Below are 72,089 nucleotides of genomic sequence, written 5' to 3'. Positions count from 1 at the left end.
CTTATGCAACACCCCACACCTAACCTAGACGTTATGGCTAAATCCTGAGGAATTACATTAACTCATTTGAAAACCCAAAAATTGAATTTGAAATCGTGTGGTAAATCAGTGTTAACTTTGATATACCGTTTTCCAATTTTAGGGGAAAAAAAACCTTGTTAAAATCATTACTTTATTACAAGAAACCATTTAAGAGATCATCTCATTTTGAAACAAAATTTACTAAATTATAAGGTTTTCAAAACCAGTGTTTAATTTGTAACAATTTGTTTTGCAGATGGAACTATAATACTACTTAGTCCGAAAAAACAAGTAAAAAATAAACAAAATGAAAAGTCCACAACAATTTACAGTCCATAAGTTCGAAAAGTTCAAATTAAAACATAAAGTTCATTTAAACCGTTTATCGTATGAATCCAAACCTGAGTTCTAGCACGTTGTCCGATCCTAGGTTTACTGATTACTTGAGAGGATAAAACAAAAGGGTGAGATTACAAGCCCAGTGTATAACTCAGCCCACGCAATAGATCAAATGCATATAAAATAACAGATATATATACAATTGAAGTTCAGATACAAAATTAGATGCAAATTTCAGATACATATTCAGATCCTACCCATATTCGTTACACACCATCTTCATCCAACCTTATACACCAATTAGGGTAATAAAAACCCATCCAACCCCATACCCCTATGAGTGAGCGTATGTCACTTTTCAGAATAGTGTAGTCAGGCTGCCAAAAATAGATAAGTGTGGCAATGCCACTAGAACAGATATATGGTCTAGGCCACTAGATAAGGCAGATTATTAAACTGCCAATACTTTCTCCGTCTTATCAATATCCCACCCCAATGCTCATGCAATACTAATAAGATATCCGATACATATATGTTATACATGCTAACAAATCAGATTATAAAATCATACTTTCAAAAATCATATAATCAGAGAGAAAATATCAGATTTCATAACTATAAATCATACATAACACGTTTGGAGCCTACGAAGTGACTAATCTCAAATCACATTTCAAATATGGCCCAAGCTAAATTTTACAAAAATTGGGCCTACACGACCTAACTGGCCCAGCTTGTGTGCTCCACACAGCCTAACATACACCCGTATGACTCAAATGGTCAAAATGACCCAGCTCGTGTGGTCCACACAGCCTAGCACACAACCGTGTGGCTCACACGGTATGTCACACGGCTTGGCACATGGTCATGTGACATCGATAGTGGGCTCTTCGGCATCGTTCCATTCGCTATTTTTTTGGGTTTCCGTTACACACATGGTTGTTTCTCGATGCAAAACCAACAACCGTAATTCCAGTACCTAAAATAGACATTCAACTAAATTTATTAGCAACCAAATCCGAGATACGACCCTTGCATTCATAAAATTTAAGCTTAAACAAATAGGCACTCGACCTTAACACCAAATCGATCACTTATCCTTGAGAAAACAATAGTCTAAAAAGTTGCCTAGTTAACGGGGAGACATCGTACGCACCACCTTCTTCTCCTATTAGAAAACCAAAACGATCAATAATGAAGATTACAAAATACTATACCCCTAATTGACATGCAGAAACAAACTAATTAATCTTACCATCAAAGAACCCACTTGCAAGACTTACCCGTCTGAAAAAAATAATAGAGAAATGAAAATAGAACAACAAAGATTGAAATTACAATTTTGGAGGCCAACAAAAGAGAAAAGAAGAACCTAACCAGAATATGGAAAAATGGAAAAGAGGGATGGTAGAAAGTGTGAGGGATTTTAGGAGAATTTTTTAGAAAATTTTCAAAAAAAAAGAATAAAAAAAACTATCTATATCTCCACTAATTTTGATTAGTTATCTTATCAGATTTTTCCATAGAGTTCAAATTGTACCCAACTTCCACCACATAGGCGGTGTAGGTAGGGGAATTAGCAAAAATTATTTTTGTTAATACGCACAGGGATTCGAACACAGGACCTAAGGGTAAGCTGAAGCTTTACCACCCAATTAGTAGACTCATTCTATCTTTAGTTGAATGAAAATAATATATAACTTTAATATCCAAAGTTAAGGTTGAGAAAAAATTAACAAAACTTAAAAGAAAATGATTCGAATTCAGAATCTCACACACATTACTCACAACACTTAAGCACTGAACCAGAATAAGTTACTTGAAAATTTTTAACAATTCAAAAAATAAAATTTTAGGGTGTTACAACTTTCCCCTTCTTAAAGAAATTTCGACTTCAAAATTTACCTGACTCAAACAGATGTGGGTATTGTTGTTGAATCAAATCCTCTGGTTCCCAAATGGCTTCCTTTGTACCATGATTTCGCCACAAGACCTTAACCTACGAAATAGTCTTCTTCCTCAAGACCTTAACCTCTTGATTTAGAACATGCATCGGCTCCTTCTTGAAAGCCAAATCTGGCCTTACATCGATCTTCTCAACAAACACAATGTGAGATGGATCAGACCAATACCGTCTTAACACAGAGACGTGAAAAACATCATGATACGGTCTAACTCTAGAGGTAACTCTAACTGATAGGCGACCGACCCCACTCGTTTCCAAATCCAATAAGGCCCAACAAACCTAGAGCTTAACTTGCCCTTACGACCAAACCTGAGGACCTTCTTCCACAGAGACACCTTAAGGAAAACCTGATCTCCCACAGTAAACTTTATATCTTTCCTCGTAAGATCTACATAAGACTTTTGTCTGTCAAAAGCTACCTTAAGACGATCCCGAGTCAATCTGACCTTATCTTCAATCTTAAAAACCATGTTCGAACCCATAATCCTTCTCACCCAACTCAGTCCAACACAATAAGGTGAGGCACTTACGTCCACAAAGTGCCTTATAAGGTGCTATCTAAATACTGGACTGAAAGCTATTATTATAAGCAAATTCAGTTAGTGGCAGAAACTCCTTCCAACTACCACGAAAGTCAATAACACAACTCTGTAACATATCCTCCAATACCTAAATCACCCCATCGGGTTGTCTATTAGTCTATGGATGGAACACAGTACTGAAGTCTAACCAAGTACTCAAAGCCTCATACAGTTTCCAAAACTGAGATATAAATCGAGAGTCTTAATTTGAGATAATCAACACCGAAATCCCATGAAATCTTACAGTATAAAAAATGTATAGTTTCACTAGCTTCTGTAGAGAATAGCTAGTTCAAACCAGAAGGATATGAGCAAACTTGGTCAATTGATCCATGATGACCAAATAGAATCCTTATTAGTGGGTGTCAAGGGCAACCCACTAACAAAGTCCACAGTTACCCATTACCATTTTCACAATAGAATCTTAACGGGTTGAAGCAAACCAAAAGGAAGTTGGTGCTCAGCCTTAACTTGCTCGTACGTTAAACAACGTGACACAAAGTCGGTTACCTTAGCCACCAATACAATTCTCGGAGATCACGATACATCTTATTACCACCGGGATGTATAGCATAAGTGTAACACCCCTAACCTGTATCCGTCATCGGAACAAGGTTACAGAGCATTATCAGAATTTACAGAACAAATAAACAAATATTTCATATCATATAGCATTCATATCAGAAACTAATCGAAATCAAACATAATGTCCCTTATATGAGCCCTCGAGGCCCAAAATACATATTAGAAACAAGTCGGGACTAAATCGGGTACCTAAAGAATTTTTTAGAAAACACTAAAATTTTTCAAAGGTGCAGAGGACACACGCCCGTGTAGCCAAGCCATGTGTCTCACATGCTCAAGAGACACGCTCGTATCTCAAGCCATGTAGGTATTCGAAAATGGGACACATGGTCGTGTCCCAGCCCGTGTCCAAACTTATGAGCTCTCTAACTTGGGTCACACTGCCAAAACACAAGCCCGTGTGCTAGGCCGTGTGAGCATTCTGTTTCATGCTAATTTAAGATACAGGAGACACACGGCCGTGTGTCACACACGGTTGAGACACACGCCCGTGTCTCTGCCCATGTGGACAAAAATAAGCCATTTTCGTAGCCATATTTCTCACCCAATTTGTCATCCACCTAAATCAACATTTTTAGACATCATCAAGACATAACAAATCAATCAAAACAAGCCAAAATCATGTCTTAAACATGACATATTACCACATACAACCAATGTGCTCTTAGGCACCTTAAACGATAATTTAAAGACATGTCAACCAAATATTCATATTTATATGGATAACCAAATGCATATATATGCATAATCAAACTCACATTTCAAACATGATAAAACCACTTATACACACATCAAAATATACTAACACAAGCCTTTCAAATGACTAGTTTCATCAAAACAATTATATGATGTCAATGGCCAAGTTAACCTATATATGCCACTATAACCAAAATTGATTTACTATATACCAAAATAGGCCGATGGATAGTATGAAGTAACTCCGACCAGCTTCCGACCAAATCGAGCTTCTGAATTACTATAAAATAGGGAAAATAAAACAGAGTAAACATTTAAGCTTAGTAAGTTCGTATAATATGAAATTTAACTTACCATTATTTCACATATAAGGTAAACATACAAAAATTATCCAAACCAACTTGGCCAAAAGCCTAAACACATCCTCATCATCTTAGCCAAGTAATCACATATAATAGCCTTTAATCATGGATGAACAAAGTCATCAAGCAAGTTCCACATTCCAGTAACAACCAATTCATGCATCAGTATATCAGGTAATATCATTTCCATGTACTTCATGTATATACGGGTAATAGTTTATTTCGAACTCATAATATCTCATATAAGAACTTTGCCCATTGAACCATTTAAAATATTATTGGATACACGGGTAGTACACACGAAGTGTACAAAACTATACTTCATCAATTCATGTACATGTTTATTTATACAAACATGTAAATGAGAAGCTCTTCCGAGCCATATAACGGGAAGCTCATGTGAGGTATATAACGGAAAGCTTAATCGAGCTGTATATCAGGAAGCTCATAAGAGCCAAAAATCAAAAAGCTCATGCGAGCCAATTATCGGGAAGCTCAAGAGAGCCATTAATCTGGAAGCTCGTGAGAGCCAAATATCAGTATGCTCATAAAAGCTGTGTTGTGTCCGCAACACATGCAAGACCACAACCAATCTGGGAACCTTAATGACATGTCATTTGTATCCTTCGGGTGTTTAAGGTTCAAACAGGACTCGGTACTTGTCGGATATGTGACCAACAATATACATGAAAATTTATACAAATCACACACACAAAAATATTCAATTCAAATCATACAAATATACAATTTAGTTAGACGAACTTACCTCGACAAGTGTACGTAAATTCGTAGGCTACTAATCCGATACTTTCTCTTTTCTTCGATCTAACTCCGTATTAGGTCTATCCGGATCTATACTAATGAATTTAACTCAATTTAATATAATTCATATTCAATTCAGCTCAATATACATCTTTGTAAAAATTACTATTTTACCCCTATACTTTTAATTAATTACGATTTTATCTCTAGGCTCAGAAAATAAAATTCATACAATTTAATCCTTATTTCAAGCCTAATCGATTTTCATACATATCAATAGCAACCCATATTTTTCACAAAATTTAGAATTTTCCATAAATTTTCATCTTTTCAATTTAGTCCCTAAATAATAATTTCATCAAAATTCTATTTACAAAAGTTGCTTATCTAATAACAACCTTTCATTTTCTACCATAAATCTTTAAAATGGAACTATACTCATCCATGGAAAAACCCTAATACTTTAACAGTTTTGCAAATTAATCCCCAAGATAGCTAGATTAAGCTATTACAATCTCGAAAACATAAAAATTATTAAAAACGAGACAAGAATACATACATAATTAAGCCAAATAAATTTGCTAGAACTCAACTTCCATGGCTAGGGTTTCCATGTTTTTGTTTTAGGAAAGATGATGAAAATGATGAATTTTTATTTTATTTTTTTATTTATCATCATTTTATCATTTACTTTCCAAAATTAACATTAATAATTTACTAAATTCCAATGATGAATAATCATCCTTATCTACTAACTCCTATAAATGGTTTATTTACCATATAAGGACCTCTAATTTTAAATTCCATAGCTATTTGATACCTTTAGCTACTAGAATTCAAGTTTTGCACTTTATGCAATTTGGTCCTTTTTATCAAATTAGACATGTAAACGATAAAATTTCTTAACGAAACCTTCATACGATATTTCTATCATACTATAGACCATAAAATACTATTAAAATAAATATTCTTCTGACCTCGGATTTGTAGTCCCGAAACCACTATTCTGATTTCATTGAAAACGAGTTGTTATAAAAAGGCTACTATGCGCTTCCCACAAGATAGACTGCCTCAACTTGGTGTCGTTCAGCACACAAATCTGACCTTTGAAGCACAACACACCTTCATTATTAAACCCAAAGTCTAAGGTTTTACCCTCATCAACCTGCTAAACCCAAATAACCAAAGAGTCATCCAATAACTACTTATCACAAATACAATCAATCCATGTCGGCTTAACTCGCAACTCAACTAACAAACCACTGTTCTCAATTAGACTTAGGCGAGAAAACATCACCCTCAACTCAGACATCAATCTCCGAATGAAAGCATTAGCCACAACTTTGGCTTTACCAGGATGATACTCTATTATGCATTTATAGTTTTTAAGCAATTCAATCCATCTACGTTGCCTAAAAAAGGCTTTTGTGATCAGTGTTGATGATACACCTCTCACCATAAAGGCAATGCCCTCATGTACTTTTTCTAAAAGGTGCTCTGAAAGAAAGTCTAAGTCACACGATCAGGCTGAGTACCTCGCTCAACTAACTGTCATCATTGATATGCTTCATGGCAAAGAAAATATACTACACCTTTCAGTTTTTGCTCTAGGGTGTAGTCCAAATCATTCAGAATCCTCTCGGTGGTCTTCAAACAGTCTTCAACCACACTAGGGGTAAACCCAATGGCACCCCTAAATAATTCAACCCCATTGGACCAAAGTCGTTTAGTTACCGACCCTAGATTCCAAAGTTTAGATTGGGCCACAGTGACCCTCTACAATACCCTTAGCATAGCTTGGGATAGTGCGTCGTCCCCTACATTTTGTGTTTGGGACACAGTCTTAGTAGCAGGTGTCTCTATTGTCCCACTAATATCTAAATTGGGCATACTGCCTATAGATGATGGCTCAACTCGAGCCTCTCTGCGGCACACACCATGTCTTCGGGTACCACGTCCACTAGTTCCTCGTGCACTCATTATGACTAATTATCTACAATTCATAATTTTATGCATTATTTTAGGTTTATTATTAAAAACCCTAAGTCTATAGTTTTATCACAGTTATCACAGTCTCTTTTCTAAAGTAGAAGAGTTCTACTCTACAGTCTCTACAGTTTTCAATTGAATAAAGTATCTAAAAAGACTTACTTGGATAGATGACGAAGACTCGAATTCACCATTTATAAACCCATTTATTAGAATTAATAAAAAATAAAAATATTTAAAACAAATTCCATAAAAAAATTTGAACCCAAAAATCACAGCCTTAGTTTTAAACCTAGACTCTGATATCACCAAATGTAACATCTCACACCCGACCTTGAAGTTATGGTCGAATCTTGAGGAACTACATTAACTCATTTGAAAACCCAAAAATTGAATTTGAAATCATGTGGTAAATCATTGTTAACTTTGATATATTATTTTCCAATTTTGGGGAAAAAAACCTCATTAAAATCATTGCTTTATTACAAGAAACCATTTAAGAGATCATCTTGTTATGCAGCAAATTTACTAAATTATAAGGTTTTGAAAATCGTGGTTTAATTTGTAACAGATCATTTTCCAGATGGAATTATAATACTTTTTAGACCAAAAAAATAAGTAAAAAAATAAGCGAAATGAAAAGTCCACAACAATTTATAGTCCATAAGTCCGAAAAGTTCAAATTAAAACATAAAGTTCATTTAAATTGTTTATCATATGAATCTAAACCCAAGTTTTCGCACGTCGTTCGATCCTAGGTTTGTTGATTACCTGAGAGGATAAAACAAAAGGGTGAGCTTACGAGCCCAGTGTATAACTCAACCTACACAATAGATCAGATGCATATAAAATAACAAATACATATACAACTGCAGTTCAGATACAAAATCAGATGCAAATTTTAGGTACATATTTAGATCTTACCCTAATCCGCTACACACCATCTTTGTCCAACCCTATACAGCAATTAGGATAATAAAAACCCATCCAATCCCACACACCTATAAGTGAGCGTATGTCACTTTTCAAAACAGTGCAATCAAGCTGCCAGAAATAGATAATTGTGGCAATACCACCAGAACAAATATGTGGACTAGGCCACCAAATAAGTTAGACTATTAAACAACCAACACTTCATCTGTCTTATCAATATCCCACCCCAATGCTCATGCAATACTAATTAGATATTAGATACATACTTGTTATACATGCTAACATATCAGGTTATAAAATCATGCTTTCAGAAATCATATAAACAGAGACAAAATATCAAATTTCATAACTATAAATCATACATAACATATTTTGGAGCTTATGAAGTGACTAATCTTTAATCGCACTTCAAACACGACCCTAACTAAAATTTACAAAAATTGGGCCCACACGTCTATGTTGCCCAAATGACCTAATTGACCCAGCCCCTATGGTCCACACAGCTTGGCACATGGCCTAACACACGTCTGTATGGCCCACACGACCCAAATGACCCAACTCGTGTGGCCCACACGGCCTATCACATGACCGTGTGGCTCACATGGTCTGTCACATGACCTGGTACATAGCTGTGTGATGTCAATAGTGGGCTTTTTGACATTGCATCATTCACTATTTTTCGGGGTTTTCGTTACACACCTAGTCGTTTTCCAATGCAAAACCAACAACCGTAATTTCTATACCTAAAACCCTAAATTTATTAGCAACTAATTTGAGATAGGACCCTTGCATTCCTAAAATTTATGTAACAACCCAAGCTTAATTCGATAAACAGGACTAAATTGCATTAAGTGCAAAAATTAGGTTCTATAAATTAAAAGAATCTAATGGTTATGGTATTAAATAGTTGAGGGTTTTATATGGTCAATAGACCATTAGAATGTTGAGTGGACTTTTATGGACATCTTTAAATGATTATTAAAGGTTAATGATAAGGTTATTTATGTAAATTAGTAAATACATTAAGTAAAAATTAAAAGAAAACAAATTGTCATCTTTAACCTAATTGAGTCCACCAAAAATTAAGTTTAGAAACACCATAGGAGGAGCTTGAGATTCGGCCAACACCCCTTTGCTTGCATGTGAGTAATTTTATCCCGTTTTAATGATTTCTATGTTTTTGAAGTCGTTGTAGCTTAATCTAGCTAGCCCAGGGACTAACTTACAAAATTGTTAAAATATTAAAGTTTTTTCATGAGGGAATTCGTGTTGCTTGTGAAGTTTTATGATTGAAAATAAATCTTTGTTGTTAGGTAGACAACTTTTATGAAGTGATTTTTGATGAATTTGTCCTTTAGGGATTAAATTGAAAATTGTAAAATATTCTTGGTGTAAATTGTAAAATAATGAAATTTGTGGGCTGCTATAAGCTTGTAAGAAATTTTTCTGGGCTTGGATAGGGGTGAAATTGAATGAATTTCATTTTATGAGTCTAAGGACTAAGTTGTAAAGAAATTAAAAGTGTAGGGGCAAAATTGTAATTTTACTAAAATGTGAATTTGAATTAAATTGAATAGAATGATTATTGAATTGAGTTGAATTTATTCATTTAGATCAAGATAAACCATATACAGCTTTAGATCGAGGCAAATAAAAAGCTTCGGATTAGTCGACTTTATTTTCTACGTTTATTGTCGAGGTAAGTTCGTATGTTCAAGTTTCGTTTTTATTTTATGGGTTGAATGCTATTATTGTATAATATTAAATTGAGTGTTGACGGAAAAATCCAATGGCATAACAACAATCATCGACAAATGAAAATGAATAGCTTCGGCTATCGAATATGGAAAGGGATAACTTCGGCTATCGATTATGAAAAGGGATGATGACGACTATCGAACTATGAAAAGGGATGGCTTCGGCTATCAATATATGAAAGGGGATGGTTTTGGCTATCAATCTCTAAAAAAGGATAGCTTCGGCTCTCAAATTATGAAAAGGGATGGTGACAACCATCGAACTATGAAAAGGGATGGTGGTGACCATCAAATTATAAAAAAGGGATAGCTTTGGCTGTCGAACTATGAAGAGGGATAACTTCAGTTATCGAATTACGAAAAAGGATGTGTCAACCATCGTATTATTACCTTGTGTGAGCTTCGGTAAGAGCTTTCAATGTAAATTAAATTAATATGATAAAAGGTAGATAATGTGAACCTTTGTTGAAATTAAAAGTAAATATGTATATATATATATGAGTTTTCGAATTAGTTGTTCTCATGTTGATTTGGGATAAACATGCTTTGTGGTTGTTTAATGTATTGACAAATTTAGACTATATTTGTTACGAACTTACTAAGCATGACATGCTTACTTTGTGTTTATTTTTTTTTATTTGTAGTTGTCAGAAGCTTGCTCGGGTTAGAAAGTCGTCAGAGATCTATCACACAATCTATCGGCTTTATCGGTACCTATGGAATTTTTAAGTGCAGTTATAATGGCATGTATAGGTATTTTGACTAATGTTGGTCATGAATTTGGGTTGTTGAAATGGTCATTTTGCTTGACTTGTGTTTTGGCATTTTGTTGGTGAAATGGTATATTTTGTGTAAATATTAGCTTCATAATGGTTGATGAATGATTTAATATAGTTGAATGATGGAAGATGAAATGATAGTTGAATATACATATTGCATAAGTCTAGTAAATGGTTGTGAATTGATATCTTGTTATCAAAAGGCATATATGTCTAATAATGTTGTGATTGAATGACATATTTGGTACTATTTGATAGGTTATGGTAAATTAATTCAATAGTTTGAATTGATGAAATCTTGATTGTAAGTTAGTTGATTTCTTTGGCCAAGTTGATTACATGATTGTACATGTTTACATATTGTTATTTTGAGGTGCCTAAGGGCAAATTGATTGGATGATAATGTACCATATGTATATGACTTGGTTGTGCATGAATTTGGTGCCTTGTTATGGCTTGTGTATATGTGTATTTTTTGTTATGGGTACATGGTGAGTTGTGTGAGAAAAATAACTTGTAAAATGACCTACTTTCGTCCACACAAGCAGAGACACGGGCGTGTGTCTCAGCCGTGTGTGATCCCATGTAGCTTTCGAAGGGTTGTAAGTTAGGTAGTTGTACGGCCTAGCACACGACCTGCACACAGGCGTGTGGAGTTATTTCGAAGGGTACACAGCCTGGCACACAAACGCGTGGCATTGCCATGTGACCCAAGTCAGTGAGTTACATGTAAAATGACCTACTTTCGTCCACACAAGCAGAGACACGGGCGTGTGTCTCAGCCGTGTGTGATCCCATGTAGCTTTCGAAGGGTTGTAAGTGAGGTAGTTGTACGGCCTAGCACACGACCTGCACACAGGCGTGTGGAGTTATTTTGAAGGGTACACAGCCTGGAACACAAACGCGTGGCATGGCCATGTGACCCAAGTTAGTGAGTTACATGGACACGGACACGGGCTGGGACACGGCCGTGTGAGTTACACGGCCTAGCCACATGGCCGTGTGACCCTTGTAATGTTGAAAATTTTCATTGTTTTCTAAAAAATTCTCTGAGTTTCTGATTTAGTCCCGACTTGTTTCTAACGCATAATTTTGGCTTCGAGGGCTTGTTTAAGGGACGATATGAATGTTTTGAATTGATTTTAATGTGTTAGATGATATGATTTTAAAATTTAGAAATTTATGTCTGTTTAATTTGAAAATTCTAGTAATGCTCCGTAACCCTGTTTTAGCGACGAATACGGGTTAGGGGTGTTACAGGTTATGCCTAAACAAATAGGCACTCGACTTAACACCAAATCGATCACTTACCAGTGAGAAAACAATAGCCTAAAATGATGCGTAGGTTACCGGAGAGACATCGTAAGAACCAAAACGATCAATAATGAAGATTACAAAATACTATACCCCTAATCGACATGCAGAAACGAACTAATTATTCTTACCACCGAATAACCCACTTGCAAGATTTACCCGTCAGAAAAACAATAACAGAGGAACATCAATAGAATAACAAAGATTGAAATTATATTTTTGGAGGCCAACAAAATAGAAATGGAAGAACAACCCAACCAAAATATGGAATGTAACACCCCTAACCCGTATCCATCTCCAGAATAGGGTTATAGAGCATTACTAGAGTTTACAAATTAATTTACAGACATTTCATTTCATCAAGCATTAATATTTAAAATCAATCAAAATCAAAACATTAATGAGCTAACGTTGGCTAATTTAACTCATACATGTCATTATAACCAGAATCAACACATCCAAAATTTCCGATAGAATTAATGGATAGTGTGATAAACATTCATACATCCATTCAATGCATTATTCCTCTTTTATCAAATATATCAATGTTTCATCAATTTTCATACAATGAACATTCAAATCATATTCACATCAATAACATACATTTCAAGCATTTAAGAATATAATTCAAGTTACACGAACTTATCAAGGCTAAATTACAAAAATACCAAAAATTCAAAGACATTTTGGTAATTTTCTATTTTCCTCAATTTCCACCCAATTATGATATAAATTAATATTTCATTCAATTTATTTATTTAAATAATAAAAAATCATTTCATGCAATTTGGTCACTTTTTGACATTTTACCAATTTACCCTTAAACTATTACTTTTATTCAATTTAGTCCTTGAACCTAAAACATGCAAATTGGTCATTTTAATGAAAACTCATCCTAGTTGAATAATCATTCATTTTCCTCCTCCTCCTCTCCATCCCACATCCTTAATGTATAATATGCTTATATGTAACATTATCTATAATTCCATCATTTATTTATATATTAATTCAAAGCTATCCACTTGAGTCATAGTCACCAAATTATTTATATCTTGAGCTACAAAACTCCGAATTAATATACGCTAAATTCGTATGAAACTAGACTCACATATCTTCTTATCATAAAATATTCAGAATTTTTGGTTTATCCAATAAGTACCTTTTATTCTTTAAAGTTTCCCCTGTTTCACTGTTTGACAGTTCCGACCCCTTTTCACTAAAAATTAATTATATCTTTGTACACAATTTGAATGATGTTTCCATTTGTTTTTATTGAAAATAGACTCATTCAGGATTTTAAACATATAAATTTAAGTATCTATTTATTTTTATTCAATTTTTGATGATTTTCCAAAGTCAGAACAGGGGAACCCGAATTCATTCTAACCTTGTCTCACAAAATTTATTATATCTCATGATTTACAATTCCATTACTTACACCATTTCTTCTATGAGAAACTAGACTTAATAATCTTTAATTCCATATTTTTTTCATCCTCTAATTCCATTACTGCTGCTGTCCAAAACTGTTTTAGTGAAAGATGTTGATTACTAAATTTATAACTCCCTTATTCCCTTTCTCTATAATATTTCCCATCATTTTCACTTATTTCCCTTCACTAATATATCAAGAACATAATACTTTATTTAAGAAAACTCTACTATAACATCATTTCCATACTTTTTCAACAATAACAAACTTAAAAATATATTGAAATCTTGATATTCTTACCTTATGCTATTGATTTCAATCTTTAACTTGATTTTCTCTCTCCTCCAGCTTCTATTTCTTGAATCTAACTTGACATTCTAGCTCCCCATTGTCTCCTTATTATTTTTCTCTCTTGGAAGCTATGGAAATTCTTTTCATTTCTAGGTGAAAATAGTGAATTTTTGGTGAAGGACCAAATTGTAAAGAAAGTAAAACTTTTTTTCTTCTTTTCTCTTCTAACGTTGGTTGCATGGAAAGATGATGATTTTCATCATCTTTCCTCCCTTTATATTAATCATTTAATAATAAAATAATACTAAAATCTTAATAAAATATTAATTAAATAACATTTATCTAATTAATTAATTAAAAATATCACGACATCATCATTACCTTCTAGAATTCTCTCTCTCTATTTGACAATTTTTTCCTTTATAATCTTTTGAAATTCCATCTTTGAGTCATCACTTAATTTGGTAAAATTGTAATTTAGTCCCTCAAAATTCTTTACCTTTTCAATTTGGTCCTAATTCATCCATTTTCCTTAGCTTCTAGATTATTCTACCCTTAAATATTTACACTATTGGTCCTTCAACTTTTTCGTATTTACACTTTAACCCTCAAATTTTGAGTATTTACTCTTGGGCAACAAAACTTTTCTCACTTTTGCAATTTAATCCTTTCTTGAATTAATATGTCATAATATACTTCCCAATGTTGACATAACTCAATATTACCCTTTTTATCACTTTATTTCCTTATTTTACTATATCAAGGATATTATCTTACTTTCTTACTGTAGTAATTTTCGGGGTATTACATGGAAAAAGTGGAAAAGAGGGACGGTAAAAAGTGTAAGGGATTTTAGGAGAATTTTTGAGAAAATTTTCAAAAAAAGGAATTAAAATAAAACTACCCATATCTCCACTAATTTTGATTAGTTATCTTATCATATTTTTCCCTAGAGTTCAAATTCTACCCAACCTCCACCACATGGGCAGCATAGGCAAGGGAATTAACAAAAATTATTTCCGTTAACACGCACAGGGATTCAAATACAGGACCAAAGGGTAAGCTAAAGCCTTACCACCATACCAAGAAGCTAATTCTGTCATTAGTTAAGAGAAAATAATATATAACCCTAATATCCAAAGCTAGTGGTTGGGCAAAAATTAACAAAATTTAATTGAAAAAGATTTGAACCCAAAACCTCATACACATTACTCACAACACTTAACCACTGAACCATAATAAATTACTTGACGAGTTTTAACAATTCAAAAACTAAAATTTTGGGGCGTTACAACTTAATAAACCAAGATTTGTCATCTCAAATAATTAAGAAAATAATTAGATGCTGAAGCGAACTTGGACCTTTTGATTTCAATTTTTGTGGTTTTGATGTTCCAAATTAACACATAAGTATTTTAGAGAAAGTAAATCTCTCTTTTCTAAAGATAGGATGTCAAGAAAGTTACATATGTGAAATTTAGGGATTATAACCCAAATATATAACTTTTCCACATTAACATGAATTTCTAATCACCTATCATGAATTAAAATTAGTTACTAAAATATCTAAACATATTTAACCGATACTTTATTTAATAACCGAATATTAATAATAAATTTTAACCATACTAGATCACTTTTAATCTGGACTAACCTTTTATAATAATAAATAATAAATAATTTTCTCATTATATATATTTGACGTCTATATTATCCAACACTACATTTATCATACCTCACTACCAGACTTCGAATTTCTTTGGAGTTAACACATCTCATTCCATACCTCTCAAGCAACTATAACTTTGTGCTTACCATTATCATTTTAATTATTATATATAGTAGCAAAAAACATCGATCCGCAAGAATCAAGTTTGGGAGGAGCCCTAAATCAACTAAGAACTTATGTTTCATGGTTTTGAGAGTCCAAGAAGTAATCGACATGCTTGAAAGATTTTTAGTCAAAGAGGGTGTACGCCCCAAAACTTGAGTTTTATTATTATGTTGTGTCGATGAATATGTGTTTGCTTCTGTGGTTGTGTGTTCTATTTAGTCACTTGAAATTTGAGGTTCGAGTTGCTTAAATTTTGGAATTTTGTTAATTTCCTTATTTGAACCTTGGCTTAGGATTCCTTGCTTAAGTTTAATTCTATGCCTTTTTGTAGCAAGAATGAGCTTGTTGGTTCATTGGTTAAAAATTTGCCTATTCTTTGGTTTTGTGTTTAAGTCCTTACGTATGCATCAAAGAATTATGTTTTTGCACCATTCCATAAAAATTGATATGAATTTAAATGTTCCTTCCCTCTAATGTGTGTAGACGTTTCTTTTTCATTCTTTTCATTTTTTTATTTATTTTGCGTTCTTCTCGAAATTATTTTTTGTTCTGTTCATCCTGTGAAATTGCTATGTCGGATTGCGATATTGTTTGCTCCGGTGCGCTTTAAGGTAAATTGGGTCGACTGTTTTTGTTATATTGTGTTGTTGTGTAAATTGGGGAAAATTTGTCAAAATTTTGAGTTGTTAATTTTGTTGTTTGTTATGTTCCGATACGCTAGGGGGAACTTAAGAGACGCCTAACGCTTCTCGTTTTACTTAGAGACTGAGTGTGTACTGGGAATTCGCAGTAAGTTGACTTCCATTCGTTTTGTGTAGTGAGTCGAATGTTTCGGTAAAAAATTGATTGTTTTCAATTGCATATTTGCAAATGTTATCAATTGCGTATTTACGAATGCTTTATTGAATTGGATGTTTGGAACTTGTTTTAGGCTTGGAATTTGTATTGTGGTGCTTCTACAATGTCGTGTAATAGGTGGGTATCGAAACCCTTTTTTTTCTTGCAATTTTCTTCATTAGATACGGGATTGTAAACGACACACATGGTTGTATGGTGGACCGTGTGAGCCTAGATACCGAAATTCTGTTAGTGTTGTAATTGATGTGCGAGGCGGGAGTAAGTCGCTTGTAGGATGAGTATGAATTGAACTGAATTGTATGAGCCAGTTTATCATGAATATTAGTTGATTCTGGATATCTGTATAAGTTAAATGTTAATGATATCAACATTTTGTTATATTAGAAATGTGTGATTGTATCTGCAGCTGCATTACATATACAAGTTTGTTATTTGTTCTGTAACTGCATGGGGTAGAAGTTATGTATTGAAGGAAGTTTTCTGTATTGAATTGGTGGTCAAACCACCCATAATTATGTTTGAACTGGCAGTGAGACTATAAACACTGCAACGTGTCATACCGACACTATAAGGTGTGTAGGGATGGAAGTGTATTATATACCTATTGGTATGTAGTGGTTGGAATAGGGAATTGCATCTGTATTTAAGCCCCTATGGCATCTATATTTTCTATCGTATTTGTGTTATAAGTGCGTCTGTAACTGATCAACTACGTATCAAGATTGTTTGTGTCCGAATCTGTTTTAGGTTATTATTTGACTGATGAGATCGACTTGTTATCTGAACACTCAATAACATTTGAGGTTTTATACATAGGCTAGTCTATTTATGTTAAATTCTACACTGCAACACACTAACTATTTGAATGTATAACAGGGAACTTACAGGACTAAGTGGCCGGCGAACGTAGGACTCGGTCATCTATGAGACTTATTATATATATGTGTGTGTGCATGTGTGAACCTATGTCTTTGATTTCGTATTTTAAGCTTCTAAGATTTAACTATGTTTCGCATAATGAATGTTTTCACAACTTAACAATGGTTGAAAGGCTTGCTTTAAGTATGACTATGTTCTGGTAAGTTAATGTGGCGTTCTAAACTTGGTCTTCCTGTCTAGGCTGGGTTTAAGGTGTTACAGAAGGAAACTTAACAATTGACTTGAAGCAGTTTTGGTGATAAAGTTTTGATATGTTGTTAATATCTTTTTTATCTAGCTTATTGCATGATAGGAAAAGAGATTGAATTAAGTAAGACTATATATACATATTTGTCTCAGATATGAATGTCAATAATAAACATTAACCATACTAGATCACTTTTAATTTGAGTTAACATTTTGTGATAGTAAATAATAACATGTAACTTAATTTGGAATGAATTTACTGATTCTATTCGTGGTGAAGTTCAGGCTTTATCTGGACCTTTGATTTTCTGGCAAGACAGAGGTTTTGTCTTACTTTAAATTTATCTTTATGTTTAATAGAAAGGTTGATAGATAATGATATATTGTTGACACTAATACAAAAGAGTAAAAGAAAAGAAACATAATATGTTTATGATTAGTTGTTGAATAACCAAGTTTTGGTTGAACATATAGTTTGTGAGTGAAGTTTTTTCATAGTCAACAAAACTTAATATATTGCTTTAAAGAAGTAATTATTTCCAAAAAGGTTAATTTAGCTAAACAATTTTCACATAATTAAGTTATTTCATGAAGGGAAATTTTTATCTTTTGGTTCTTGAATGACAACAATATCCACGCAAGTCTTAACACTAAAGCAAGAGGAAGATGTCATAAAATCGTTATAGTTTCCCTCAATTGTTTCTACAAATTGGACAAGGAAAGAATGCATGATGCATGATACACCATTTCTTTTCTACGTCAATAAAAAGCTAACAAATTATGATTTTTGAGTTTATTCATATTCGAGTCTCATAATTTGTAATTACGATTTATGAATTTTCAATTTTATCATGTGTATATCGTAAATTTGTTCATCTAGTTCATTTTATTCTATGTTATAATTTCTAGGGCATTTATTTGTAATCGTGATTCTCATTTTTATTATATATTTAATTTGAGAATTTAATCCTCTACCATTATTAATGCTATATTTTAATTCATATCATAACACTATTAAAAAAATTATTAATCAGCTAATATGAAAATTTTTAAAAATAAATAAAATAGCTTAAATTATGAGGTTGAGAAAGAATTTTTTTAAATGAATAATTTGTTAGTTCAAAACTCCGGTAAGGAAAATCTCGAACACACAATCGAAACTCGAACAGAAAAAGAAGAAATAAGACAGGCTCCAAGGCGTGTATCAAGCCACTATCTTTAAGGTTATATTCGCCCCCACCTATCTTCGGTGTGCAAATGAGTTCCAAGCAAATTAACCTCGAGGATAAAATGAAGCTAATGACTATTTGCGTTTTGCACTGACGAGAATAGTCCACTATGCACTGAGTAATGTATAACAAAAAAACTCAATTTCTACAAAGGATTTCTGCAGTAATACTTTATAAAATAATCTCATAATATTAGGAAATGAATGAAGAAAAGAAAGAATATTAGAATTTGTTGATATCTTTCCAAATGAAATCTCATTCCTATTTATAGGAATTTCATGTCTCTTCATAGAGACATCTTTCAATAGGTGTATTTATGAATAAATAAATAATAATTATTCATTTAATTACGTAACTATTCAAATAATATTTTTGAATAGTTATAATTATTTTAAAAATCAAATGATATAACTTTTAACCAATGACCAAACGATTTATATTTTGATTAATTACACATTCATTTATAGTTATTGGGATACTATAAATATTTGAAAATGTTCCAACAATCTCCCCCCATTTTCATTTAGATTTTGATATTCTTGGAAATCAATTTGCATAAATAAAGGTGTCTTACGATTGAACCTTCACTTAGTGAAAACATGTTAAAGTTAATCGAAATTGTATGGTAGACTAAGCTTTGAACCAACTATTCCATTTGATTAACTGAACACATCTCACACAATGATTTCAACATCGATCAATGCATAGTATCTAGGGACACTATTATGGCCATGTGTCTATATCCTCTTTTCATGAGTGCTATCAGAGCCAAGCTCTTAAGCTCCTAGAAAGCGGCCACACTTCCACTCACATGGGTAGATCCCATCAAAAGTGTTCCCGTAATTATAACACTCTAACATATTTATGTTATGGGTCCATTAAGAGTACATTACTCATCTTTCCCTTATCATTACGGGTACCTAGCACTTTAATTTTAGGATGGATTTATTTCTAGTGCTAACAGCCACATACTAATGATGTACTTTGTCTCATTGAACTCAAGACTTGACGTTATACCAAGCGTTCAGTCGAGTTTCCATCATGGGTGACCCTAATTAATAGGCTTGAGTCCCATCCCTTTTGAGGTCCTTTTTACTATATCTCTAGCAAGACTTTTTGTCAAAGGATTTGCCAAATTTTCACTTGACCTCACATAATTAATAGTGATCACTCCATCAGAGATTAATTGTCGGACATAACTATGTCTTAATCCAATGTGTCTAGACTTCCCATTATATACTTGGCTACATGCTTTTGCTAGAGTAGCCTCACTATTACAACGGATAGAAATAGGTGAAATTGGCTTAGGCCATAAAGGTACATCATAAAGCAAATTTCTTAACCATTCTGCTTCTTTAGATGTAGCGGCTAATGCAATAAATTCTGCTGCCATGGTGGAATCAGTAATACATGTTTGTTTCTTGGAACCCCAAGAAATGACTCCTCCACCAAGAATGAAGATCCATCCACTAATAGATGCATGATCTTCCAAACTTGTAATCCAACTAGCATCTGAATACCCTTCTAAAACTGGAGGATATCCATTATAACACAATCCATAATTAATAGTTTTCTTTAAGTACCTAAGTACTCTATTCAAAGCTTGCCAATGCAAACTACTTGGATTACTTGTGTACCTACTCAATTTTCTAACAACATATGTAATATCTGGTCTTGTACAAGTCATTATATACATAAGACAACCAATTAGACTTGCATATTTCAATTGATCAATTTTCCTACTAGCATTAGATACTAATTTTAATTGAGGATCCATGAGTGTAAATGCTGGTATACAGTTGAAAAGATCAAACTTTTTAAGCACATTTTCATTGTAATGTGATTGTGATAAAGCTATAGTGCTTTCATCTTGGGTTATTTTAATCCCAAGAATAACATCTGCTACACCCATATCCTTCATAGCAAAGTTGTTTGACAAGAATTTCTTTGTTTTTTCTATTTGTTCCAAATTCGTGCCAAAAATGAGCATGTCATCTACATATAAGCAAATTATGACACTTTTTCCATTTTCAAATTTGCTATATATGCACTTATCGAATTTATTTATTTTATAGCCATTAGCTAAAACAACCTTGTCAAACTTTTGGTGCCATTGTTTTGGTGCTTGTTTAAGCCCATATAAAGATTTAACAAGCTTACATACCTTATGCTCTTGTCCTGGAACAACAAATCCTTCCGGTTGCTTCATGTACACTTCCTCTTCCAATTCACCATTTAAAAATGCAGTTTTAACATCCATTTGGTGAACAACAAAATTTTATATAGAGGTAAATGATATTAAGAGTCTAATTGTAGCAATTCTTGCTACTGGAGCATAGGTATCAAAGTAATCAATACCTTGTCTTTATGTAAAACCTTTTGCTACCAACCTTGCTTTAAATTTATCAATGGTTCCATCGACCTTCATTTTCTTTTTGAAGATCCATTTACAACCTATTGGTTTGGAACCTAGTGGAAGATCAACTAAGATCCACTAAGATCCAAGTTTGATTTCCCATTATTGAATCCATCTCATCATTTATTGCTTCTTTCCAAAAAGTAGAGTCTTGAGATTTCACTGCCTCTTCAAATGTAATAGGATCAGATTCAGTATTATAACAATAAGGTATCTTATTGCATATACTTTCACATTTTCCTTCTACAAGAAACATAATGAAATTTGGTCTAAAATCTTTAACCTTTTTAATCCTCTTACTTCTTAATTCTTGACAAGATTCATCATTATTATCAATTTGTTTCAATGGAATCTCATTCTCATTTGAAGAATGAGTCAATTGTTGTGTTTGTAATTGTCGTGATATAGAATTAAATCTATTTTCATCAAAAATATCATCTCTTGATTCAATAACAGTATTATTTGAAATTGAATCATTTGGTTCAATTACCATGAACCTATATGCCTTGCTATTATGTGCATAACCTATAAATATGCATTCAATTCCTCTTTCACCTAACTTTTTACGTTTAGGTGTTGGAACTTTTACAATAGCTCTACAACCCCAAACCTTCAAATAATTAAGGTTTGGTTTCTTTTTCTTCTATTGTTCATAGAGAGTTATTTTAGTTTCCTTATTAGGAACTCTATTCAATATATAACAAGTTGTTAGAACAACTTCTCCCCAAAAACCTTGTCCAAGACCTAAATATGATAACATTGAATTTACCATTTCAGTCAAGACTCTATTTTTTCTTTCAGCTACACCATTTTGTTGTGGTGTGTAAGGGGCTGAAACTTGATGGACAATTCCATTGAATTCAAAATAACTTGGATTATAGTATTCTCCACCTCTATCCGATCTTAAGCACTTGATAAATGATTCACACTGAAGTTCAACTTCAGATTTATAAACTTTAAATTTATCAAGCGCTTCATCTTTTGAATGTAATAAATATACATAAAAATATCTAGAACAATCATCAATAAAAGTAACAAAATATTTCTTTCCACCTAATGTAGGAGTATTATGCATGTCACATAAATCACTATGTATCAAATCAAGCAATTTTGTTTTCCTTTTAACCTTAGAGAAAGAGTTTCTTGTAATTTTAGTCAACATACATGTATTGCATTTTCAATATTATTATTAAAAAGAAATTAAATCTAATTTATACGTGTCATTCAATTTTCTATAATTCAAATGACCTAATCTATAATGCCACAAACAAAAAGATTCAACCATATAAGCGAAATAGTATTTTTATTCTTATTAATAATATTGAGTTTGAACATGTTCTTATACATATACTCTTTCCCCACAAAAATTCCTCCCTCAGACAAAACAAACTTATCTGCCTCAAAAACAAGTTTGAAACCAAACTTATTCAACAAACTTCCAGACACTAAATTCTTTCTAACTTTTGGTACATAATATACATCATTTAAGGTTAAAACCTTTCCATAAGTGAATTGTAGTTCAACAGACCCTTTGCCTTTGATTGCTGCGGTGGAAGAATTTCCCATGTACAAGACATTGTCATTTTCACATTGTGTGAACTTTGTGAACATGCTTTTGTCTTTGCACACATGTTTGGTTGCTCCGGTATCAATCCACCATGTATTATCATCTTGTGCCATATTAATTTTAGATATCATTGCAACGAACTTTTCATTATTATCAGCCTTAGAAGATGATTTCTTTAAAAATCGACATTCATTCTTGGAATGTCCTGGCTTTCCACAATGATAGCATGAGCCCGTTTGTTTCTTTTCGAACTTAGGTGCTCTATCAGTCTGTTTGAACTTTCTCTTGAATGGTTTAGTAGTCTGTACTTCCTCCGTAACATGTACTTTGGCATTTTTAGAATTTAGGTTCTGATCTTATTGTCGATACTCTTCTTCAATACGAAGATGATTTTCTAAAGCCTCAAGAGATATTTATTCTTTCTTATGTTTTAGACTTCTTTTAAAGTCTTTCCAAGATGGAGGAAGTTTGTCTATTATGGAGGGTACCACAATCATTTCATCCATTTTCATATCATATTGCTTAAATTGATTCAACATCTTTTCAATATCACGAAATTGTTCCATAACAAAACGACCATCAACCATTTGATAATTATTGAAACGACTGACAAGAAATTTCTTACTTGTAACATCTTCGGTCATGTATCTTGCCTCCAATTTGTCCCATAATTCTTTAGCGGTGACCTCATTTTGGTAGGTGTCGAACAAATCATCAGATAAACCATTCAATATATGGCCCATGTACATGTAGTCAGCATTGTCCCATTTTTGTCTTTCTCGGGTTGCAGCAACAGATTCGTTTTCATTCTCTTCAGGTCTTAGAGTATCCAAAACATAAGCAATCTTCAAAGTTGATAATAAGAAGTGCATCTTTTTCTGCCATCGTTGAAAATTGCCACCATCAAACCGATCAAGTTTAACAAAGTTGGAAGCCAACTCCCTTAGTGTTCCACTTTCATGTGTTGTGGTAGTCATCATGAAATATAACCTTAAAATTGTTAGTTCAAAACTCCAGCAAGGAAAATCTCGAACACACAATCGAAACTCGTACAGAAAAAGAAGAAATAGGACAAGCTCCAAGGCGTGTATCAAGCCACTATCTTTAAGGTTATATTCGCCCCCACCTACCTTCGATGTGCAAATGAGTTCCAAGCAAATTAACCTCAAGGATACAATGAAGCTAATGACTATTTGCGTTTTGCACTGGCGAGAATAGTCCACTATCCACTGAGTAATGTATAACAAAAAACTCAATTTCTACAAAGGATTTCTGCAGTAATACTTTATAGAATAATCTCATAATATCAGAAAATGAAGGAAGGAAAGAAAGAATATTAGAATTTGTTGATATCTTTCCAAATGAAATCTCATTCCTATTTATAAGAATTTTCATGTCTCTTCATAGAGACATCTTTCAATAGGTGTCTTTATGAATAAATAAATAATAATTATTCATTTAATTTTGTAACTATTCAAATAATATTTTTGAATAGTTATAATTCTTTAAAAAATCAAATGATATAATTTTTGACCAATGACCAAAAGATTTATCTTTTGATTAATTACACTCATTCATTTATAGTTATTGGGATACTATAAATATTTGAAAATGTTCCAACATAATTTGTGGAAAATAATTATGTCTAATTGTAAATTTCATCCCTATACGTCATGAAAAGTGAGAAGTTAGTCCAATTTGGTACCATTGCTAAAACTTCACGTTAAATCGATGGCTTGAAAAATCAACAATTCAGTAATTTATATGTAAAGAATCAATAAAATTAAATAGTTCAATAATTTATATATAAATAATTAATAAAAATTGACAGTTTAGCAATTTATATGCGACAAATAGAAAAATAGTAGTTTAAGTTCATATGTTTTATGAACAACTAGATTAATTTGTTAGTTTTTAAAGTACAATGATCAAATTATGATAAATTAGAGGATTTACTTCTTAATTTTTGTAAAGTAGAATGATGAAAATTAAAATTTATATCAAAGTGGATATGCTAATAACTATGATAAAATTATATATTGGCCTCTAAAATAATTATTATTCAATTCCGACCCTAATTTTTTAATTTCTCCTCTGAATGGCATTGAAAAATAATGTTTGAGGCTTTAAAAAATCCTTATCAAAAGAATAAAAATAAAATTAATAAAAATAAATTATACCAAATTAAAATATAACAAATACATATCCAAATTAAATATATCATAGAGACAAAAAATCATAATAAAATATCAAAAATGGTTTCAAATAAGTTTAATCCCAATTGAATAGATCATAAAAATAATAAGTTCCCTAAAGTCATCCAAGGAAAAAAAGAACTTCCATCCAATCCATTAATTTTATGAGCAAAAATTGTCAGCCGACACTGTTTATGATTGAGTGTTTTTGGCCCGCCAATCAAGCAAGCATGTCCATGGCAACCACGCCCCATGTGCTTTAGCCTCCCATAAAAGCAGCAAACGAAACCCACGTCCATATTATAACTCTCGCCATTTGTCTTCTTCTCATTTATCTTTCATTTTTGGCCAATGCATTTTAGCCTTAGGTGGCTTTCTTTTTTCTTTTTTTAATTCACTTCTTTTCTTCCCCTCAACCTATGCTTTCCCACTATTATATAATACCTGCTTCATCTTTTGTTGGAGAGACATTGATAGCTAGTGATCAGCCTGGGGAAAGAAAGGGCAAAAACACAAATGATGAAGTTGAAGTCAAAGAGGTTTGGCAGAGGCACCTTTAAGTTTGGCAATGGTGGAAATAGTGTAAAAGGTGGTGAAAAGAGATGCGGAAACAATGATAATACTATTATAAGTGAAATCAAATGGGAACTTAGGCCTGGTGGGATGCTTGTTCAAAAGAGAGAAACCAGTGGTTCAAGTGTTGGAGAAGGGATGATCACTGTTAGAGTCTCAACTGTTTCTGAATGCCATGATGTTTCCATTGAATCAACTTCCACTTTTGGTAAGCCCTTCTTATATACCTTCAACATATACCTCATTTTTTTTAAAAATCCTGGATTAAGATTTTGAATTTTTAGTCCTAAAAAAATCTTGGGAAAATTTCCCAGGGGAATTGAAGATGATTTTGTCATTGATAACAAGCTTGGAGCCAAGAGAGCAAAGGCTATTATTCAAAGGGAAAGAAAGGGAAGATGATGAATATTTACACATGGTTGGGGTCAAAGACAAAGATAAAGTGCTTTTGCTTGAAGATCCAGCCATTAAGGAAATGAAGAAGCTTCATAGATTGGCAGGAACCCAACAAATTGGCACTCCATATTGCACCATAAGTGTATGACTCTGATTAAAAACAACCAAAATATTTCTACTCACTAACCGCCAAGAAAGTGCTAAATTTATGGGTGAAAGTATCTTTTTCAATGTTTCACTTTGATTAGATTAGGGACTTGGGTTGTATTAAAAAGCTACATATAATTCAATAGGAAAGTGAGATGCATTGCCACATAGTTTTCCATAGTTTAATATGGTTATAGCTAACGACCAGAGTAGCTATACGTCGGTATTTAAGGTCTAGGATTCAAGTTCTGAAAATGACATCTCTTTCCTCGTTTGTAATGATTTTATTATAAAAATATGTTATTTCTAATTTTATGTAATACTTTTACTTACATTTCTCTTACTCTTCATAGTTATTTAAGTTCAATTCGATTATTATCAAATAAAATCTAAACTATCAAGCAAGTTAAATTTTGAATTTGATTCAAGCAACTTACGAGCCTAATTGAAATATTTTTTTAATTATCATCGAAACTCCAATTTAAACTCAGGCATAAATAATGGAGCAGTATGTAAATACTAGGTACACAAGCCTAATCTATGGTCAAGAAATTCAATTTTTATATTGAATTGATATTAAACTGCTTTAAATTTTGAATTCAACTCAATTACAAGCATCCTGTGAATTGTATAAAAAGATCATCAAAATTAAGGAGAAGAAGACTTAAAGTGAGAAAGTTTGAAGGACGAAGAGGTGGCAGTTGATGGGTTAACTAGTGCATCTAAGGCAAAAGTTAGATCCTAAAAAATAATTTCAATGAAAGGGGAAACATTTTATATTCAAAAGTCATTCCTAGATTATATACTTGCACGCCTAAACACATATGGTCCCATGACAGGTTTTGCACATTCCTTGTGTTTAAAAGCAAATCTGCTACTTTGAGAAAACTTTCAATTCTGTAATCTATAACTGGCCAACACAATTATTCCTTACATTGATTTGTTTCAACTCAAAACAGAATTCCGCAGGTTGACTTTTTTAATTTTCCACATTCATTTAAATTTAACTCTTAATTGAGTCTTAATTCGATTGATATGGTTATTGTTGCCAATGTAGGAAGACGTGGATTCGAGTACATTGAAGCGCATTACCCTCCTATTTATGAGTTGAGGAGGGACTATAACTAATTTAAAATATTGTATAAAAAAATAGCATAACCTATAATAAGATTAATAAAAATAAAATTGAAACTCATCCATTCAATCCCATACCCATTTAATTGTACAAGTTAAACTAAAAAATTAAAGAGTTGGTAAAAAAATTGAAAACTAATAAAATTAGATTTTTAATTATTAATTTTGAAAATATTTTTAACAAAAATATCAGATCAGTAGTTGAACTGATCTACTAATTCTCAGTTCGATCAATCCAAGCCGTTCAAAAGAAATAAATTATTTAAAATTAAAAAATAATTACTAAAAATTTATAAAAATCGGCTCAACAAATTTGTACCGGTTCACGGATCAATCGATTTTATACCTCTTATCGAATTGTGCCTCAATCAATTCCTAATCCAACCGATAAATTCGATCTGGTTTAAACAATACTGCTTTTTCTTCATTTTTATCTTAAATTTTTTTATAAATATTTTGTTGTTGTTATGGAAATTGAGGGCACTTTACATGTTGTGGATGAATAGATACATAAAGGATAATTAGTATGCTTTTATGAAATTCATGTATTTATATGGTACATGGTATGTACGTTACATTGGACATATTTTGTCAAATCTTGTAAGTTTAAATTCATACCCCATGAGATCTTTGAAAGAAATGATCTGACATGAATACTTTCATGCATCTTAATGCTACGATGATTTGTGATAGTAGAAAATTAAGGGTGAGTTTAGATGGGCGCTGTTTTTATACGGTTAATGTAAAAATAGCGGTGACAATGAGATTAGATATTGTAGCATGAAATAAAAAGTAAGCTAAACGCATCTCACCGCATTGTCTGTCTAAACCCACTATAAGTATCTTTGAAATAATTTAAAGGAATAATATGAACACAAAAATCATTAATTTTTCCAAAAGCTTATTATAATTTAATACATTTAAGATGGTAAGACTTCAAATTTTAAGTGAAAATATATTAACCTTATTTACAATATGAATTTATATTGTCAATTTTATTCGACTAATTTAATCTTTGTTCTGAAGTGAATGTAGCATTTTTTAAGTTCATAAAAAATCTAAGAGGTCATGATAATAAAAAAAGTATTGAATTGGTGATTTTATCTTTGGAATTAACAAAATATTTTCTATAGGAATGATAGTAATAGTCATTGGTCTCAAATACGTATCATTCCAAAACCATTTAAATGATCTTTACATGACACTAAAATATTATTTGTCTCAACTTATTGATTCTTTTATGGTAATCAATCTTTTGAAAATTTGATTTTGATGTTTCTAATCCCTTTCATAGACCATTGTGAAAATTGTGAAAAAAAATGATCTCTTTCATTAAATTTAAAATATATTTATATTTATGTTCTCACATATTATATGACTAAATATGTCATGCATATTTTATGTTTATTATCTATTTCTATTTCTTAAAATGATGTATTTTGCCAAAAAAAGTTTGATATTATGAAGGGTGACATCATACTACTCAAATAGTTCTTCATGATAAAAATATATCTTACAGATAAGGTAACACCACAAAATTTTTATTTGGCATGTGGTGCCATGTCGATGTCGAATAAGTAAATTTATAAGAACATTTAGAAAAAAAAGGCCAGGAAAAGGATTATCATGAGAATAAAGTTGATTTTGGATTTGGAAATTAATGCAAAGAATTTCAAAAAAATGAAAATATGGAAAAAAAGGACCAAATTATAAATTTTGAAAATTTTAAAGACTAAAGTGCAAATTTGACCGAAATGGAAAAATGAACTATTATTGATTATTTGGAATGGAAACATATGGAATTATATGTTAGTGTGGTAAAATCACTTTTGGACTAAATTGGAAGAAATTCAAAAGTATAGGGACTAAATTGTAGATTTTCCAATTCTATTGAGAGAAGGAAAATGATGTATTTTCAATATCTATGTATGTATATTAAATATTATAAGTGAATTATGAGATTTGAGATTGATAATTACCTATTATTGGGAAGAAATTGTATAAAAAGTTTAAAATAGGCAAAATGGTTATTTTGACGTAAATGGAAATTTGGTAATTTCTAAAGTATTTTATGATGGAAATACTATTTGAGTAAGAACCTTCATGCAATAGTCCACATGGGCTATCTTTCAAGCAAGAGTCTGCATAGACTATCTCTTAAGCAAGAGTCTGCATGGACTATCTCTCAAGCAAGAGTCCGCATGAACTAATTGAAGAATATGAATTCTCAAGTCTAAGTCGTCAAGGTATATTTCCGTGAATCTAATTCCACCAAGAATGAGTTCGCATGCACAAATTCGCATATACAAATTTGCATGTATGAATCTGTATCTATAAATTCACATGTATGAATCCGTATATATGAATCCACATGTATGAAATCAATACATATGCGCAAGCGAAATCATCCCAAAAGATATACTAGTGCACGAACAATGAAAGTGAAGAACCGAGTCAATGCGTAGAAAAGGGCCAATTTGCAAGTTGTACCAATGTGAATGATGTCAAGTGTGCACCTAGAAGACGTGCAATCTGACCTCATGCAAGTGATGTCAAACATGAGACCCGGCCATTGAAGTCATATCATACGATAATATCTCTATCGGGTGTGTTATATTAAAAGCTCACCAAGTTCATTTTAAACTTACCTAGCTTCTTATTATGCTTTTCACGTAAATTAGGCTATACGAGACACTGGAAAGGGATTAAGCTAGAATCTTTCTAGCCTGTGTGAGCTTGTTCCTTTCATTTGTAACATGCATATAGTGGGGGAGACCTGTTGGCTGAGCCTCAAGATCATAAATTTTTGTAACGAAGTTTGAACAATATTGTAGTTTTACAACATAGGTTGATTGTTTCAATTTAACGAAATTATTATTGTTAATCATCATTAGTTCACATGTTAAAGTCTCAAACTAGAAATTAGCATTATTGTAACATCTCCGGTTTGGCTAGTCGATTGGCTGAACGATTGGGATGCTCCTATAACAGCCTGTTTTTCAGTAGTATCAGAAATAATAGTTTCAAGACCACAAATTTGATGAGTAAGTTCGTATAATTTGTATTTAAATTATACGAGTCAATAATAATTTTATATTGAATTTTGATTTAACTAATTGAATTAAAAGTTAATATAAGTAGTTCGGTTCAAAAGTAAAGTGGTTATTCAAAACAAGGTATTAAGACCTCATTTTCATAATTTAGGTTCGTAAATATTTTTATTAAATATTTACAGAGTCGTAATATAGGTGAATTGAAGTTTGGTTAGGTAATTTTGATGATTGATTGCTTAATTAAGGTAAAAGGATTAAATTGTAAAAGAGGTAAAAGTTAATCTCTATAGATTTAAAATGCTAAAAGACCAAAATGGTAATTAAACCATGGTCAAAAAGTCCAAGCAGTGTTGACATGATTAAATAAACTAACTTTTGGGCTATTTTCTCATTTAGTCCTAATTAGTTTAGGGTTAAATTGAGATTAAGTTTGTTTAGTTGGACTTTAATATAATTGAAGGAATAATTGTGCAATTAAACCCTTCTTGAATGGTAAATATACCATAGGTGATGATTGTGGAAGGTAATGGGCTTGAAATTGTTAAAATTGAATGGAAATTAAAATGGTAAAATGGTAATTGGATAATTAAACATAATGTAAATAAAATAAAAGCTAAATAAACTATCATCTTTTAGATTTTCTTCTTGCAAAAACCGTATAGCCATGGGAGAAGGGAGAAGAAAATTTCAGCCAACTAGGGTCCTTCGATTTAGGAGCTCCTAAATGAGTGAAAAACCGAGGAAAAGAGAAAATTACCAAATAGCCCTTATACTTTGTCGTTGCTGTAGTTTAGTTTAGTAAGTTTATATGATTTAATTTTAGTACATTTTAAGTGTATTATATGAACCTAATTGCATAAATCTTGGATTATATTGATGTGTGTAATTGAAAATGGAAATAATGAATTGACACAATGTTGACCACTGACTGAGCTACTCTGGACCGTTACTGCATGTAACACCCCTAACCTGTATTCGTCGCCAGAACATGGTTACAGAGCATTATCGGAATTTACAAAACAAATAAACAAATATTTCATATCATATAGCATTCATATCAGAAACAAATCAAAATCAAGCATAATGTCCCTTATGTGAGCCCTCGAGGCCCAAAATACATATTAGAAACAAGTCGGGACTAAATCGGGTACTTAAAGAATTTTTCAGAAAATATAAATTTTTCAAAGGTGCAGGAGACACACGCTTGTGTAGCCAGGCTATGTGTCTCACATGGTCAAGAGACACGCCCGTGTCTCAAGCCGTGTGGGCATTCGAAATAGGGACACACGGTCGTGTCCCAGCCAGTGTCCAAACTTATGAGCTCTCTGACTTGGGTCACACGGCCAAGCCACACGCCCATGTGCGAGGCCGTGTGAGCATTCTATTTTGTGCTAATTTAAGATACAGGGGACACACGGTCATGACGCACGGCCGCCCATGTGGACAAAAATAGGTCATTTTCCTAATCATATTTCTCACCCAATTTGTCATCCACCTAAATCAACATTTTTGGACATCATCAAGCCATAACAAATCAACCAAAACAAGTCAAAATCATGTCTTAAACATAATATATTACCACATACAACCAATGTGCTCTTAGGCACCTTAAATGACAATTTAAAGACATGTCAACCAAATATTCATATTTATCTAGATAACCAAATGCATATATATACATAATCAAACTCACATTTCAAACATTATAAAACCACTTATATACACATCAAAATATACTAACACAAGCTGTTCAAATGGCTAGTTTCATCTAAACATTTATGTGTTGTAAATGGCCAAGTTAACCTATACATGCCATTATAACCAAAATTGATTTACTATATATACCGAAATAGGTCGATAGATAGTGTGAAGTAACTCCGACCAACTTCCAACCAAATCGAGCTTCCAAATTACTATAAAATAGGGAAAATAAAATAGAGTAAGCATTTAAGCTTAGTAAGTTCGTATAACATGGAATTTAACTTACCATTATTTCACATATAAAAATTATCCAAACCAACTTGGCCAAAAACCTAAACACATATCCTCATCATGTTAGCCAAGTAATCACATATAATAGCCCTTAATCATGGATGAACAAAGTCATCAAGCAAGTTCCACATTCCAATAACAACCAATTCATGCATCAATATATCAGGTAATATCATTTCCATGTACTTCATGTATATACGGGTAATAGTTCGTTTCGAACTCATAATATCTTATATCAGAACTTTTAAAATATTGTTGGATACATAGGTAGTACACACAAAGTGTACAAAACCGTAATCTGTCAATTCATGTACATGTATGTTTATACAAACATGTAAACGGGAAGCTCTTCCGAGCCATATAACGGGAAGCTCATGTGAGCTGTATAACGGGAAGCTTAATCAAGCTGTATATCAGGAATCTCATAAGAGCCAAAAATTGGGAAGCTCATGCAAGCCAAATATTGGGATGCTCATAAGAGCTGTGGTGTGTCCGCAACACATGCAGGACCACAACCAATCCAGGAACCCTAATGACATGTCATTTGTATCCTTCGAATTTTTAAGGTTCAAATGGAACTCGGTACTTGTCGGATATGTGATAAAAAATATAAATGGAAATTTATAAAAATCACAGACACAGCAATATTCAATTGACATCATACAAATATACAATTTAGTTACATAAACTTAACTCGACAAGTGTATGTAAATTCGTAGGCTATTAATCCGATACTTTCTCTTTTCCTCGATCTAACTCTGTATTAGGTCTATCCAGATCTATACGAATGAATTTAACTCAGTTTAATATAATTCATATTCAATTCAGTCCAATACACATCATTGGAAAAATTACTATTTTTCCCCTATACTTTTCATTAATTACGATTTTGTCCTTAAGCTCAGAAAATAAAATTCATACAATTCAATCCTTATTTCAACCCTAACCAATTATCATACATATCAATAGCAGCCCATATTTTCACAAAATTTAGAATTTTTCCATAAATTTTCATCTTTTCAATTTAGTCCCTAAATCATAATTTCATCAAAATTCTCTTTACAAAAGTTGTTTATCTAACAATAACCTTTCATTTTCTACCATAAAACAAAATTTGTTTATCTAACAATAACCTTTCATTTTCTACCATAAAACTTCAAAAATAAACTATACTCATCCATGGAAAACCTAATACTCTAACAGTTTTGCAAATTATTCCCGAGATAGATAGATTAAGCTATTACAATCTAGGAAATATAAAAATCATTAAAAACTAGACAAGAATACATACCTAATTAAGCCAAATAAGTTTGCTAGAACTAAACTTCCATGGATAGGGTTTCCACATTTTGTTTTAGGAAAGATGATGAAAATGATGATAATTTGTTTTATTTTATTTATTTATCATCATTTTATCATCTACTTTCCAAAATTAACCTTAATAATTTACTAAATTCTAATGATGAATAATCATCATTATCTAATAACTCCTCTAAATGGTTTATTTGTCATATAAGGACCTCCAATTTTAAATTTCATAGCTATTTGATAACTTTAGCTATTAGAATTCAAGTTTTACACTTTATACAATTTGGTCCTTTTTATCAAATTAGACATGTAAACGATAAAATTTCTGAACAAAATTTTCATACGATATTTCTATCATACTATAGACCATAAAATAATATTAAAATAAATTTTCTTCCGACCTCAGATTTGTGGTCCCGAAACCACTATTCTGATTTCACTGAAAACGGGCTGTTACATTGCAAATTAATCTTTTAAGTTCATTTAGTTTTATTTTAATATATTTAAATGCATATTAAATGAATTAAATTATTTTGATTTGAACATTATAATAATGTTTGTGAGTAATGAAATAGTAGATCGTTGTAGCATTGAGCACTAACGAGATATTCTGAGTTGATGAATGTTTGGTTGTTGAACTAATGCCTGTATACAGAATATAAGATAGTGAGTTATTCATATATTGTTTTATGTTAGAATACTCTGAACCGATGAACATAGGATAGAGTACGGTTAGCATGCCAATAGGTTATGTTGCGCTTGGTACAAGGTTGATAGGTTATCTCATAATATCTCGTAACCTTAATCCAGCAATGGATATGGGTTAGAGGTGTTACAATTAAACTTTTACAATTTAGGCTCTTAGCCAAAAACATGATTAAAAGGTTTTTAAACTTGTATTATCGAGATTTTGAGTAAAAACTTGATTTCAAAGTGTTTTTCAATTATTTTTGACATGATTAAGAGGTTTCTAAACTTGTTTTGAAGTTTCGATAAAGAGTTTTTGAGTTTTATTGAATTTTCGTGAAAATAGCTAAAAACATGTCGAAAAAGTCGATACCATGAATTGGGTAGTTTTGTGTAATTTAAAGGTTGGGAATTAGTTGTTGATGAATAATTAGATGAATGAAACTCATTTTAGGCGAAAAGATTAAGTGTAGATCGAGATATTTGGATTTCAAGTAGGTTATGTTAAAGGTTTCGGCTACATGAGAAAATAACTTAGGCTTATGTTTTTTATTGCTTGTGGTGAGTCCTTAGCTGATTTTTGAATGTATTGTTGTGTGAATTATTATGTTGAAGCTTCAGATTCGTTAAGACCTTCTACGAATAGAGATAAAGACAAGGAAAAGCTAGTTTGATCTTTCGACTTTTCGGTGAAAATGTATTGGTGAGTGTTTGGAATAATTGCTTGTGGACATGATTAAATACGTTATTGTAGTAGCCTAAACCCTACTCTAAATTTTGAGTGTAATCTTTTTCATACCTATGTTTATCTTGTGAATTATGTATGTGAATTGGGATGAGATGTTATAACATGTATGTGGTTATAATAATTGTTGTGAAAGTGCAAATCTGTACATGTTATACATATGTTAAATGATAGTGACAGTGTTTTGCTAAAAATGCAAAGATGCAATGATAGTGCATGGATAATCGGTAAGTGATATGTGTTTGTTTCGGATATTTTGGCCTTGTGATCTTGAAACCGTTGGATATAGTTGGCGTGCCATAGGATTCTGAGTACTCACCTATATGTACAGTGATTTTGGGCATTGAGGCTTTGACACATGTTGGAGGTATAAGGGAATTCGAGCTAAGCTCCATTCAATGGGACATGTGAGGGGAAATAAGAAGAGTGTTAGATTTATGCTTCACTTTTGGGACATGTTTGACTCTATGAGTCTATGTGATGTGTTGGAGATCCGTGTATCTGATAAGTGATGATAGAGCTCACTTTTATGTTGCATAGCTCAAGTGTCAAATTATTTTAAATTATGAATATATGTGTTATGATATGTGTTTATATGACATGTGACCATTATGCAATTTATCTATAAACATGATTTTAAGTATTGTGATATATGCTTAAATGTTATGTAATTATATGAGTATTATGATATATGCTTGAATGTTACATGATTATATGTGTAATATGATATATATGCTTAAAAGTGAATATGATTACCATCTAAATAACTAGTAATAATGCATGAGTAAGTATACTATGATACTAGAGTTGGAACTGTTGAGGTTGTGTTATATGGTTGTTTCATTGATACTTGATGAATTGTTTGCATGTTAGTTGTTCTAGGCATTCACTGAGCTTATTAAGCTCACCCACTCCCTTCTTAAACCATTGCAAATTAGTAGTGTGCCGGTGTGAGCAGTGTGGTTCCAGGGGGTGATCCGAGCAAGTCCTTTTCCATTATTTCATAGGTGTTATTGTAATTTGTTTTCGTTTTGGGAATAAAGCAATGCGATAGACTTTAAATGATAATTGTCATGATGCTTTGGAAGTTCCATAGCTTAATTGCTCTTAAGATTTTGAGAATTGAATCATATTATGTCGATTATCATTTGAACTTATACTCGATGTTTGAAGCTGTGATTATAGTCGTTTTGGAGTTTATTTGATATGGTAAAAGATGCATGTTGAATATATTTGTGTTGGAACGGTTTATAGGCTTAAATATGCTGAATTTTTACTGTCTAAAGTAGAGCTATCGATATTCGGGTTTCAAAAATGATACCTCTGTGATTTTCAAATGTGCAGGAAGTCAGAATCAAAAATTGGTATTGATACCTTATGACGAGTACCGATACTCGGGGTGATTTTATCGATACTTTTTCAATTTTACCGATATTTTCTAGGTTTTGATTTTTGGACAAGAAATAGAATACTGATTTGGTACTGATTTTACAAACGGTATCAATACCGTACTAGGAAAATATCAATACCCTTATCCTAGTATCGATACTTACGTGATTGTCTTGAAAATTTTGCTAAGTGGCCCTAATGCTTGTTCAATTATTGCTATAAGTTTATTTAAAGTATGTTTGGCATGTTCTAATTATGATTGATATATGTTTGACTAAAAATTTATAAGATCACTGATAAAGAGGATGATTTTGAATAATGTGATAATTTACTATGAGTATGACATGAGGCGGTGGTGTGATATCCTGATATTCGGGCTTGGCGACCAAGCCGGATATAAGGTGTTATAGAAATCCTATCACACATGTATGCGTGTGAAAACCACAAATATAGAACACAAATGTGTGTTTAAAAATAATATAAGTAATAATGTATGCATAATTAAAATTAAAATATATAAAAATATAAAAATAAAGTTTAATCTAAATGGTAAATTAAAGGTTTTACCAATCTAGTTGGTTTGAGTTCAAAACCCATTATATGCATATTTTATTTTTTAATGAAAAGACTAAAATACTTTCGAATAATATAACTTATTTTAATAATGAAATGGCATTTCCTTAACTTAACAATTGAGTTGATGACCCAGTTGAGTGACACCAACTCAAGAAAACACTTAAATAATAGTAAGTTTAGATATACAATTAATGGAAGTAATAAAGTGTGCATAATTAAAATTAAAATGTATAAAAATCAAAATAAAGTTTTAGTTGAGTGATAAATTAAAGGTTTTATTAATGTAATTGTTTTGAGTTTAAATAACATCATATGCATATTTTTATTGGTTTTTAAATGAAAAAATACTAAAGTACCCTAAAAGATTATAACTTATTTTAATTATAAAAGAACATTTTCGTAATTTAACAACTGAATTAATAATCCAATTAAGGTTGACACCAACTCAATAAAACACTTAAAATAATAGTATAGACTGATAGTATAACTACTTGATAAAGAATTAAGAATTATACTTACTAAAAACATATTTGTTTATATATTTCTTTTCTCTTCTATTTACAACAATTTTATAGCAATTTTATATTATTAATTTCCAATTTTAAATTATTTAAGATGATTGGACTTAGTTCAACCAAAAACAAGATTTTAACTTTTTCAATTTTTATTCAATTTTTAATCATGATTTTGGGTTGAATTAGATCTAATCATGAGTCAAATCGAGTCAAGTTTAGGTTAGATCAATGAAAAATTTTAAGTATAGACTCTGCCCAAAAAATGAATCTAATTTTTTTTCCAAGTCCGATCTAGATTAAAAATGCTAAATCGAGCCTGACTTGACCCGCCCATATTAATTTTTTTAGATTATTTTTTGATATAAAAACTTTTAAAAAATATAATATATAAAATACACTAAAAACATTAAAATAAATGTTTCTCAACAAATCTAAAATCCATTAACCAAAATCTTTATACTTAAATAATACTAATATATTTGCAACTTAACAAGTAAATGTCTCAAAAATAGTAACAAAATTAATAATAAAACAAAATTTATATAATATCCAAACAGTAACAAGAAAATGATAGCAAACTAATGGCAACAAAATAGCATCGAAATGACAACAAAACAGTTGATTCGGCCTGAGTAAAAAAATCCTATTTGAGGCTTAGCCTATTTAAAAAAAACAGGTCTTATTTTTCGTTCAAACCCACTTTTCGAACCTATATTTTTAATCAAGTACTCTCATTTTTCAAATGAAATTTTTGGGACATATCTTCAAGTTATCTTACATGTATTTTATTTCAAAGGTTTTTTCTCAGTGATTTACTGAGAATTTTGGCTTGAGTTAAGTTATAAGAACAAGGCGTTCTCAAGAGAAACCAATAAACATTTTATTCATAACTTTACATCCATGTATTACATGCCAGAAGCATACACATTACATGAAAATGCAGCAACAACAACACACATGAAACACACCAAAGAAAACACTGAAACAAAACATGAAAATTTTCTCAAATCTCTTTCACTCAACCCTTGATCTCCTCAATCTCAATCATTTTCTTCTCTGGTTTCTTCACTTCTTGTTTGGGGACAGTCACCACAAGCACACCATCCTCCATTGATGCCTTAACTCCATCGGTCTTCACATTCTCCGGCAACCTAAAACTCCTACGGAACTCGCCTCTGCAACGCTCAACTCTATGCCACTTAACATTTTTATCATCTTTCTCCTCCTTCCTTTCTCCATATATTTTGAGCACCCTTTCATCATCAATCTCAACGTTCACTTCCTTTTTGTTGAGCCCTGGAAGATCAGATATGAACACATGGGCCTCTGGGGTTTCTTTCCAATCTGTTGGGGTGTTAAGGACTGGACATTTGTTGACCATTGAAAGGAAAGGGTCGTAAATTTCATCGCCAAATAATTGGGAGATGAGAGCCATCTTTCTTCTGGATTCTATGAAATGGGAATACAGTAATGATGAATATAATGTACAAATGGAACTTATCATATATAAAGGATGAATAAGCTGTCTCTTGAACTTTCTTGATTTTTACAATGAAATAGTTTCATATGTTCTTCTACGATCTTCTGTCGTTATAATTTCTTGCATTATAATCAATAAAGAAGCTAGGTTGTCGACAAGTATTATTTTAACATTATATCTAATGCAAGTTCCAGAAGTTTATGGATAAATTAATTACGTAAGCATCTATCATTGTTCTAAGAGATGTTCCAGAAAATGGAAATGAAGCAGACCCAAGCCCTAATAGATGTCAGTTTCTGACCTTGAAAAGCCTGCAATGTCCTCTTTCGGCCCATGGTTTTGTTGCTTGGGCCAAATTGCACGTATACAAATTAACTCTTTTGAAAAAGTGGGGAGTGATTTTTTTAATTATTTATTTAATTTTATTAATTTATTTTTTTTATTTATCTTCTTTTTGGATTAATTAATTATAGTAAATTCAGTCAAAAAATTTTAAATGATAATTACCTTTTGAGTAAAAAAACTCTAAAATCGGCTATGGGTTGGATGCCATTTGTTTTAAAATATAATAAGGGAGTATTTGTTACATTGGTAATGTACTCTTTTTTTACGTAAACAATCTTATAAAATTGTCATGACTCTCTTTTTTAAATATTTATTTTTAATACTTTATTATACCTATATGGTGGTCAAATTTCAAGTCGAATCTCTCTACTAGAATCGCACTTAAAATTTAATCTTTATTTTAATTTGACATAATTTGTATTATATTTTTTATTAACATTAGTTGATTCATATCATTATTATCCACAACTATATCAGTTAAAATGTTAAGGTATAACTTTTTTTTTTGAAAAGTACACATTCTAACTTATCATATAGAGATAATTTTTTGGGTTAAAATGTATTTTCTGAGAAAAATTATGTATATACGAATAAAATTAATTCCTAGGCTTTTCTCCATGATACATATACAACTATTTTATTTTTATTCTTTTAATATAAAATAATAGTCAAAGTATATTTTATTCTTTTAGTATACTCATACTTGAGATTTAATTTTATGTTTTAATTTGACATAATTTGATTCTCTACTTTTATAGTGATATTAGCCTGTCCAAATACTTAAACATATAATTTTTTAAAAAGTGACTTCCTAACAATTAAAAGGAAAATCTATTTTAGCATGATTATTTAAAAAGTTGTAGACTCTGTTTGTTTACCTGTAAAGAAAAACTTTTCAGCCTTTTTCGATGTTTGTTAGGCTGAAAATGATTTTCCACGGTAAAACATTTTATAAAACACGGGAAAAGGAGGCTTTTTTTTTGGAGGGAAATGTCTTACCCTTTTTATTTTGGTAAGACATTTTCCATCAGAACTTGCTAAATGCTCTCTCCTTCTCCTTCTCCTTCCCCTTCCCTTCATTGCGTCCCCGACCCAGGATTCATCTCTGTAGAAAAAACAACCAGCAGTAGTTTTGTTGACAAAAAGAAAAAAGCCCTAGCCATTTCTAGTCTTTTCAGAAATGAAACTCTCAACAATTAAGTGATTTTTTCTCTTCAATTTTTTTCGTCTACTTCCCTTCAGCGATTTGCCACTTCAAGTGAAATCAGTCGATTCAAGTTCGAAAATCAATTGTCAAAATAGACGGTGAGACAATTAACTATGGGAAATAATGAGAAATTTAGAATCGTTTTGGAATTATATGATTTGTTTGCTTGCTTCTTAGCAAAATGTAATAACATTTTTGTTTTCATATATTCGTTTTCCCTCTGGTTATTCCTCAATAATAATTGAAAAGAAACCTTTTTGAATCGATGTGAGATTAAAGTAGGTAGTTTTAATTAATTCCTACGCTTCAATAGATCTATTAAGTTGGCAATTCGGTTTCTTTATATATATATTTTTTAAATGAATTTTATTTTTTGTGGAATTGATTAGATGGGATCCTGATCAAGTTCAATTTGTAGTGGAGTTAATGATTTTGTGTTTGCATTGGGCCTTTTGATGTGTTTGATTTTATGGGTATTTGATTTTGAACAACTTCTCTTTATTAGATTGTCTGTTTTATACTACAACACTGGAATGGATGTTAGCAAAGATGGGTGATTTGTGGTCACCCTTAATTTTGTAAAATGGATGAACTGGCTAATTCTTTGTTTGGTAGGATTACTTATTTTTATCCTCTGCTTTGCATTTCTTGATTCATGATAAATAGTGTTGTATGTGTTACTTGATTGTATTTTGTTGATCTCCCATGTATGAGAAATAAACATGGAGGAGTTAATTATTTATGTGCTCCTCCATGCACAAAAAATAAGGAAGGGGAAACACTTATGGAATGCTTTTAAATCCGTTAGGTCAAAAGAAAATTCAAGTAGGTTAAAAGGTTAAGATCATGGTTTGATTTATAAGACATATATTGATTTCACTTTGAGCTTGAGGTCTCCGGCTTTATCAGATTCCAACTCCAATATTTGGTCTTCAGTCAGCAAAATTAGGAAATGGTTAAAAGGTTAGTCCTGTTGTTTGGTTTTAGAATGATCGTGTGTATGGAAAGAATGACATGAATGGGATTTCTGGTCACTTTTGCTATTTGCCTAGGTATGGAGTGTATTGATCTGAAGAGAATATCATGTTGCAGTGCATAGACGGGTTGAAGCATTTATTTGCTTTAGTGCTGCAATGATGTGATAATGATTTGTACAAGCAATCAAGAGGTCTTGTTGATCCTAAACTTCTTGCAAGAGAGACCGTTTGTATGTTATCATTTTTTTTCTTTTTAAATATTCTTCTATATTGCTTATGAGATAAATTCAATGCTTTTGCTTGATTTAACATTTGTTCAGTTTTTGCCTGTGTTATTTTAGTTCTTGAGTCATTCTACTGAAAATTTTTTTTTGCTTATCTTCATGCAGTTAGTGTAAGTGAAATAGAAGCACTTTATGAGCTTTTCAAGAAGATAAGCAATGTTGTTATAGATGATGGGCTGATCAACAAGGTCTTTGTTTTTTTCATAGTTCCCATTTTGTTATATAATTGATATCTTTTGTTATGTTTGCCAAGTTTTTTGGCTTGATGATCACTCCTTGTCTTGAGTTGGTTCTTTCACTCTCATCTTTGTAGTATTTAAGTTTTATTTATATTACTGTTTGACAAGAAGAGTTCCAATTGGCGTTGTTCAAAACAAACAAAAAGGAGAGTATATTTGATGATTAGGTAGTTTTATCTAATGTTAATTAATATTGTCTCCATCCTTGAAAGAATAATTCTTGTTAGCATAATATCACTTGAGTTGCTGTCAATATATTTCTGATTTCATTGTAGATATTTGACTTGTTTGATACAAAGCATAATGGAATTATAGGTTTTGAAAAGTTTGCTCGTGCTCTCTCTATCTTCCATCCAAATGTGCCCATTGACGATAAGAATGATTTTAGTTATCTGTATACTTCTCTTATTGTAAGTCATAATCATGTTAACATAGTAGTTGGATGTAAATGACTGGTATGGAAATGGAATTATGGACTTTTGTACATAGACGATGTGTCTAAACTATGTATTCTTGTGTAATCTATTTTCTTAGACTAGGGAATTTCTTTTTGTAATTGATTTTTTCTTTGCCACTGGTTCTTAATGTTTAAATTGATGTATTGCCTAAAATATAAATTTAATAAATATAAAATAAACTCAATTAAACAATGAGAAGACAATAAATTCTTAAATGTATGTTTGTTTCATTTAAAATAGATTTTACAAAATATTTTCAAAAATCTACCAAATAACGAAAATATTTTACATGATTCATCCAAACAATGAAAATATTAATTTTTTAGAAAAATAAGTCATTTTTCAGAAATCATTTTCAATTAAACAAACGGACCCTTATTTTTAAAAAAATTCTTCATCATTTTAATCAAAATAATTAAAGGTGTCAATTATATGAACTAAATTAATTATGTCAAATTAAAACATATATATTAAATTTCAAATGTACAAAAGTACATATATTTAAAATATATTTTAATATTTAAATTTTACTCTATAATTTGATAAAACAAACAACTACCCAATGCGAAGCATGGGCAAGCCATACTGATTAACATAATTGTTACATAATAGTATTTGATTCTCAAAGAGAAATAGAGAATCACCTTTATCTTATAAAAGAAAGAAAAGAGAATCACCTTTAAAGAAAAGTAAGCTAAACAGAATCATTTTAAATTTTACGACGGTTTAGCCCTTCACCTTTTGAATTAGGGTTTAAGAATTTTAAGGTTGAATAATTTTTTATGGCACAATGATATATTTGGTTATTTAATTTTATTAAAAATATTTTAGCGATCCATTTAATTTTTTATCTCTTTTAGACCTTAAACTTGCCTTATTTATCAAATCACCTCAAAATATATGAAAAGTTAATGTCTATTAACTTTGTTGATGTGACATATATATGTATGCCACATTAGCAATTAATTAATTTTTTAATATTTAAAATTTAAAAAACTATTAAATAAATTATTAACATTATTAAAACGTATAAAAATTATAATAACATTTTTAAATTTTAAAAATTAATTAATTGTTGACACACGTGGCATACAAGTGGATGCCACCACATCAGCAAACAAACTTCAACTTTCTCATCCATTTTGGGATGATTTGACAAATAATATAAGTTTAAGGGCTAAGAGATGACAAAAAATCAAATGAAAGACTAAAATAATTTTTTTGTAAAATTGGAGGACCAAATAAATTATTATTCTTTTTTATATAATATAAATAGTCTTTTATAAAGTTGAATGAATAGGTCTCACTAAGAAAGGAGATTTTTTGCATAAAGTTAAACTCCTTTGATTTCGTAGGGGAAATCTGCGAACTTAGTTGGTGTAGCCCAGCTACCACTACTCTGAGCCGAATGTTGGCGGTATAAATCTTCATCTGATCATGTCCACGTTTTATCTAAATATATTCTTTTCAGGGTCTTACCCTGGTTATTCCTTGTTTCCGCTTTCATTGCACCCTTCCTGATATGCTACATTATTGTCCCCTATTCTCTATTGCTGACCGGCGACAACTATTTGTGGTTATTCAATTAATTACCTTGAGTGTGGATCTTTAACACAATCCTCTTTTCTTTGGTAAATATCGTACCCTCAAGTAACCCCATAGTACTTATTCTTTTAGTTTATTCTTTAAGATACTTTAGTAGACAGATAGTTCACAACAAACTACCTCTTACTCAGGTTCCCACCCCTGGTAGACTTACAAGATCTTTCCAAAGCTTCAAGGTCTTGGTAGACTTCAACTTATTACTATTTTCTAGAAGACTTTATTAATCATTCAACCTTGGGCTGACATTTCCTCCCATGAATACTCTTGGCTTTTACTCATTCCTTCAGCTACCCTTTTGTCAATTTCCAATTTAAGATTGTATCTTATAATAACCTATTTTGTATTTGCTTAAACAATATGGAATCCGCGACTTCTCTAGCGGACTCTTCTTGGAAGACATCACATTTACCATCTTGTCTAAGGAGTCTTTCCCTCCTTTTATGCATAACTAAGTTAAGACTCTTCCTAGGCTCCATTCATCATTGCCTTTGGCAAACCCCTTAGTTGTCTCGTTAGCCTGCTTCCCCAGACACACCAACTCCATTCTGTCTTTTGACTTGTCAAGTAATTCACAACACGACTTCTTCTTTATACCGTGGCAGGTCTCTCAATTCACTGATTTGTAGACTTCACATGATGTCATAATTGAGCTATGGTCTTCCACACGCAACCTTGTGTTTACTGTCCTGGCAGACTACCCCATGTTTACTGTTCCGGTGGACTACCTATGTCGCCATAATCGAGTTAAGGTCTTACACATATAATCCCTTGTTTAATGTCCTGACGGACTACCCCGTGTTTATTGTCCTAATGGATTACCTATGTCGCCATAGCCGAGCTAATGTCTTACACATGTAACCCCATATTTAATATCTTGGCAGACTACTTTGGTTTCCATAGTCGAGCAATGGTTTTATACCTTAACCTCTTTTGAGGTGTTGCCTTGTATGTACTATATACCATTGTCACAGTGTCGCCTCATAGAGTCTGTAGGCTGTCGTCACTGTGTTGCTCTATGGAACCTATAAACCGTAGTCATTGTGTCGCCCCGAAGGACCAGTCGATATATGTCATAACAGTTTCATTTTAGTGAACCAGTTGATATCATTCCACGACGCAACCAAACCCCTTTGAATTCCTTTAACAACCCGCCCATTCCTCTATTCCACCACTTATTCCTATCTTTGACCACCCCATCATGGTATTTCCCCCCGTACCCCATTTATCATATATATATTACAAGAATTTCACATAAAACACTTATATTAATTTCATTAACATGTGGTTCTTCACCCATTAATACTTCAATTCATAACTAAATAAGCATTTAATATACATGCATTCTAGCATACTCAGTCACCATGTTCATACTCTACTACAGTTTCGGACAACACAGAACAAACATAGACACGTATCAATCACCAGTTCAATATCTTCAATCACCTACAGATGGAGCATAGAAACTCACTTTGTTTCTTTAATCCTCATTAGCTTAGCTTGTCCAAACGTCAGAGTCTCTTTCATCTTGGCAGCTAAGCATGACAACCATTTATCGATTAAATCGAGGTTATTTGACCTTAAAACCCAGAACCAAATTTAAAAAAACTTAGTAAGCAGCCCTTACTCTCATTTCTTCAAATCTATGGCTACAGAAGGTTAAGAAAGCTTACCTATCACTCGATTTTCTCTATTTCCAAACTCCAATTCTCACAACTTCTGCTCTATGCAGAGCCCTTCTAAGTTCTCTTATTCTTCGGAGTAATCGAATAAGAAAAATAAAGTAAAAAGAAATTTACAAACTGAATTAAAGATAATTTTTCTTCCTTGCCAGAATGTCCACTTTCAGCTATTTATATATCTCTTATACATGGTCTCCTAAACTCTATTAACTAATCGTTAGAAATCATTATGTCCCTCACTATGAAACCAGCCGATTCCAATCTAACCAAACCAGAATTAGAACTTAACTATTTACTCGACAGTTACAAAGTTTCCCCAAAATTCCTAGTAGAGTCTCTTTAATTCTCTATTTTGTTCAATTAAGTCCCAAAATTCCTCTAAATTCGAGTCCTTAAAAATATCTAGGTGTGACATTGAATAAATCATAAGAGTATGAAAAGTGTTGGAATAAAAGTGTGAAAATTAAAAGTATTAAAGGATTTAATTGAGTTGAAAGGAAAAGGAGGGAGTAAAAGTGTAATTATATCAAAAGTGTATCATGAATCAAAGATGAAATTATAGAGAAAATTTAAGGGCAAAATAGTCATTCCATAAAGAAATAATTAAGAGTTGGTGAAATTTGAGCCATTAGATGGTTTTGAAATTTAGAATAAATTATGACCATTAAAAATTAAAATGATGATTGATAAACTTTTATATAATATTTTAATATTTTAGTGATAAAATAATTAGATATTTTTATAGAATTATGTAGAATTTTCATCATTTCTCCTCTATGCTCATGCCACTCTCCTTTCTTCATCTATTCAACTTTTCATTTTATTCTAAATAGGTACTCTTTGCCATTATTAACTATCCTAAACTTGATTTCTTCAATTTCTTTCATGGATTTTTAGTGAAATCGATAAAACAATATTATAGCAAGCTTAGTTTATTGTAGAGACAACTAGTGCACATATTGGACGAGAGAGAAAGACGAAGTTAAGGTTTGGTGTAGAAGAGAAGGTGAGGATGATAAGGTTTGTTAATGAATTTCATGTTTATTTGTTTAAAAAATGTAAAGAAATAATATTTGATAATTGTTTTTATATTAAAACTTGTGTATTTGTGATATGAAAATGAAGAGAAAGAGAAGATGAGCGGTCAACAAGGTCTTGATAAAGGGAAAGAAGTAGTAAAAAAGTGGAGGAGGAAGAAAGCTCATCCAAGCATTTGGTTGTAAGTACCTCAAGAATTTTACTTTAATTAAACCTAAGTGCAAATTATAATAAAATTGTTATATTAATTATTATACGATTAATTTATGTATGAATAAGTTAATATTTATTATGAAATTGATTAAAGAGTAGTGATGATATGAATTGAATTTCATTTGCAAGCGAATAGGTTAAGTGTAATGATGTTGTGGTAAAGGGACTAAATTCTAAAGAGTTTAAAAGTCATTATGTAAGTTAAGAAATTCATGTTAAGATGTTCAAGTGAAGTGTTATATGAAAGTGAATTGAATGCAAATTGAGATTATAGTGATTAGTGAATACTAATAAGGACTAAATTAAAAAGAATGTAAAGTTTTATATGATGCTAATCAATAAATGATTTTAATGTTAATAACATTTTAAAGGTCCATGTAGACAAGATGTGAACTAGTTGGATATAATTGGCGTGCCATTAGAAAATCTTGAGTGTGTTAGTGTAGTGGCACTTTAGTGGAAATTAATGATAATGCACTTTGGTGCATTTCAGTGATAAGCACATTCGTGCTAGTGATTTCAGTGTTATTTTCACATATCTTGCTTGTTCAGTTGAGTCTACTATGGACTAAATGAAAAGTGATGAATGAAATCGATAGTGAACCGGTAAATGAATTATGCTAAGAATAAATGTTAAAATATACATTTAGTGTTCATTTCTCTTAATTCGTTTTATTATATTTAATGTATTGACGTGTAAAATTCAATTTTAGTAAAGGTAAGTTAAATTTTTTATGTACTTACTGTAATAGGCCCAATTTTTCGGGCCCAAATCCGAAATAAATAAACAAAAAAATATCAAAAAAATATAAACCAAATCAACATTTAAAAGTCCAAAGTCCAAATACATGGGCCCAGCATGGCCCAAATCGTTTTAATCTAATACCCAATACAATACCCAAACCCGAGAAACCCAACACCAGACCCAAACCCTAGCCCAAACCTAACCTAAGCCTAATTAGCCCAATCTCCAAACCCGGTTACAAACCCAAATACTCCGGCCCAATTGTATTGAAGCCCAAAACGAAAACAGAAACCCTAGGGTTTCTGATAGCTTACAACGCCGCTCCTGCCTCTACTCAGCCCCAGCGCCGCACGCCTCCTCACGTGCCCACCACGCGCAATGCCTCACACGAGCCGCGCCACGTCCCAACTGGCCCCCGTACGGCCTCTGTACGCCTGCACACAATGAACGCAGCGAAACAGAAAAGACACAGAAACAAGTGACAGAAAAAATGGAACGAAAAAGAGAAATAAGCAGCAAAAAGAAAAAGAAAAAGAAATAGCGAAAAAAGGAGGTTTTGTTATTCTGTTTTCTTAATATATAGAACGATTGTATTAGAGCGAAAAAAGGATGAGGCATTCTGTAAAAAAAAAACACGATATCAATACAAAAAATTTTGAGGTGATTTTTGGATTTCCTTTTCGGTTCTTCTCTTCTTCTTTTATTTCTTTGATTCTTTTATGAACAAAAAATAACAATAGATCGATTTTTTTAAATAGTAATGGCAGATTTCATTTTCTAGTAATGTAAATCCCTTTTTTACTCCTCTACGAAGCAAAAAGAGAAAAGGGAGAGATTATACCTTCGCCAAGACGCCGTGGAAGCTTCGTTCACTCCGTTCGGATCGGAGTTGGGCGGAACTTTGGCTGATTGAAGCGGCGCAAATAGGGGGGCTTTCGTTTTTTTGATGCGGCGCAAAAAGGAGGAATGGTTTAGGGTTACTTAGGTTTAGTTTTTTTAGTTTAATGCCGGGAAAGAAACGGCGCCGTATTGATTGCAGGGCCCGTACCTGATGACCCGATCCAACCGCGGCTAGATCCGCGAGTTTTGGCATGGGGAGGGTTATTTGCGCGCCAGGTCCTCCACTTTTGTATCTCGGCTCAATCTAGTTTCTATCGTTCTTTTAAATTAGGCCACCTATTTTACTGCGAATTTCATTTCGGTCCTCATGCAACGCAGCGTTTTTGGGGACGGGATATTTCCCACTTCGGTCCCCCATGTTATTCGCGCGTTGCACGGGGGCCCTTTTTAGGCTTCCTTTATGTTCTTCCCCAGTAATCCTGTTTTAGTTGCAATTTAGTCCCTTTCATATTTGTTTTTTTCTTTTTTTATCAATTATTTTAAAAATATTATTATTATTTATTAATCCTACTATTATTTGTATTATTATTTAAACTTGTCACGTTTTTGGGTAAGTTCGATATAATTGGTGCACATTCATTAATAGTTTTACAATGTTTTAATTTCTCTCTTATACATCTTTATGTTTTAGAAGATTGGCATGATAATATCCTTATACGATAGTGTTATATATATATACACCCACACGCATGCTTTGGAATTAAATTATTTTATTGATTATATATATTATTGACCTTAAGGGCTTTTTAAATATGTTTATACGTTTCTCTTAAACCAATTTTTTATATATACGAATTATTTCTTTTAGATTAAAATTTTACATTATTATATATTATTTCTTGTATTATTATTAGACTTTTAGTTCATATACATGTTATTTATTTAGATTAAAGTATGTAGGCTATTTGATATATTACATATTTATTTACTTTAAAATTTATTTTAATAACATAATTTCACATAGTATTTCTTTTTATGTTTCGTTAAACCTTTTTCAAACCCATACATATATTGTTTATGATCAAAATATTTTGCATGTAATTTATTGTATATTAATGATTCTCAATTTCCTCTTTTGCATATTATTCATTTTTATTTTTCTATTGTAAAGCTATTTCGTATTAATTTACTTGATATTCCTTTTAATTCTTTAGCTTTAAATATTAATGTTTATCCAACATAATATGAGATTCTTACTATTGTTATATTGTATCGTTTATTTACATTGGCTGATTGTTTGACATTCATTAGTGTGCGTTTTAGTTTATGAATCATCATTTCGTATCGTACATTATTATACAATCATTTTTTTATTCGTTCAAAATTACAAATGTCGAAGTTATTTCATACAAAAAGTATTCAAAGATAATGCAAAGTTCGATATTTGGAATCTTCGAAAATTGAGCCCTAACGTATTGGGTTCCAATTTTCTCGTCGAATCTAAATAATCGATTTTTTTAAAACATACAAATTTCAAATAAAAACCCATTCTCGGGAATTCGACACGTTGTGTCCTAACGCATTGGATATGACATGTTATTTTCTCGAGACGAGGATTTAAAAAAATAAAAGGCAATGTTCGATATTTAGGAATTTTATGAAATCGAACCCTAACTTACTGAGTTTTGATTTTCTCATTGGACCTAAATAATCAGATATCCTTCTCAAAACGCATAGGTTTTAAAAATCAAAGGATAAGTTTAATTTTGAGGATTTGAAATGTCGCACTCTAACTTACTGAGTGTAACAGTTTATTTCTTTAAAATAAATGAGCCTTATCTCCCAACTCATTCAAAGTAAAAGGATCGTATTTTAAAATCTTTTCAAAATTTTGACATTAAGACATTAAACAATCAAATCGGTACCAATTTTAGGCGTCACGAGGGTGCTAACCCTTCCTCGTGCGTAACCGACTCCCGAACCTGTTTTCTTAAAAATTCGCAGACCTAAAATTATTTTCAAGGTGATCCGATCACACCACAATAAAAGATCGGTGGCGACTCCCTATTTTTATTTTCAAAGTCGATCCCCGTTTTTCAAACTTAGATAAAAATGGTTTCGGCACTTACTAAGATACAATGTCACCTAACACGTTGTTTTCTAAAGCGTAGGTAAAAGTTTGTTTCGAAGCTCTTGATCGAAATTTCAACCTAAATACATCTCATCACATCACAAGGTTTGGAAGAGAGTATGAAATTGAACTTTTGGATTTACTTTATAGCATGTGCATAAGTATTTTAAGGTCTATGTATAACAAAACTAGTGAATACGCTTAATGTATCTTAAATATTTTGATGTCCTTGTAGATTTAGTTGAATTATGCTTTGAGTATATGATGAATTACATGGTATTTTGAGTGTTTTATTGCTTTAAATGATTGGTATATATATGGAAATGATTGGTATGTGTTTGGAGATGTTTGGTATTGAATTTGGCTGTTACAAGGGCAATGTTGTGACAACGTCAATGTTATTGTCACGACAATGATAGGTCTGCCTCTTTTCTTCCAATAGTGAGGGCATTGACGCGACAAAACTTTTCTCCTTGTTGCAATAAGAGCATTGTCGTGACAAAGTTTTTCTTATAGTCGCAACAAAGATTTGAAATGCAAATTTCATAGTTGGATCAATGGCCCCTTGTCACAACAAGACTCTTTGTTGTTACGAAAAGGACTCTCAATGACCACCTTCTTGTCGCGGCAAGGACTCTTCTTGTACTTTTAACATGTTATTTGAGTTTCTCTTAATAACTTCATTCGTTTTGATCTCCAATTGCGATCAAATTGTAAGGGTGCTTGGGAATGATTCAAAATGCCTTAAATAAGCTTATATAAGTTAAAATGAAGTGTATAAAGTGAAATTAAAATTGAAGTGACTCAATTGCTCAAATGTGGTATCCGTTGCTCAGGTTACTAGTAAAACCTTGGTAAGGGATGTTACAAAAGTATTTTCTATTATTTGGTTAATTATTTTCGTGAAATCTCTTTTAAAAGTTGTTTTAGTAAAACAATCACAACATATATTATATTTGTTACAAATTAATATGGAAGCATTCCCCATTGACAATAAGAATTTATTTTATAATAAGATAATATTTAAAATAACTAATACCTTATATAGATTTAATAATAAGCTATGCCTAATTAAAATTTATATTAAATAAAGTTATTAAAATATTCATATTTTATGCTATAAAATATTTATTTACTAAATATTTATAAATTACAATACATATTTATTATTAAATATTAACATAAAATATATTTCAATAAAATATTAAAATATTATTTAAAATTTAAAATTATTAAAATAAATTTGTTATCTGAAATAATTTTATTAAAATAATAAAATTATATTAAATATATTAATAATTTATTATATTATTAAATTTAAATATGTGTTTAATAATATTTAATATTATAATATTTGAAATATTTTAAAATTAAATAAAATTTTACTATTAATGTAATAATATTTACCTGCTTCAAGTTTCTTTTTTCGTTTTTGGAAGCATGTTTTTATATAAAATAAAATTATTCATAATAGGCTCTTTTTAGAGAAGTAGCTTATACTCGTCAAAAGTGGAATTCAATTTCCATAAAAAAAGTGTTTATTTTCTATTGATCGGTAAGTCATTTTCTATTACCTAAACTATTTTAATGAAACAAACACATGAAAATGCTTTCAGCATTTCTCGTAAGTCATTTTCATGAAATAAATACACACTATGTATTATTCTCTATATATTTAAAAAGCGATTGGTAAGTAATTACGAAAGAGAAAAAGTAAATATAGATTTATTATAGTTTTTTTAAAAGATAGGATTTACAATAAAACCTTGATAAATGAATATTCGATAAATTAATAATCTTGGTTAAATAATAATTTTTTCGGTCTCGACTTGGGCCAAGGGATAAAATAATAACCTCGATAAATGCATAAGATAATAATTTTAGAAAAATCCTTAAGGGCCCAATGAAAATATAAAATAATAATTCATTAAATATCTGAAAATTTTATATACAATACATAAAACTAAAGTGCTTTCTAGAAAACTCTTATTTTTTCAATTTGATTCTTTGCTAAAATATGCATCTATAGTTAACTGCTTCTTCTTTGCATGAGAACCAAATACAATTTTATCTTAAATTTTTAGAAGGGCATAAACCAAATCTAATATATTCTTCTCATGTTGTATTAAATAATTCTTCAAGGTATCCACTACTAGAAAAGCCTCTTTTGGAGAAACATGTGGTAAAACACTATTGTTATTTGGATCATGCTCGTTAACAGCTGGCACATCCATTACTCCTTGAATAATTTCTTCATCCGTAGGTGACTCCATCAAAGATTCATTTTCACTTGGATAATTCAAAATATGCTCAACATCCATGGCATTTCTATAGTGTAAATCAGAAATTACTTCTTTTAATTTATGAATGCCTTCAACATTACCAATTTCTTGTTCGAGAGGCATATCCTCCTCGGATCAAATTTTGCAATGTCAGAAATGTAGAACTAATAGCTGACAAACGACAAAAAAAGAACATATAACTCACAGAAAGAATAAGGTTGCAAAAGAGATAATTTTATTCAATGAAATGACTGTCTATTTATAGGCTTAACAAAGACACATGTTGCACCAACGTTCTCCCATGTTCACCTGGTCATAGGAACGTGGCAAAACAGATCACCACTAAAGATTCAGTAACAACCAAACAACTAAGTAATTAACCAAGGCTAGCTAATAAACAAAGGAAATATTGAGATAAACTTGGTCAACAAATGACCACGTGTTGGTGTTCTGGTGTTGATATCTTTAATACTCCCCCTCGACACTAGCGTCTTCTTTGTTTGCCCCACCAAGCTAATGATAGAAACTTTCGAACTTGCTGCCACTCAAGCCTTTTGTAAACAAATCTGCAGCTTGATTTTCCGTTCTAACATGCTTTAATTCAATTTCCTCTTGCAAGACTTTCTCTCGAATAAAGTGGTAATGCACCTCCATATGCTTAGTTCTTGCATGAAAAACTGGATTCTCTACCAAACGCATTGTTGACAAATTATCGCAATACAGAGGAATTGGATACGCCACTAGTTGATGCAAGTCCTCTAATAGTTGCATAAGCCAACTGCTCTCTTGAGCTGCCATCGCTGCTGCTCGGTACTCCGCTTCGGTGGTTGACAAAGACATTGTTGGTTGTCTTTTGCTACACCAAGAAATTGCTCTTGACCCAAGCATGAAAACATACCCGGTAGTTGAGCGTCGAGTATCATGGTCACCTGCATAGTCAGCATCACAATAGCCAACTAGTTTACAATCTCCACCTTTTTTGTATATAATACCATAGCCAAGCGTATTCTTCACATATCTCAGAATTCAACGAACTGCTTCCAAATGAGGCTTCTTCAAATGTTGCATGTACCGACTCATCACACCAACTGTAAAAGAAATATCTGGTCTTGTTAAAGTTAAGTAGATAAGACTTCTCACCAACTGCCAGTACATTGTAACATCTTCTAAATCTTTCTCTTCATGAGCACATATTTTGGCGTTTGGCTCCACCGGCATCGAGATTGGCTTACACTTAATCATTCCAAACTTCTTTAGGAAATCTTTGGAATACTTTTGCTGATGAAGAAATATTCCTTCTTGAGAATGATCGACCTCTATACCAAGAAAATGCTTGAGTTGTCCAAGTTCTTTCATCTGAAAGCGAACTGAGAAGTTCTCCTCGGTTCGAAAAATTTCTTCTTCACAATCTCCTGTGATGATTAAATCATCCACATATACTAGCACGATAGCTAGCTTCTCTCCTTTAGCTTTGACGAACAGGCTAGCATCCGCACTTGTCACCAAATAACCACTATGAGTAAGAAATTCAACAATCTTACCATACCAAACCCTCAGTGCTTGTTTTAATCCATAAAATGCCTTTCGTAGCTTACACACATACTCAAGATGATCTTGATTCTGAAAGCCCATTGGCTGGTCCATGTAGATCTCCCGATCCAGCTCCTCATGCAAAAATGCATTCTTCATGTCCATTTGCCATAAATTCTAATTTTTGAAAGCTGCAAGTGCTAATAGGACTCGTACAGTTGTAAGCTTTGCAACTGGACTGAACATTTCATCATAATCTAATCCATATTGTCGAGAGAACCCTCGAGCTACCAGGCAAGCCTTGTGTCTCTCTATTGATCCATCTGTGCGGCGTTTTATCTTGTATACCCATTTGCAAGAAATAGGCTTAACATCTTTTAGCTTTGGCACGAGCTCCCAAGTCTGATTTTTGTCTAGCGCGGTAATTTCTTCTTCCATAGCTTTAATCCATTCTGGATTCTGGAATGCTTCCTCGAATGTCTCCGGCTCTTTTGCATCTGCTTTTTCCACTATGGCGGTATTCGCATACTTTGGATTTGACTTTCTGATTCTTGTTGACCTTCTTAGTGAAGTTAGTGTTTCCACTCCACTAAGCTCATTTTGTTCGTTTAGTTGTTGATACATACCAGTTCGCCAAGGACTTTGAGCTACACCTTCTTCGACATTGCCTTCGTCATCTACATTTTTAGCTTCACCTAAACCCAATTGGATTTGAAAAGATTGCACCACGTCTTTAAAACCATTTGAGTCTGGCAATACTTCCTTGTTTGAGGACCACCATGAAGAAGCTTCATCGAACACCATATTCCGGGATGTGTAACACTTTTTGGTAGTTGAGTTACAACATATCCACCATTTTATTTGATAGTTGAGGAAGCCTATTGATCACAAATGCAGCCGTCCTCATTGCTTCTACCCAAAAATGTCCTGGTACATTCTTCGCGTGAAACATGCTTCGACAAATTTCTGCCAGATGCCTATTCTTCCTTTCTGCTACACCATTCTGTTGTGGAGTGCTAGCACATGTGAACTGATGGTGTATTCGACATTCTTGAAGGAAATCACAAAACTCGTTTGAGGTATACTCTCCCTCATTGTCATTACGTAGACAACGAATTCCTTTGCCAACTTTCGCTTCTGCTACCTCCTTGAACTCTTTGAACTTTGAAAGAGTTTCAGATTTCTCCTTCATGAAGTAAATCTACACATACCTTGAGAAATCGTCAGTGAAAGTCACCATGTATTTCATCCCACCAATGGAAGCTTGTTTAACTGGTCCAAACACATTAGAGTGGACCAACTCTAATGGTTTCTTTGCTTGAAATTTGGACTCTTCGTACGAGAACTGGTGTGTTTTTCTATACTGGCAGCCTGCACATACCGTGTCTCTTCTCACTTCAAGTTGTGGAAGTCCCTTCAACATTGACCTCTTTATCATCACATCTAATTTGAAATAGCTAACGTAACCTAGCTGCATGTGCCACACGTCTGTCGTTTCATTCCTTCTCGTCTTGTCTACGTATGCGGTTTCTGCAGACATTACGTAGACTGATTCCAACCCTTGTCCCTTCATCACCGGTTATTCTATAATCTCCAGGTTCCGATAAACTTTCACATCTTGTGGACCAAAGAAAACAAAACGGCCAAAAGATGTTAATTGTGCCACAAAGAGAAGATTTTTCTTCATACTTAGGACATGGTAGACATTTTGGAGTGGCACATTGGTATCACTATGTTGAGGAGAAACTACCGTATTACCGATGTGAGTTATCGGTAACTCTGAGTTGTTCGTCGTTACGACCACCCGACTTCTCTTATACTCTGACAGGTTCTACAGCTTCTCTTTATCACCTGTCATATGATTTGAGCATCCCGAGTCGATGATTCAATCTTTCTTGTAATGAATGTTTTCAGATGTTGTTATTGTAAATAGTGCCTCAACATCCCATTCATCTTCGCTTTTGGAAGCAACTAATTACTCTCTACTAACTTTTTTTTGACCAACAAGCTTTTGTCATGTGACCCTTCTTCCCGCAATTGTAGCAGTTTCCTTCAAACTTTTTGCTGTTATCTTGATTCTTCGAAGCTCCCCCTGCACGAATGCTCTCTTCGCCTTGATGACTTCTTGCCTTTTCATTATTCTTTTTGGATCTATTGGTGGTATGTTGCTTGGAATTCCACCTGCCTCTATTGGCATATAGTGCCTCTTCTTCCTTCTTCAACGAGACTCCTCCCATTTGCTTAGCTAAGGCTTCTTGGCCAGCTAGCAAATTTTTGAATTCTACAAGCGACGGCTGAGTTTTCCATCCTTGTATGGCAGCAACGAAACTCCTGAACTCTGGTTTCAAACCATGAATGATAATTCGCTTCATCCTAGTATCACTAATAGAAGCCTCTGGATCTAACTCAGAAATCTCTCAGCATAGCGTCTCTACTTTATGAAAGTACTGTGAAACAGTCATGTCACGTTGTAACACCTACAGCAACTCACTCTCTAAAAGATTTGGAGCTTCGTACCGTTTTTCTTTAAGAACAGTTTGGCAAACGTATCCCAAGCTTCCTTCGAAGTTTTGGCATCATGTATATGCTCTAGCACATCTTCTTCGACTGTGGCCTTCAAGGCAAACATCGCTTTACCCGCTTTGATTCTCCACTTTCGTAAAACACCATTCGTGTCTTCTACTTCTAGCGACGTAACCTCATTTCCATTTACTATTTCCCACAAGTCTTGACCTTGCAAGTACAACATCATGCATGTATACCAAAAATTGTAGTTTTGGTTGTTGAGTTTCTTGATTCCACCAACCACTTGAAGATCGCCCATCCTAACAGCACCCAGGAGAACTTGGCTCGAATACTAGATTGTAGAACTAATAGCTGACAAACGACAAAAAAAAGAACATATAACTCACAAAAAGAATAAGGCTGCAAAAGAGATAATTTTGTTCAATGAAATGACACCCTATTTATAGGCTTAACAAAGACACATGTTGCACCAAAGTTCTCCCATGTTCACCGGGTCATAGGAACGTGGCAAAATAGAACCACTAAAGATTCGGTAACAACCAAACAACTAAGTAACCAAGGCTAGCAAATAAACAAAGGAAATATGAAGATAAACTCGGTCAACAAATGACCACGTGTTGGTGTTCTAGTGTTGATATCTTTAATAGGAAACAATTTGCAATAGTTGTAAGTTTCACATCAATATTCCAAGTAACATTAATAAAATGGATTGCATCCAATACATTAATCTTTTCAGGATTTATTTATCATTTCTTGTAACCTTCCAAGATGCTAGAATAAAAGCTACGTCGATAATAAATCTTAACTGCTTTAATAATTCCAGCATCATATGGTTAAATTTTTTATGTTGAATTTAGAGGCAAAAAGAACAACTCAATGTTTCTCAAGCCTTTAAATAACCTTGGAATGGGTTGGGCAATTGTCTACTATAAGCAACACCTTTCTACCAGTCATTCTAGCATCAAACCAGCGTACAAAATCTTGAAAAAGTAATCCAATCATCCATTTTTTTTGTTGGCTCGATAATGACAGTTAAGATTGTCAATATTCACATGTTTAAAGCATATAGGATTAGAAAACTTGCGAGTAACCCAAAAAGGCACTTTATTTGAACCATACCCATTGCAACAAACCACAATAATAAGTCTTTCCTTGTCTTTTTTTTTGTCCTTCTAATTGTTTTATAGCCAGTAAATGACCTGCTTGCAAACGATAAAATAAGTCTGATTTATCCATATTTTAGATATCCTTCCAATCAAAATTTTCCAATTTATCTCTTATTTGAGGTAAAACATCTTCAATATTCTCCATAACAACTAAACCACTTTCACCAAATCTTCTATAAGACTTAATCTCATGTCCTACCTTGAACCATTCTAGCCAATCGATTGAGAAGTTAAATTCGAAATTTGCATCACCATACATTTTCTGTAGAAACTCTTTTACTTTAATTTGAATCATTTATCCATTCATGTTTACTTTCTCTTGATATCGGAGAAACCACTCATACAATAACTTCTCTAATTCGAGATATTTGGCTGATTTGTGCTTTTTAACATTGCTATTCTTTATCTCTTTTGACAAATATTCAGATGAACTTTTAAGAGTATTTGATATTGTTGATTAGCTAATAGAGAGATCAAATGTTTGTTGAACCCACTTTTACAAATCTTTTTGACTTGAAGAGGGATGCTCATTTTTGTACTCACATAATGCTTTTCTCATCTCATCTCAATGTAGATTTTTTTACACCTTTCAAATGGGATGCCATGGAGAAAAAGATTATATGAATTACAATAATTTGATACGTACATGTGTTTATTTATAATAAATCTTTAATCTATCCAATGAATATATACGTATTGGATTTTGAAACCATTAACTCTTTTTTCTTTTTGGTTACATGAACTAATTAATTAATTCTTTTTTACATGAACAAATTAACTTTGATTCATTGCACCTACATGCATATTGGATTTTGATAAAAAACCCATGCATAAAGTATGAAATATTCTCTAAATTAATAAATATTAATTTATCGATAAACTAATAACGTCAATAAAATAATAATTTTTCGGTCCCAAGGGTATTATTTTATAGAGGTTTTACTATAGTATAACTTTAAGAGTATGCTGATTTTTTTCTACTCTACCTAAATGGTTTGCTGATTTTTTGACGGAAGGGTGATGTTCTTATAGCACCGGGTGGTTAGGTTTTTAATATAAATTATATATATTACATTTAAAGGGCAGTTTGAGATATTGTTAGTTATTAACTGGGTCCTAACTAGTTGAATAATTACAAGTAATTCTTCTTCTTATAAGATAATAAACATTACTATAAGGGTATTTTTGTCATTGTATATAAATTAGGTGAAGTCTAAAAATGCATTTTATGGTATTCAAATGCAAAACATTATAACATTTAATGGGTTAGCCATATGATTTCAACTAATGCTTTTTTAATATCAAGTTTTATAAATATATTTGTTATATAAATTTATTTTCACTCACATCATGAGTGTCTCATAATCTAATATGTACAAATATAATAACTTTATAGGAGATGGTTTTTTAAAATAAATATTTAAGGTTTCTTAAAATATTATATAAAAATATTAAAAGACATAAATATCTCTATAATAATATTATTTAATTGTTTTAAAGTTTGGTTTTTTTTTACTTTTTACCTTTTAATAAAATTTACTTCAAGTAGTCAATATAACTAGATTTTGTTGCACTAGAATTTTTATGTGATAGATGAGAGAAGATGACAAGTTATAGAAACATACATGTTTCTTTTTTTTGGTTATTACCTTATGTAAGTGGTTTTTTTAAGCACTAGGTTAGTGGGCCACAAATATAATGTGTGTCGAAACCACCTTTTTTTGAAGTTTCGAAAATGGGAATCGATTTTGAAAATGGAAATGGGAGCCGCCACCGATATTTTATTGTGGTGTGATCGGATCACCTTGAAAATAATTTTAGGTCTACGAATATTTGAGAAAACAGGTTCGGGAGTCGGTTACGCACGAGGAAGGGTTAGCACCCTCGTGACGCCCAAAATTGGTACCAATTTGATTGTTTAATGTCTTAATGTCGAAATTTTGAAAATATTTTAAAATATGATCCTTTTATTTTGAATAAAGTGAATTGGATGATGAGGCTCACTTATTCCAAAGAAATAAATTGTCACATTCAGTAAGTTAGAGTGCGACATTTTAAATCCTCAAAATTAAATTTATCTCTCGTCTTTTAAAACCTATGCATTTTGAGAAGGCTATCCGATTATCTAGGTCAAATGAGAAAATCAAAACCCAGTAAGTTAGGGTTCGATTTCACAAAATTCCTAAATATCGAACATTACCTTTATTTTTAAAATCCTCGTCTCGAGAAAATAACATGTCATATCCAATGCGTTAGGACACAACGTGTTGAATTCCCGAGAATGGTTTTTATTTGAAATTTGTATGTTTTTAAAAAAAATCCCGATTATTTAGATCCAACGAGAAAAATAAAAACCCAATATGTTAGGGCTCAATTCTGCCGAGGATCGCAAACACCAAGTAATATGAAAATTTTCGAAATAAAATGATTTTATGCTTTTATAAAATTCAACTCTTATAAGTGGAACATGATTGAATAACGACACATATAATGTAAAAGATAAATAACAATTTAGTTTTAAACTAGCAGCAATTAAACAAAAAATAGGCAAATACAAATATTGACTTTAATCATTTAAAAAGCATAAAAATTTAAAAAAATGAAGTAAGAATAAAATAAACAACTTAAAATTAATATCTACATTCTAATTTATATAAGTAAAACCTAATAAAAATAATAATATATACATAGTGATAATACATGAAAGTTAAATAAATAAAATAAAATAACAAATTTAAAAGGAATAAGGTTTATGTGCACAAGAAAATACATTTGAAAATAATAATATATTATTATATATACGTACATATGCTCAAAACAAATTATATATGCATATATAAAAATATAAAGTACTATCATTGAAAATTTTGAGATTAATTATATATATACATGTACATGAACAAAAACAAAAAAGGGTATGTATAGATTATATTAAGATAATATCTAAAAACATAAAATAAAATTAAGTAATGAATACATAAATAATATTATATAATAAAAGAATTTATATAAAATTAGATTAACTAATATATACATATATACATATATATAAATACTATTACATATAATAACAACAAATGAAATTAATGATAATAAATTAGTTAATTTAATGAGGATGGATCTATTTTGAATCCGAACAAAATTCTAGGGTTGATTTGAAATATGCATGCAAACGATGAATTGAAAACCTTTTAACAACAAAGGGATTATTAAAGCAATTTAACGCAAAAATCTTCTCGACATGTAGATTTGGATATTCAAAAGCGTGTCGCTCAACATGGATCCAATCAAATGCAAATCCAATATAATGTATAGATTAGAATAATAATAAAGTGAATCAAAACAATGCGAAATATAGAAGGACTCATCGCAAAATGGACCATTGAAGCAAAACGCGAATCCTTCCTCGCATCGGTCACCATACATGGTCGAGGGTCACGAACGACATCGATTTTAAGGTCATTGAAACATGCTTAAAACGAGTCGTTTCCTTCTCATAGACCCAAAATAAACCCTAAAACTAGCGACCTATCATTTTCTAAGGAAAGAAAATAAAGAAAAAACTAAAGAACCTTAAAGGTTCTCTCGCGCCGATCGACGAAACCTCTCCTCAAACCCCCAACCTCCACTCAACTCCGATGACGATGGAGGAGAGGATGCGTTACTAGGTACGTCTTTCTTTCTTTTCTATCGCTCTCTTTATTTCTAAACTAGTAATGGACTAAAAACGAAAATAAAAATAAAGAAAGAAAAAAACTTATGAAACTTGATTTCCTTTGAATCTCTTTTGGTATTCAATCAGTATATTGAATGTGTAACCCTTTTACATTGTTTGTATTGGCTTTTTATAGCCAAAACGAAAAAGAAAAGAAGAGAAAATACATCCAATCGAAAAATCTCCTCTCCGCCCTTTTTCTATTTTTCTTTTCTATTGCCTTTTGTTTGCTATTCGTTCTTGTGTTTTTGGTATCTTCTATTTCATTGCATTTTGCTTGTTGTTTGTTGGTGTTTGTCGCACATTGTCTGCAGGCGTCTGAGGGCCACCGGGGCGTGGCGCACTCGTGTGAGGCATCGCGCGTGGTGGGTACGCTGAGAGGAGGGTTCTTGTCGTTATGTGTTGGAGGCCTCACTGCAGTTACTAGGGTTTCTGCTCTCTTTAGGCGAACCTGCTAGGGTATTGGGCTTAGGGTTTTTGGTTATTGGGCTGGGGTGTATTGGGTAATTCGGTTTTTTGGTTATTGGGTTGGGGTGTATTGGGTAATTCGGGTTAGACTTTGGATTTGTAAATGGACTGTTTTTGGACTATTTTTATTTATTTGGTTTTTTATTTTTATTTGCTTATTTTTTTATATGCATGTGGGCCGGGCCAAAATGGGCTCTTACAGCTGCCCCTCTTTGCTCATTGTCGTGTAACGAGAATAGAGCAAAGACTTAAGAGGACCAATTTTGTCCGGTCGTGCTTGGACCTTGGTGCTCCTCTTCTTCAAGTGGCTCCATTCCATCCTACTGTATCTTCAGAGGTATAGGAAATAGTGCTTCGATCCACTCCACCGCAACGTCGGGGAAATAGGATTTGTAACTCGTAGCTTCTCAAGAGAATAACATTTGCTATATTTAGTCGGTAAGACTTGATGTGATCTGCTCTACTGCAACTTCAGAGAGATAAGATCTATTACTTTAATTCGCTCCACTACAACTTCAAGGAGATAGGATTATCGAATTCAATCTGCTCCACTGCAACCTCAGGGAGATAAGATTTGCTTCTTCAGTCTGCTCCACTGCAACTTCAGTGAGATAAGACCTGATGAGATCCACTCTACTGCAGCTTCAGAGAGATAAGCTCTATTACTTTAATCCGATCCACTATAACTTCAGGGAGATAGGATTATCGAATTCAATCTACTCCACTGAAACCTCAGGGAGATAAGATTTGCTTCTTCAGTCTGCCCCATTGTGACTTCAGGGAGATAAGACTCGTTTCTCAGTCTGGTCCGCTGCAACCTCAGGGAGACAAGACCTGATGCGATCCACTCTACTGCAACTTCAGAGAGATAAGATCCATTACTTTAATCCTCTCCACTACAACTTCAGGGAGATAGGATTATTGACTTCAATCTGCTCCATTGCAACCTCAGGGAGATAAGATTGGTCATCTTCGATCTGCCCCACTGCAACTTCAGTCGGGATAAGACCTGCTTACTTAGTCTGCTCTACTGTAACTTTAGGGAGATAAGACCTGATGTGATCCACTCTACTGCAACTTCAGAGAGATAAGACTCGTGGCTTAAACCTGCTTCCTTACACTTGAAGATAAGATTCGCCGTCTTCGATCTGTTTCCCTACTCTTGGGAAAGATAAGATTCGTGCTTAGATCTGCCTCCCTACTCTTGGGAAAGATAAGATCCGCCGCTTAGATCTGTTTCCCTACTCCTGGGGAAGATAATATCCGTGCTTAGATCTGCCTCCCTACTCCTGAGAAAGATAAGATTCGCCGCTTAGATCTGCCTCCCTACTCTTGGGGAAGATAAGATCCGCCGCTTAGATCCGTTTCCCTACTCTTGGGGAAGATAAGATCCGCCGTTTAGATCTGTTTCCCTACTCCTGGGGAAGATAAGATTCGTGCTTAGATCTGTTTCCCTACTCCTGGGGAAGATAAGATTCGTGCTTAGATCTGTTTCCCTACTTCTGGAGAAGATAAGATCCGCCGCTTAGATCCGTTTCCCTACTCCTGGGGAAGATAAGATCCGCAATCTTCACTGATCTGTTCTCTGGGGAACATGACCTGTATAATGAACCTAATTATGCCTAATGATTAGGATGGCAAAATGTATCAAATGCTCCTAACTAGACATGTGTGAATGGTGTTTGCATGAATGCAGGATTTTATTTTTCTGAGAATGATCCCGCTTAGGTTGTCATTACTCGAAGTTTATTAAGGCTTTGTGACTGACGTGCTACAACGCCTTCTCGCTTGACCAGCTTCTTCAAAGAATCACTTAGCCAGGTTGCCCCCTCTATAAACCTCAAAGTTTAAACCATTGGGGCGCAAAATTTGTAACATCATTCTCCCACTGTAATCCAAGGGTAGAAATAGGTGGCTTTTCCTCAAACCTCTCTTATCATAATTGAAGGATATAGGATCTGAATCGTTCTGGTTTCTTTACACCATTCCCAAGGTGTCGTACCAAAGACTTATGCGCAAATGAAGGCTCTCTTCTCTGAGGTAACCTATTGCCTGATGAATCATTGCTTGCTTGTTTATGTAAGCTTTGTCGCCAACATGTCGTCTTGTCAATCAACGCATTTGACAACAAAATCCAAAGAGAAAGTCTAGATTTAGACTATTCCCTCTCAAATTTCCAACCTTTAAATTTGATGTGTTCTAAACAACAGTCCTGTTTCAGGTTCCTATATTATTTAGAAACCTTTCAGAGTAATATGCAAAACTTCATTTGTGAAATTTTTATTAGTCCATTAATCATTATTCCAATGCAACATATTTGCAAAAAGGTCATAACAATGGGTAAGAATAAAGTTGGTTCTGAGCGTAGCTCGAAAGAACAAATTATCGAAAATAGTAAGGAAAGATAATAGAGAAGTTGATTGGGAATGTATATCCTGGAAAAGAATTCCAAGAACAACAAATTCAATAATATGAGAATTGGGTGCCTCAGATATCGCAGCTTGAACTTCTCTATACAAACTTTCTGAAGACCTTTCTGAGTTTGACATGCGTTTGAGAGATCTACAGTGCTTTGTCGATGCCCCAAGGTGTCGCCTACCCTTTCCTATTGATTCAGGTATAACAACATTACCACATGCCTAAAAATTCGAGTTGCTCTGATCGCTTCATACCCCATCCTGATCAATATTTGAGCCGCCCTTTTCGGGTTTTCAACTCAAATCCCCATTTGGCCTAAGATGCCCTTTGCGGGCTTTCCCTTTAGCCTCTCCATTTTTTCATTTTTCATTTTTCATTTTCATTCTTCTTCATCATTTTTTTGACTCCAAGTCCTCTTTTGCAGGTTTCACCTTGGTTCTTTCTTCTTCTTTAAACGAAGTATTTATTGACTGGATCCGTATTTATAGGATCGACGGTCTCGCTCAGGATCAATGCTCCTCTAAAAAGGTCTTCTTTACAACACGGAGACATCCTCGGCTTAGCATTCATTTCCTTCTAAATTTTTTTTGTTGAGGAATGGTCTTTTTCGGCATCCACCCTTTCGTGGAATTCTCTGAGATGACCCCGTTTATTATGGGCTCGTATCATCTGGTACATCCGACCCTAATGAATAGCTTTTAACCCTTTTCCTAGGTCCAACTAATCACATCGCGATTGGGTCCTTCCAACTCTAATACCGGAGGGTGGGGATTTCAATAGGTAGAACTATCTCAACCCCGTAAACCAAAGAGAGCAACGTTGCCCTGGTAGAAATCTTGATAGATGCTCGGTAAGCAAGGAGGGCAAATGGTAATTTTTCAAGTCTCATTCATTTTTCAATTTTCTTGATGTTCATCTCTAGTCAATTTGATGACGAATCATGGTGTCTGCTTCTGAGTTGATTTCAGACCTCAGCTACCGCGCTATTGTTCAAATTCAATGCATTCTCCAATACCATCCTCTTGAAATTCTATACCGGCATATGATGACATTGACATATGAAGCAGCCTCTAATGATTTCAAAGATGAAGCAATGTCCATTAGGAGTCTTCGATAACGGTGATGACTATGCCCCATTTTGCTCAAAATTTGAGTCGCCCTTTTCGGGTTTTCAACTCAAAACCTCATTTTGTCACAAAGCGCCCTTTGCGGGTTTTCGCTTTGGCCTCTCCTTTTCTTTTTTATTTTTTCTTTTTCATTCTGATTTTTTCATCTAGATTTCTTTTTTTTCTTTCTTTTTCTCATTTTCATTTTCATTTTCATTTTGATCTTGATTTTGATTTTTTTTCTTCTTTTTTCTTTTTTTTTATTTTGATTTTGATTTTTGATTTTTTTTAAATTTTTTTTGAATCTGAACCCTTTCGATCAGAATCAATGTTTTTATAAACAAGATTTCTCACTTTCATCTTGTCTACGAAAAACCCTCTTTGGTATCATGTTTCTTTCATAGAGCCTTCCGAGGCGAAACTATGATAGAAAATTTTGGATCCTCCTCTTCAATCAGGATAAAATCCGACAAAACTTGAAGAGATAGAAACTCGACTTCAAACGGGCAAAGCTAAACTGAGTTAACAAGAAAGGCATTGCCCCGGCAAAGAATTTTCATTGCGTCATTCACACTGCAAATTTTGTCATTGTGTTGTTGTTGACCCGGCATATCCTGGTATGATCCTACAAAGACATCTTTGAACTCTAGAGGTCACTCATCAAGGTGTTGCTTCGTCTTTGCAATCAGGTCAGTTTTAATCGTTACCAAGCTCACAATTTCTAATGGTTCCTTGTGAAGTAGGATCCATCTATCCTCCTACTCAACCATCCTCGACAAGTTCGGAGATAAGCTATGATCTATGTCATTTCCAAAGTCTTGAGATCCCTCTGAACACATGCCTCGCTCAAAAGGAAAATCTGAGTCTGTAGCAGTGTCATTCATGTCATTGATATCTAAGGACCCATAGCAAGTACCAAAGAATGTACAAAAGAATGTATAAATTCATGAGTAATCATTTGTATCATATAATTACGAATGAATGAATGATGGTTTGGAAGAAAATCTAAAAGAATGAAAGAATATAGAATTATTCGCAAAGAATAAAAATATTGGCTCAGCAATAATTGCAAAGATGTATTTCATTAAAATAACAACGTTCAGCCATAAGCCTATTTCACAAAGGAATTTCTATCATTTCTAGGCTAAAAACAACAAAAATGTTCTGAACATTACTCTAGAAAAGCTCTAAAAACTATAGGGATTTCTTTCACAGTCTAATTGTTTAGAACACTCCAGAATTTTTAAGGGCAGACATCTAACAAGGTCATTTTCCAATTGTGTCTTCAGACACGTCGTTGATGTGAACATTTCCCAACACCTCTTCATACACCTCATTCGCCTCGTCAGCAATATGATTGGGCAGTGTATTTTCTACACTGGATAAATCATCAAATTTGGCAACGCCTATATTGATGAGTCTTTCAACTAGCTTTTTGAAGGCAATGCAATTCTCTACGGAGTGCCCTAAAATTTCCGCATGATAATCACATTGCGCATTCATATCGTACCATTTGGGATACGGAGGTTGTAAAGGGGTCAAGTAATGAGGAGCAACAACATGCGCATCGAACAAGCTTTGATACAGCTCCTTATATGACATCGGAATTGGTGTGAACTGGAGCTTCTCAGTACCTGGTTTCACTCCAGATTCTTGCTTTAAAGGGTTCTGATGGCTGGTGGTCTCCATCTTTGGCCTGCCCACAGTGATTTGTTTTGAGTGGCCCTTATTATATCCGCCTGCATTATCCCTTTTATTCCCCTTCTTCCTTGGGGCCTTTATAGTATCTGGGTACTCTACCCTCTTCTGCTTTATTTCGGCTAGATTAGCAACAGGATTAGCTAAATCATTCCTCAAATTGGATCCTAAGCCTGTCAGGCAATTAACTGGTGTCGATGTACCAGTTTGATAATATTGGGATCCGATAGTAAAGAGTACTCCTTGTGGGCGCCCATCTGGCTGGACTTGGACACTTGTCGGGGTATAATCTAAGGAATAGACAAGATCCTCATTATCAACCCCAAAGTAAACCATCGGGTCTTTCACTTCTGTTGACTTTCCAGGTAGCAATCGGTTGAACAGGTTTATCATAGTTCTCCGTAATTCTAGCATCTGATCTCTCATCTCCTGTTGAAATTCAGTCAATTGCTCCTGCATCTGGATCTGTATTCGCTCTAATTTTTCCAACCTTCGTTTCATTTCTCTAGTCTTTGCTTGGATATCGTAAGGGTGTTTGGTTGGTTGGTTTTCCAGGTTAGCTGAAATAAATTTACTCGTTTAGACTCTTTCAATGGATTTCAATGCATGTAATGCAATGTGATGCAAATGCATGAAATGAATGCCTAAAGAGACGTTGATTCTGATTCAATTACATTTAGGAAACTTTTCTAGAAAGCAAATTCCCTTACATAAAACGGATACATGTACGGCCTCACCCTCATATTCCAAGAAACAACATCATTCTTTTTCTTCATCCGCATGTTTGAGGTAATCTTGCCAATAGATGCCATTGCTAGCTCCTTCTTTTGATCTTGGTCGCGATCCATCATCTGCCCATCTTCATAAGGCTCGTCAGCTTGTCGAAGGCTTTTGGACAATCGTCTCGAACCCTTAGGCCACGAAGTAAAGATCACGAACTCTTTCATCGCCCTTCTTGTGTTTCTCAGAATATATTTGGGAAGTCGTATTGTTTTCCATTTTATCAAGGAATCCGTATTCCATGACAAGCTTTCTAATTTAGTAATCAGACTTGAATCAATATCTCTTTCCTAAGATGCAGATGCGATGCAATCATAATCAAAACACAATAAGAGGGGTTAGTACAAGGAAAACAGAAAGTACCTAATTGGGTGACTACTAGGGGTTTGGAGTGGCTCTATCTAGGCTAAGTTTCTAAGTCCACTATATGAGGTTTGGCTCTAAAGATAAGGTACCCGAACCAGCAGATTCCTCGGTCTTCACCCATTATAGGCTCATACAGACCGAGTTCGGTTCAGGGGAATACATTTCCCTATGGCTGCACGGAGATGAAAATATCATGACGACATAGGTAAGGATGTATCCCAAAAGTGATTCACTATCCTACACGGAGGTGAAAACCTCACGAAGGACTAGTTTTTCACTCCACTTAAAAGGACAAGACTAAACAGTCTTATGCAAAATGATGCCAAAATATACAATTTAATTTACAATAATCATGCAAACAAGTGCAAAGAAAAGATCGTAATTTTTCAAATCAAATTTTAATTTTCGACAATAAGACAAAACGATCAATTTTACGGCTTGACTCTCTAAATCTTCCCCAGTGGAGTCGCCAAGCTGTTGAAACCACCCTTTTTTGAAGTTTTGAAAATAGGGATCGATTTTGAAAATAAAAATGGGAGCCGCCACCGATATTTTTTTGTGGTGTGATCGGATCACCTTGAAAATAATTTTAGGTCTGCGAATTTTTGAGAAAATAGGTTTGGGAGTCGGTTACGCACGAGGAAGGGTTAGCACCCTCGTGACGCCCAAAATTGGTACCGATTTGATTGTTTAATGTCTTAATGTCGAAATTTTGAAAAGATTTTAAAATATGATCCTTTTATTTTGAATAAAGTGAATTGGATGATGAGGCTCACTTATTCCAAAGAAATAAATTGTTACATTTAGTAAGTTAGAGTGTGACATTTTAAATCCTCAAAATTAAATTTATCTCTCGTCTTTTAAAACCTATGCATTTTGAGAAGGCTATCCGATTATCTGGGTCAAATGAGAAAATCAAAACCTAGTAAGTTAGGGTTCGATTTCACAAAATTCCTAAATATCGAACATTGCCTTTATTTTTAAAATCCTCGTCTCGTGAAAATAACATGTCATATCCAATGCGTTAGGACACAACGTGTTGAATTCCCGAGAATGGATTTTTATTTGAAATTTGTATGTTTTTTTTAAAAAAATCTCGATTATTTATATCCAACGAGAAAAATAAAAACCCAATACGTTAGGGCTCAATTCTCCTGAGGATCGTAAACACCAAGTAATATGAAAATTTTCAAAATAAAATGATTTTATGCTTTTATAAAATTCAACTCTTATAAGTGGAACATGATTGAATAACGACACATATAATGTAAAAGATAAATAACAATTTAGTTTTAAACTAGCAGCAATTAAACAAAAAATAGGCAAATACAAATATTGACTTTAATCATTTAAAAAGCATAAAAATTTAAAAAATGAAGTAAGAATAAAATAAACAACTTAAAATTAATATCTACATTCTAATTTATATAAGTAAAACCTAATAAAATAATAATATATACATAGTGATAATACATGAAAGTTAAATAAATAAAATAAAATAACAAATTTAAAAGGAATAAGGTTTATGTGCACAAGAATATACATTTGAAAATAATAATATATTATTATATATACGTACATATGCTCAAAACAAATTATATATGCATATATAAAATATAAAGTACTATCATTGAAAATTTTGAGATTAATTATATATATACATGTACATGAACAAAAACAAAAAAAGGGTATGTATAGATTATATTAAGATAATATCTAAAAACATAAAATAAAATTAAGTAATGAATACATAAATAATATTATATAATAAAAGAATTTATATAAAAATTAGATTAACTAATATATACATATATACATATATATAAATACTATTACATATAATAACAACAAATGAAATTAATGATAATAAATTAGTTAATTTAATGAGGATGGATCTATTTTGAATCCGAACAAAATTCTAGGGGTTGATTTGAAATATGCATGCAAACGACTGAATTGAAAACCTTTTAACAACAAAGGGATTATTAAAGCAATTTAACGCAAAAATCTTCTCTGACATGTAGATTTGGATATTCAAAACTGTGTCGTTCAACATGGATCCAATCGAAACAGAAATCCAATATAATGTATAGATTAGAATAATAATAAAACTGAATCAAAACAATGCGAAATATAGAAGGACTCATCGCGCAAATGGACCATTGAAGCAAAACGCGCGAATCCTTCCCTCAGACCGGTTCACCGCGCGGGTCGGAGTCGATTTTAAGGCTGCTGAAACATGCTTAAAACGGAGTCGTTTCCTTCTCGTAGACCCAAAATAAACCCTAAAACTAGCAGCCTATCATTTTCTAAGGAAAGAAAATAAAGAAAAAAACTAAAGAACCTTAAAGGTTCTCTGCGCCGCTCGACGAAACCTCTCCTCAAACCCCCCAACCTCCACTCAACTCCGATGACGATGGAGGGAGAGGATTTACTAGGTACGTCTTTCTTTCTTTTACTGTCTCTCTTTTATTTCTAAACTAGTAATGGACTAAAAAACGAAAATAAAAATAAAGAAAGAAAAAAACCTTATGAAACTTGATTTCCTTTGAATCTCTTTTTGGTATTCAATCTGTATATTGAATGTGTAACCCCTTTTACATTGTTTGTATTGGCTTTTTATAGCCAAAACGAAAAAGAAAAGAAGAGAAAATACATCCAATCGAAAAATCTCCTCTCTGCCCTTTTTCTATTTTTCTTTTTCTATTGCCTTTTGTTTGCTATTCGTTCTTGTGTTTTTTGGTATCTTCTATTTCTGTTGCATTTTTGCTTGTTGTTTGTTGGTGTTTGCTGCAGCTGTACGGGCGTACGAGGGCTAGCTGGGACGTGGCGCGGCTCGTGTGAGGCATCCCGCGTGGTGGGCACGCGAGGGGGAGGGTTCTTGTCGCTGCGGCGCTGGAGGCCTACTGCAGGTTGCTAGGGTTTCTGGCTCTCTTTAGGCGAACCGGACTAGGGTATTGGGCTTAGGGTTTTTGGTTATTGGGCTGGGGTGTATTGGGTAATTCGAGTTTTTGGTTATTGGGTTGGGGTGTATTGGGTAATTCGGGTTAGAATTTGGGTTTGTAAATGGACTGTTTTTGGACTATTTTTATTTATTTGACTTTTTATTTTTATTTGCTTGTTTTTTTATATGCATGTGGGCCGGGCAAAAATGGGCTCTTACAATGTGAGTTTAACATTACCCTTTAGTGACAAAGAGACATACCCAAATATACTCCCAAATCATTGATTCGTAGGAAACCCATTT

General features: G+C 32.6%; 3 protein-coding genes and 3 long non-coding RNA genes across 9 annotated transcripts; 3 read left to right on the top strand and 3 right to left on the bottom strand.

The window, feature by feature from the left end:
- Positions 1-2,359: 2,359 nt before the first annotated feature.
- LOC128032549 (uncharacterized) lies at positions 2,360-2,796 on the bottom strand. Its single transcript, XM_052621156.1, has 2 exons — positions 2,606-2,796; positions 2,360-2,495 (listed from the first exon to the last, which is right to left on the bottom strand). The coding sequence occupies exons 1-2, from the start codon at positions 2,794-2,796 to the stop codon at positions 2,360-2,362; spliced, it is 327 nt and encodes a 108-aa protein (XP_052477116.1).
- Positions 2,797-25,374: 22,578 nt separating this feature from the next.
- Positions 25,375-26,467, top strand: LOC105798392 (BAG family molecular chaperone regulator 2). Its single transcript, XM_012628437.2, has 2 exons — positions 25,375-25,812; positions 25,919-26,467. Exons 1-2 carry the CDS (start codon positions 25,548-25,550, stop codon positions 26,146-26,148), a joined length of 495 nt encoding a protein of 164 aa, XP_012483891.1. The 5' UTR covers positions 25,375-25,547; the 3' UTR covers positions 26,149-26,467.
- Positions 26,468-38,448: 11,981 nt separating this feature from the next.
- Positions 38,449-39,115, bottom strand: LOC105797838 (18.1 kDa class I heat shock protein). Its single transcript, XM_012627742.2, has one exon. It carries the CDS (start codon positions 39,048-39,050, stop codon positions 38,565-38,567), a length of 486 nt encoding a protein of 161 aa, XP_012483196.1. The 5' UTR covers positions 39,051-39,115; the 3' UTR covers positions 38,449-38,564.
- A 1,224-nt stretch (positions 39,116-40,339) lies between these two features.
- Positions 40,340-42,613, top strand: LOC105798391 (uncharacterized). 4 transcript variants are annotated; one of them, XR_008188643.1, is made up of 3 exons: positions 40,341-41,785; positions 41,945-42,027; positions 42,394-42,613. It is a non-coding gene; the product is annotated as an uncharacterized LOC105798391 (long non-coding RNA). The 4 variants fall into 4 exon arrangements; XR_008188642.1 differs by lacking the exon at positions 42,394-42,613 and having other exon boundaries at positions 40,342-40,676; positions 41,387-41,785; positions 41,945-42,188; XR_008188641.1 differs by lacking the exon at positions 42,394-42,613 and having other exon boundaries at positions 40,343-41,541; positions 41,631-41,785; positions 41,945-42,188.
- A 5,256-nt stretch (positions 42,614-47,869) lies between these two features.
- Positions 47,870-48,983, bottom strand: LOC105798390 (uncharacterized). The gene is made up of 2 exons (XR_001135062.2): positions 48,658-48,983; positions 47,870-48,250 (listed from the first exon to the last, which is right to left on the bottom strand). It is a non-coding gene; the product is annotated as an uncharacterized LOC105798390 (long non-coding RNA).
- A 21,929-nt stretch (positions 48,984-70,912) lies between these two features.
- Positions 70,913-71,955, top strand: LOC105798389 (uncharacterized). The gene is made up of 2 exons (XR_001135061.2): positions 70,913-71,280; positions 71,639-71,955. It is a non-coding gene; the product is annotated as an uncharacterized LOC105798389 (long non-coding RNA).
- The last annotated feature ends 134 nt before the right edge of the window (positions 71,956-72,089 follow it).

Source organism: Gossypium raimondii, chromosome 9, assembly GCF_025698545.1.
Source record: "Gossypium raimondii isolate GPD5lz chromosome 9, ASM2569854v1, whole genome shotgun sequence".
Taxonomy (NCBI): Eukaryota; Viridiplantae; Streptophyta; class Magnoliopsida; order Malvales; family Malvaceae; genus Gossypium; species Gossypium raimondii.
This window is presented reverse-complemented; position numbering and strand designations above follow the sequence as displayed.

What these genes read in the sequence shown, in the direction of transcription:
- LOC128032549 (XM_052621156.1), bottom strand. Translation starts at nt 2,796, where the DNA reads ATGGTTTTTAAGATTGAAGATAAGGTCAGATTGACTCGGGATCGTCTT. An exon ending in AAGGGCAAGTTAAGCTCTAG is followed by an intron (nt 2,496 to 2,605) that starts GTTTGTTGGGCC and finishes CTCTGTGTTAAG; the next exon opens with ACGGTATTGGTCTGATCCAT.
- LOC105798392 (XM_012628437.2), top strand. Translation starts at nt 25,548, where the DNA reads ATGATGAAGTTGAAGTCAAAGAGGTTTGGCAGAGGCACCTTTAAGTTT. An exon ending in TGAATCAACTTCCACTTTTG is followed by an intron (nt 25,813 to 25,918) that starts GTAAGCCCTTCT and finishes AAAATTTCCCAG; the next exon opens with GGGAATTGAAGATGATTTTG.
- LOC105797838 (XM_012627742.2), bottom strand. Translation starts at nt 39,050, where the DNA reads ATGATAAGTTCCATTTGTACATTATATTCATCATTACTGTATTCCCAT.